This window comes from Electrona antarctica, assembly GCF_951216825.1.
Source record: "Electrona antarctica genome assembly, chromosome: 15".
Taxonomy (NCBI): Eukaryota; Metazoa; Chordata; class Actinopteri; order Myctophiformes; family Myctophidae; genus Electrona; species Electrona antarctica.
This window is the reverse complement of record NC_136796.1, coordinates 46,645,132-46,717,220: the sequence shown is the minus strand read 5'-3', so window position 1 is coordinate 46,717,220 and position 72,089 is coordinate 46,645,132. Positions and strand designations below refer to the sequence as shown.

At 42.9% G+C, this 72,089-nt stretch overlaps 1 protein-coding gene and 1 pseudogene across 2 annotated transcripts; one reads left to right on the top strand and one right to left on the bottom strand.

Annotated features, from left to right (window-relative positions):
- Window positions 1-76: 76 nt before the first annotated feature.
- LOC306938916 (mediator of RNA polymerase II transcription subunit 14-like) lies at window positions 77-10,024 on the bottom strand. The gene is made up of 14 exons (XM_079523283.1): window positions 9,927-10,024; window positions 6,205-6,335; window positions 6,023-6,100; window positions 5,773-5,930; window positions 5,403-5,600; window positions 5,143-5,275; window positions 4,719-4,795; window positions 4,448-4,621; window positions 4,145-4,353; window positions 3,684-3,878; window positions 2,328-2,501; window positions 1,970-2,186; window positions 1,653-1,833; window positions 77-1,444 (listed from the first exon to the last, which is right to left on the bottom strand). The coding sequence occupies exons 2-6, from the start codon at window positions 6,239-6,241 to the stop codon at window positions 5,183-5,185; spliced, it is 564 nt and encodes a 187-aa protein (XP_079379409.1). The 5' UTR covers window positions 6,242-6,335; window positions 9,927-10,024; the 3' UTR covers window positions 77-1,444; window positions 1,653-1,833; window positions 1,970-2,186; window positions 2,328-2,501; window positions 3,684-3,878; window positions 4,145-4,353; window positions 4,448-4,621; window positions 4,719-4,795; window positions 5,143-5,182.
- A 23,171-nt stretch (window positions 10,025-33,195) lies between these two features.
- Window positions 33,196-54,391, top strand: LOC306938118 (protein NLRC3-like; annotated as a pseudogene). Its single transcript, XR_013792569.1, has 8 exons — window positions 33,196-33,290; window positions 34,299-34,426; window positions 34,633-36,434; window positions 38,651-38,827; window positions 39,825-39,953; window positions 43,843-43,904; window positions 52,647-53,870; window positions 53,958-54,391. The product of XR_013792569.1 is annotated as a protein NLRC3-like (transcript).
- Window positions 54,392-72,089: the final 17,698 nt, after the last annotated feature.

Genomic DNA, 72,089 nt, shown 5'->3' with positions numbered 1-72,089 from the left:
ACAACTATCTTCATGTGCAAAACAATAATCCAATAAAACAATGCATTAAGTACTGATGTTTATTTTCACAAAGAAATTGTAAAAGAAATACCGTTTTGTACAGTAAGCTTCAAGAAAAACTCTGTAAACAGTATAAGTATATACTGTATTGTACAGAACATCTGTAAACAATGCTGTCTTGAACAGTAAATTATAAATGGTCTTGTACAGTAAACATTTGATTTGTATGTTTACTGTACAAGACAGTATTGTTTACTGTACAATACTGTCTTGAACAGTAAACATCTGTCAACTTCAACCTACTTCAATCGTGCTTATGTGAGAGATGGAACACTTCTGTACTTATCAAGAGATATGAAGCATAACATACTACAGCATCTTGCTGAGAAAATATACAGTTTCAAAGTATATCCAGAGCCAGAAGAGTACATCAGTGTGGCAAAAGCACCATTGCCTTTCTGAGCGTGGTTATGGCGAACCATGGCAAGGCTGGTAACCTATCATAACTAAGATGGGCAACTTTTGCTCAAAGCTTTGAAGAAATAGAGTAGTGGGCCTGGGCTGTGGCTCAGCGGTCCAGGCACCTTGGCCGGTAGCCCGAGTCTGGCAGTGTTCCGCGGGTTCGACTCCCGATCCCGACGGCCTTTACTGCATGTCACTCCCCCATCTCTCTCCCCCTTTTCCCGTCAGCCTACTGTCTGTCCCTCTCAAAAAAAAGAAATGGAGTAGTGGAGGAAGTACTAGCAAATGGGGGTAATAGTAGTAGAGCCAATCCAGAGTTACCGCCATCAAGCAAGGATATCAAGCTGCCAAAAAGAGGTGAAGCAATTATTTGCTTGCTTTACCTGACAAAGAATGCAAAAAGCCTAAAAAATGGCAGAATGATTCTCATGATTCTTGGAACCGTCCAAATGCCACTCATCTCAAAACGTATAGACCAAACATTCCCACTACCCAGACGAGAGATAGTAAATCAGAAGCCTGCTGTAACGAGCGTGGTAGAACGATGGCCAGCAGTTTTCACAGTCAGTAAGGGTAAGCTACTGTTTTTACTTAGAAAAATGTCTGCAAGGTTGAGCTTCCTCCAAGGCACATTGTACTTTCCCATCCATCAGCATCAGAAAATGTTTTTCAAATTGAAGTGTACCTGGTCTTTCTATATCATAACCTATAATAGCTGTTAGCTTCGCGGCACCAAGCGACACACGAAGGCCAGTGTTCTCTTCTCTCAGCAGTGGACAGGCTCTCTGTGTCATCTGTGCTGCAGTCTGTGTCTGATGTTGAGGTTGGCGTTGAGGTGGGCATTACGGATGGTGTTGCTGTCGGTGTTCAGTGGGTGTTGCCGTGGGCGGGCGGTGCTGTAGGTGATGAGGTGACCTTATCTGTGAGATGGCCGGGTGGATGGGACAGGTGGACGGACGGTGAACCCAGATGAGCCGGACACCTGAGAACAAAAGTTAAGCCAAGTATGTAAAACAACAATAATAATAGCTTGAATATAAAATAGACAATAATTCAAGTCCCCATTCATTTAAATCCTCCGCCATTATATTTCCCTCTACGCTAAATCTATGCTGAATGTGACACAAGTTTACAACGATTACTGATTTTAATCTACAGTACTGGTCTACAAGCTCACAACATGCACCTACCCGTGGTCTCAAAGAACTTCTCCAGCACCTGTAGTTCCTCCTGTGACCAGGGGCCAGCATTCTCCGGTGTAACTTTGAGCTGCAGCGTCTGGTAGTTCTTTGGGTTTAGAGCCACGCGACACTTGAGCACCTCCGTCTTGAACATGATGACACCTGGTTCGTTGGAGTTCACGATGGACAGCTGCAGGAGGGAGGGAATCGAGGGATGAATTAGCAAAGAAACAATGGGAAGTTTTTGGATGAATTACTGTAAATGGAAGGAAAGAGGCTAGAAAGACACTCTACGTAAAAGCCCTGCGGAGCTGTGCAACACTCACATTGGCCTCTTTCTGGATAATGCTCTGCAGGTGGTGTCTCATGATGACAGAGCCCAGAAGCGTTCCAGTGGAGGAGAGGTAGCTCCCTGCCATGCCCGGCACCAGGCAGGGCATGGTTGAGGGGAGCCAGAGCATGTCAGTGAGGATGGTGGGGATAGAAGGAGCCCATGGACGCTGAGGTAGAGGCAAGGCATACTACTGGGCATGACCTGGGAACCTGGGCAAACAAACATTAAGTTAGATTTCATGATTCATTCTCTTCAAAGTAAAAGTACACGATCAAGATGCTGCTGGTAAATCTCACAGTTGTGTCTGAGGACAGACAAAAATAATCTGTACAAAGGAGAGCAATGCTTACTGGTCACAGTACGTGCGAATGAGGGTCAGCGATGGGCGAGTGGAGATGGGTTTCCAGGGGACATTCCATGCATACGTGCCCCTGGAGAAGGCCCTGGGACCTGGGGAGAGCCTGGCCACTGGCCACTCTGGCTTGGAGACACCATGGCATATGGAGAACTGGGATCTAGAGCACCTGGGCAAAAAAGTCAGTCATCAGCAGCCACATGGACTTCACTTACTGCCTGCCAACCCAAAGAAATCCAAATGCATGCACTAGTGTGCCCACTGTCGATTCACTTCATAAGACCTATTGGCTATTGGCTAGCTAACTTCTGTGTGGCACTGCCCTAAGGCCAAGCAGTGACTAGACAAAACATCACTAGTTTAGCCAGTCCTTGCCCAGCCGTTTCAGATTAGAATTAACCCCATGTCAGTTTACCGTGGGGGCTGGCAAAGCTTTTCTGGCCCATGGCTATCCCCAAAGAGAAAGGATGGGGTAGGACCAAAGGGAGAGGGTGCCCTCAGTGCTCCACTCGGGAGCCAGAGGTATGGATGGTCCCTGTACACATGCACAGCACACCAAAGGGCTGGTATAAATTGACAAGTTCCTCGCAAGCTTCGGCTGGGGGACTGAGACAGTGCAGGATGGAAGGAGCAGGACTGGCTGTATGCTTAAGGCTCATACATAGTCTGGATTTTCGGTGGTGAGGTGACCACCACTCCGGTGGTGAGGTGACCACCGGAGCTGAAATAACGTTGAGCGGTGGTGAGTAAAAACAGAGAGAAGGGCTGGGGCAGTGGTTTGCTCTTCACAGCGGCTTGTGACGTCGTGTTGTAGTTCGGTGGTCACCTAACCACCGAAAATCCAGACTATGTATGAACCTTTACTACCTGCTAGGCAATGAGGCGTGTGTCCAATGTTTATGACACAAACAAGATGATTCTCATGTCAATCAAAAAGGGCACTCACTCTCACGCATTATTATTATTATGCTCTAACATGGTTTGCTTTGACATGTCTACACATAATTAGGACAGACTAAATTTCTTTCTTATCAACATAGCCTACGAAACATTTCTTCAAGTAACATCTTCCCAAAACAAATCAAATATATCCCGCAAATCATAGAACTCCATTTTATTTAGTCTGTTGTGTTGACAAGAAAAAAAACCTACGCCAGCCTTATCCTTTAACCAAGAGAGCGTGGCCGATGAGTGTGAACTGAAAAACAGAATGTTTTGATGGTGGGTTGACAAGCTCAGGCAGCAATAAATACCTAAATTAAATGCATTTTAATATACAAACACACACATACTGTAGACTTCTTCAGTCCATAAAAAAACATAAAAGCTGGGCTCCACATGGTATCTTTACCTGGTGACTGGGTGGGCATTATGGAGGGTGATGGCTACGTTGGTGTGGTAAGATGTTGGTGGCGACATGAGTGGTGGGTACACCCCTCCCGCACCACCTTTCATTTGCTGCTGCTGGGCTTGCAATTGGTTCACCAGGGTGTCCATCACGTCTGCGAGCATCCTGGTTGCTGTCCACAAACATGTTGAGGAATGTCTGCAATGGAAGTAACATAAACAAGAGTAGAGGAAAATGAAGAACATGATAAAGACAAAGTTTAAGGTTTAGCTTGCAACACACAATGCCTCCTGTGTGGAAACACGGGCTAGGAAAAACTAGGCTTAACAGGAACATCCAATGAGCCTCGCTCCATGTGGCCCAGTATGTACAGGCATTTATCTCCAGGTAGCTTCGGCAGAGTCATCGTCTATCCTAGATAAGATGCAGCACTCCGTAACTCTGCCTTGTCACTATGCCAATACCTTGAGTCCCGGGGCCGGGTAGAAGCCCTCTATGATCTTTGTGTTGTCGAAGAGGTTGTAGGCACTGTCTCGAATGGCCACCACCCCTCAGCTTCTGCAGTACATGTGTTGCGGAAGGCCAGGCGGATGTGTGTGGTTGACTGGGGTAGGATGGAGAAACACTGTAGGCTGTGTTGGTGCGCTGTGTCAGACCCAGCATGGGCACGAGGCTGATTGGATGAAATGAGGGATGACACATTTAGAGGCTAAGACAATGTGGTGGAAAAGAAAAGAAAACTACAAAAACCACATAACTCAACACACCTGAGGTGATCGCTTTGTATGTGTGTATACACCTTGCTCCTTGTGCCGTTGGCCAGCACCAGTTCAGCCACTCAGGTGTGGTTGTTCCTGCCCTGCAGGCAGAAGGTGCAGTCCAACAGGGAGCGTTCTAGAGCTCTCTGGGTTTCCTCTCCTACCTCTTTACTGGGAGGGATTCTAGGGAAAGGGAGAGATAAGCGATTTTGTGGTCAGTATATTTTCAGCAACATTTCTTGAAATAGTTTGATGGTTGTGCTTGTGTGTGTGTATTAACTTGAGAAGGCGTATAGCGTGACTGCATCCGTCTCACTCCACCTGGACTTCTTGGTTGGGGATCTCCATGTTGGACAGCTAGACACACACACACACGCCGACAGACATGCACATTAGTCTGGTGAACCGTGAGGAGGGGAAATTAGATGCAAGAACAGAAAAGAATGGCTGGATGTGTTCATAGGAAGACAAAAGTGAGGAAGATTGTTAGAGAAAGCCGGAAACAAGGTCTTTGATTCCTTTATCAAAAAGGGAGGGAGGGAGGTAATAACACCCCTCAGAAGCTAATGGTGGTAAGCAAAACGTGATAAAAGGCGTGTTGCACAACTAGAGGCCCTGGGTGTCCCAGGTTCGATTCCAGGCCAGGCCAGCAATGTGCCGATGACGTGTCCTATAAGCAAGACCCCTAAGATATGGGGACATACCTGTACCTCTGCTTTGAGGCCAATGAAGAGCATGTTGGTGTCACACATGGCCACTAGGTTTTTTGTTGAAGGCACACATCTCTACAGATCGCTTGGGCTTCTTTGGCTCCAGAGCCCTCTGGTCTCCAGACATCTAATGCACAACACAGAGAAATGTAATCTCAACATACACAACATATCAAAAGAAGCTACTTTATACTAAGCAAACAACAAATCATAATACCAGTAAGCTGATCCTAGACTCTTCTACACATATCTACCTTCCTATTTGTTCCGGGGCGGGCCCCTTTCCCTGTCATGGTGTCTTGGACAAGTTGCTCAACGTTGGGTTTGAAGAGTTGCAGGAGCTGGGCACATGGCAATTGTCCATCCTCGCCATCCAGCTGCGACACAGAGAGGAAGGAATACTTGTACTGTAGGTCTGTAGGACAACCAGGCACATCCAACATCTCCACAACCTATGGGTAAGGAGAGATGAGTGGGAAGAAGAGAGGCAAGAAAATAAGAGATGATAATTGAACCAAGGAAGAAAGAGATTGTAAAAGAATGGAAAAGCCCATGCAAAGGAGTGATTACGTAATTTAATAAAGGACTGCCATTGATTTCATGAATCATGCATGAGTAACTCACAATGTAGTACTGTGGTAGTCGCATGAGCTTGATGAAGAGCTTGTGTTTGGATAAATCGCCTACAGGATGAGACGTGGCGTTGTTGAGGTGGAGGACATCTGTGCACACGGTGGGGAGGTGCTTCAGACTGTCGACAGCGCTGCTCACCCAACCACAACCTGGACAGAGAGAAAGAGATTACGATTCTAAAGAATTTCACATTTCAAATTCTTATCCTTGTATAATTTCAGGGGGTGGACAATGGACATACTTAGCTGCTGTAGCCAAGATATAATACACTTCATGTCATCGTTGATGGTCTTCTTGATGTCATCCAGCATGGACTGGTCTGTTGAGTAGGGATTGTTAGTATAGGTTTAGAGATGAAAAACACAGGTCGATGTTAACCTTATAATTGTTCTTTAACTTATTTTGCGTTTGCCCTTTACCTACCTATTGCATATACTATAGCATGGGCTGGAACAACCATGAATGCAGGTCTACAAAGATATGCAGGCACTCAGAGCGACCACAGGGCTCGAGAATAGGAATGAACAGAGTCGGTAATGCGGTCTCAATAAATGCTGAAACACATTTAAAAACAGACGAACAATAAGAAAACATATACATGCATTCAACTCTCTGTGTCCCATGTGCATTCATAAATTATATCTTGGAAATGAAGGTACCAAATGTCACATGTTGACAAGATAATACTGACTGGCCTATGGAGGACAGGGCAGTGTAGCAAATATCTGAACAATCCTGCATATACAAAATCTCTGAATTTTAGCTGAGCTCATGTCAAGCAATGTATTACAAATATGTTACAATCAGATATCTTAATTTGTTGTCACAGACAAGGGGGACAAGAGTCTACTATTCTTCACTTGCACAATGTAGGAGGCGGGACTAAGGGGGACTTCCTGTTGGGATATCACCCCTGTGTTTGCTTCCTGTCCATCGGGAGTGCATGTAAGTCAGTCATTTTCTACGGACAATTATAGTATTTTCTCGTCACGTTTAAAAAAAACTTGTATTCATACGGTTCATTCATTTACCATTTGTTTTTATTGTAATGTTTTATTTATGGTTTTTTTCTCAAGGGGAAAGTTGTATGCTCCAGTGCCTGTCTGTGCTGCTGCACTATACATACAGGAATACAGTACAGTGGAATACAGTACAGTACAGTACAGTACAGTACAGTGGAGCACAGCACAGTACAGTGGAGTACAGCACAGTACAGTGGAGTACGGTACAGTACAGTGGAGTACAGCACAGTACAGTGGAGTACGGTACAGTACACTGGAGTACAGTACAGTACAGTGGAGTACAGTACAGTACAGTACAGTGGAGTATAGCACAGTGGAGTACAGCACAGTGGAGTACAGCACAGTACAGTACAGTACAGTACAGTACAGTACAGTGCTGTACTCCACTGTACTGTACTGCACTGTACTGTACTGCACTCCGCTGTACTGTACTGTATTCCACTGTACTGTGCTGTACTCCACTATACTGTACCGTACTGTATTCCACTGTACTGTACTGTACTGTACTGTACTGTACTGTTCTGTACCGTACTGTACTGCACTCCGCTGTACTGTACTGCACTCCGCTGTACTGTACTGTACTCCACTGTACTGTACTGTACTCCACTGTACTGTACTCCGCTGTACTGTACTGTATTACACTGTACTGTACTGTACTGTATTCCACTGTACTGTACTGTACTGTACTGTACTCCACTGTGCTGTACTCCACTGTGCTGTACTCCACTGTGCTGTACTGTACTGTACTGTACTGCACTCCGCTGTACTGTACTGCACTCCGCTGTACTGTATTCCTGTATGTATAGTGCAGCAGCACAGACAGGCACTGGAGCATACAACTTTCCCCTTGAGAAGAAAACCCTAAATAAAACATTACAATAAAAACAAATGGTAAATGAATGAACCATATGAATAGGTTTTTTTTAAACGTAATTAAAAAAATTACAAGTGACGAGAAAATACTATAATTGTCCGTAGAAAATGACTGACTTGCATGCACTCCCGATGGACAGGAAGCAAACACAGGGGTGATATCCCAACAGGAAGTCCCCCTTAGTCCCGCCTCCTACATTGTGCAAGTGAAGAATAAGCTTTCGTTCTCAAACTTTTTCATGTCAAGGGCCCCCAAAAATATATGCAATTGGCCACCGATCCCCATCTGAAAATATGTTGTTCCAGGGACCCCCCAGAAGCAAAGATTTGATTTAAAAACGTTTGCTCTGAAAGAATATATATTCAAAGATTTATGCCACATTTTCACAATTTTTCAAAAATAGATCTACAAGCTCGTAGCACAGCACTCAGTGGCACGCTATGAGCTTGTAGATCTGCTATCTTTGAATAGCTAAAGTATAACATAATGCTTAAAACACCAACAGGGTTCCCGCCCAGAATGGGTTAAAGGGATAGTTCCGATTTTTTTTAACTTAAGCTGTATGAAATACTTTACATTAATATAGTGGTTGCAACTGTATTAGTTGATTGCCCGAGTCCCGTGGTGGGAGTTCTGCTCTGGTTTTGGTCAATATTAAGTAGTTCCGGTCATTTTGTGGGGAGCACAGGGGGCCACGCAGTAAAAGTAAATTAATCCACAAAACTAACGTCATTTGTATTGTTGACCTATTTCTAAAATATTAGCGCAACTTCCGTTCAACTTTGACCCCTCTATCACATGGAACAATTTTTTGGGCGTAGTGATATGGACACAAAAAAACATAGTTCCATGTGATAGAGGGGTAAAAAATGAACGAAAGTTGCACTAATATTTTAGAAATGGGTCAACAATACAAATGACGTTAGTTTTGTGGATTCATTTACTTTTAATGCGTGGCCCCCAAGCCCCCCATAGAGTATAAAGAAGGATAGAGACTCAACTGGCGCGAAGCTCCGCCCCCCCCGCTATTCATGTCAGTGGAAGTTGCTCAGTGGCGTTTTGAAGCACCCGGAGTCCATCTCAGAACGTCTACTTCCACATTTGACCACCACATTTTGGTGGTCCTCTTAGGCTCTTACCACTAGGGCCCAGTGCAGTGCTTCAACGTTGGAGCGCCTCACTGGCCCCTTGGTGGCCCCCTGTGCCCCCCACAAAATGACCGGAACTACTTAATATTGACCAAAACCAGAGCAGAACTCCCACCACGGGACCCAGGCAATCAATTAATACACTATATTAATGGCAAGTATTTCATACAGCTTAAGTTAAAAAATTCGAAACTATCCCTTTAAATCCTCTGCCATTATATTTCCCTCTACACTAAATATATGCTGAATGTGACAAAGCTTACAACGATGGCTGATTTTAATCTACAGTATAAACCTCTCCAAAAACGACTAGTCTACAACATTTGCCCATGCAGTAACCTCAAGTTCAAGTGATCAAAGTTAGTAGTCAGTGGTTTTCAACCGATTTCATTTCAAGATCCATTATTTATTGGCAATTATAGCCACGGACCATTTGATGACATTTGACAGACGCCAACAGTCAACTAAGGATTTGACCGTGACGTCACAGTCACACGGAAGGGGTAGTGGGGCTGTGTGACGTCACTGACTTTCCCTTATGGCTTTAGCTAGCCGTTAGCCTAAAAGCTACGTGCAAATAGCCTATAAGTGAAGGGATGTTACCCTAACCCATAAACATAACAACGTGGCGATTTAATGAACACAAACAACTGCTAATGTTACAGCAGACACGTGTGCTGCTGCAGATTATAGAGAGACACGTTACGGCCCGTAACGTGTCTCTCTATAAACTGCAGCAGCACACACCGAACCGAACGTAACAACAACAAGGCTTGAAAAAAGGCTACATTTTCGTCATGTCTCGCAGTCACTCAAACATGGGTGAAATCATTTCACTTGCTGCCCGTACACACACGCTGGTAGAAGGGGCTTTTATATACCCTTCAGTGAGTCTGGTAAATAACCTACTGTTTTACGAAGTCAAAACTACTGCATTGCGCGGTGTTTTTGTAAAGCAGCCAACAACACCATGCCCGTTGTAGACGATAAACAGTAGTAGGGAAACAGATAAAACTCTAAACAGTAGGGAAGCAGATAAAACACACAATTTCAACACAGTGAAACGATTTGAGAAATGATAAAATATGTAGGACTACTCACCAAATATAAAACGTATTTGCGGAGAGTGGAGACAGTTGCATGACCTGTTGTTGTTCTTCCTGAAAGTGCATTCAGTGAACAGCAGCGCGGGCTTTCAGAGAAGTACCGCCCTGCTGAGTGCGCATGCGTGAAGAATGGTTCAAACTCAAAGTACTTTTACCAAGTTGACCCAACTCGTTCGACTCTAATGTTCAAGTAACTTACTTTTACTAATTTTTAATTTTCAAAACTTATTTTTTCTAAATTAACCCAAATCAAACACATCAAGTTAGACATCTTTTTTGACCGAAAGTCCAATTAACTTATTTTAAATTAGTTATAACAACAAGTTGAGAGAAACTGAGTTAGACCTACTCCATATTTCCACCTAAACTGGATGATCCAGCCTGTTAAATGTTAGAGTGTGGGGTGTCTGACTATTGGTTGTCAGACTATGTACTGTACTGTACTGTACTGTACTGTACTGCACTGTACTGTACTGTACTGTACTGTACTGTACTGTACTGTACTGTACTGTACTGTACTGTACTGTACTGTACTGTACTGTACTTCCTCTCATCATGCACCTGTGCATGTGCTACACCATAGTCTGTACATAGTCTGTACTGCACTGTGCTCTGTGCTGGTGTTTTTAGATATTGTCAATTACTTGCATGAGAGGAGGAGAGGTGGGGGAGTTAGTTTGAGGGTCCAATGGAGTTAAGGGGTTTTGTCCAATGCGTCTTTTTCTACTTTATATTGGTTCAATATTTTCGAAACAACACACAGACGTAAAGGGTGTTCAATAGCACTGATTTATGCAAACAAAATACACAACACAACTAAAAACTGGAGTTATGAGGTTTCCGCCCGGCAGGAATGATGCATGCAATATGTGACCAGATTTGACTGAGAGCCTGCCATCGTGCAAATTCCAGCTTTTCACCAGAGTAGTGTCAGAGCTGAAATCGACATGTAAATATGAAATAAATGCTTAAACAGGTGTAATGCTAGGTGTAATGTTAGAGACCACAGAAGTGAACCTTTCAAGTCTGTTTTCTGCAAGACATTACTCTATAAGCCATATCTCCAAAACTGGTGGGTCAAACTGAACAACCAATGTGTCAATTTGAAGCTATGATTCCCTGCTTTCACATGACATGAAAAAAATAAAATTCAAAAAAATCCAATGGCAGTCCCTCAGTCAAATTTAGTCACATATTAATACATAATAATAATAATACAATAATGAAAACATTGTGACAGCGCACCTTTGCAAATATGATACATTACATATGAATGTTCTACAACACACTTTCTGAATATCATTAAAATGTGAATTACATGAATGACAAATACAGAATGTGAAAACAATGGTAGTCTATGGTAGACAATGTGATTTGTGATTTTAACATTATAAAGAAAGATGTTTGGCAGAATTTCTGTCAACAAAAGTGTTCCCAAGATTCTTGCTGGAACCCTCATTATAGAAACATTTCTATGATTCCAGAAGTCTGTACCACAGAGCAGAGTCTCCAACACCCAGCTGTGTGTCTATGAAGAGTGACGGCTCTAAATGTGAACCTCCTAACTTCAGTAATGAACCTGGACCTCAACACACACAGTATGTGAATCCTCCTACACAATATACACAACAATTTAAAGCATAACAGACAGTATAGCGATCCAGTTCAATAATGGTATCGTGACGGAATGCGTGCTTACAAATGACTGAAATCAGTTTTGGCGACTGAGAACAGACAGTTCCTTGGAGTCGTTGCACCACTCAAAAATGTCATTCACACACAAACATCGACATGGAAACCCAGTGGACCCTCACTCAGATTTCAGGTGACCAGCTTGACTTCAGTCATCTATGACATATCTATGATGTATGACCATTGATATTTTCTGAAGTGGGGGATTGCACCTACGGTAGGCTACACTAATGCACATGCATTTGCACATGTACTGCATGCATTCAATATTAGTAAATAATGCACATGGCAATATGAAAACATTATGACAGCGCACCTTTGCAAATATGAAAACATTATGACAGCGCACCTTTGCAAATATGAAAACAAATATATGAACATACATGCCAATATATTACCGGTATCCAGTGTATATGTGCATATAACAATATGTGGATTTATAGGAAATATACTGTGATTCCTGTCCTGCAGCCTTGTTCTGTTGAGAGAATCTTAATAGTATTTTTGTTTCAGTCTATTTAAAAGTAGGAAAGATAGCATACACCTTTTAGTTGTCAATGTGTGACCACCTTCCTATTTTCCTAGTTTGATAACCTCTGGCCTACAGGAATGAATGTTCCTCACAAAGTCTTGTTCACAAATGGTTTAATACTGAGTTTATGGTATTTGGCCAGTGCCACGGTCCCCCTTGTGGCCGAACTGTCAAGTTGAAAACTATTTAGTGATTTGTCATTTGTTTTCAATGGTTGGGATTATAATTTATAAAACTACAGAAATTAGTTCAGAAATTAGTTCACATATGTGAATATAGATATATCAAATATTGAGTAATGCATATATTGGGGGTGTAATGGTTGGGATTAGAATTTAAGCCAGGAAAATGGATTGTAATGTCAATAAATAGTGGGTAATAAATATTGGGTGTGTGGTGGTGACTGTGCCAACTAACTAATGCCCCCCCCCCCCCCCCATGCCAATCACTATGCAGAGAGGGAGCACAAAGGAGGTGAAGCCATTAGTCTAAATATAAAAACATGTTAATTAAAACATGCCAAATCAACGTTAAAAAAAAAAATTTCTTTCCGGCCGACTCAGGCGACCGAACGCATTGTGACACTTAGGTCTCACTTAGGTCTACACTTTCTGTAAGTTGGCAGCCCTGCACTAAAACCAAGTAGATCCGGGTCGGCAGTCAAGTTATAACAATGGTAGCCTATGACTGGTAGACAATGGGCGCGATTTGTGATTTTTAAAAGTGTGATAACATTATCAAGAAAGATTTTTGGCAGAATTTCTGTCCTGTAGGGCTTTATGGGTTGTTCCCTCCCTATGGTAACAGATTGGCGTGTGCCTCTGATTGGTCCTCGCCTCTCTGAGTTCCTCTATATAGCCATTACCGTTTTCTTGTTGTAAACCAGATACCTGATGAAGGTCGTTTTGAGAGAAACGTTGTCATCTAATAAAACTACTGCTCTATAAGTGAAAGACAGTGTGCGGGACCCTTTTCTTCTCATGATAAGCATTTGGTTGCCGGCTCCGACGCACCTGTCCTTGTAGGAGTGCACAAGGCCTTTTCGTTACAGAATTTCTGTCAACAAAAGTGTTCTCAAGACTTTTGCTGAAGCCCTCATTCATTCAATGACCATTTAACTATGCTTCCACCTCTTGGTTACTCCAACATCTCAATGTCACTATAAACTAAACTTCAGACCTCCCTAAACAACACATATTGAATAAACATACTTCTTCATTCACGTGATAATTATAGAAACATTTCTATGATTCCAGAAGTCTGTACCACAGACCAGAATCTCCAACACCCAGCTGTGTGTCTATGAAGAGTGACGGCTCTAAATGTGAACCTCCTAACTTCAGTAATGAACCTGGACCTCAACACACACAGTATGTGAATCCTCCTACACAATATACACAACACTATAAAGCTTCCAATGTTTAGTGTTCTACGGTTAAACTAAATGAAAAATAGCTTCCAATAGCTTGTTATTTTTGTGTCGAGGAGGTGTGTGTCAATATCGCCCTGAACGGCCAACAAAAGACATCTCCCTCCCAAGGTGCACCACTGATCTACAAGCGAGCTTGTAGATCAGCTATTTTCAGCACACAGAGATATGCAGGCTGTGAGAACTGAGAACATTCAGAAACTTTTGCCTTCACAATAAAAGCATGCAGCTTTCACAAGTTGACCTATAAAGACAAGGAAAATGATTAAGAATTTGGTGGCATTTCACATTGCAAAAGAGCTATAATTTCCAAAATGTAAAAAAACGATAAGGAATTAATTTGGATAATGGTAATGGAGATATTGTAAAAGTTGTCACTTTATTAATCCAAAAGTTTTGGAGTTCATTCCCAATAGCAGACCTTATTCCTATGGACTGTGGAAATAATAATAATAAAAATTAAAAAAAACTAAAAATAACTATAATAGTTCATTTTTTCGAACCATGAACTTTAGTTCAAAATCTTGAATGATGAACTATGAACTGAACGATTTCATTTTTAAATTGAACTATGAACTGAACGATTTCATTTTTAAATTGAACTGTGAACTGAAGTAGTAAAACAAATAACTTTCCACTGCTTGTAGCTGTAGCCACAAGCACTGCACCAGTCAGATATAATGGAGCTACATGAGAGAAAAAGGGGAAAAAGCGTCATATAATAGCATAGCGTCATAATCTGTCTGCCTATTGGTTCTCTTTCAAATGTCAGTGTCAAAACAGTTTTTTTGTTGTTTTTTTGCTTTATTGAAGCCAAAATACCAGCTGCTGTTATGCGAGTAATTTCCCATTGATTTCAGTAGCTAGGAATGTTGTTAGCTGTGTTGGTAGCTCCTCGATAGCTGATAGAATCCCGATTGTCTCTGTAGAGACCGACAGTCCAATGGATGCAAAAGCAGCAACAGTGACGGACCTCTGGTTCTCCCCCAGCGCGGGTGGTGGTGGTGGTGGTGTTGAACGGGGCTGGTGTGATTGCTGCCGGTCAGCCGCTGTAAGCAGTGGTAGCCTACCCTACCCTACAGGTTTAGGCGTCCTTGCGTCCAAAATAAGTTTGCTCTGGACAAACTATTTTCTTTCTCCAGTGCTATTGCTATGTCTCTGAATCAAATGAAGAATCAAATGAAGAATGAGGTCGGGACGTGTGTGTGTGTGGTGTTTATATGTCGTGGGGATGCCATGCAGGCCCCTGGCAGACACGTTTCACACCAGAGTGTGAAAAGACTCAAACCCCTCCAGACACGCAGGACGTGTCAGAGAGAATACATGTGAATTATTCTGTCTGATACACTGTCTGTCGGCCTTGCAGCGGCTAGACGGCGGCCTATATGCCATATCATTTAAATAACCGGTTGTCGGAGGGGAGGCAGAAACGTAGCAAAGTAAGGCTGCTGCCTGCCTTTGCCTACAGTAAATACACCCCTGTCTGTGAGGTCTTTCTGATCCATTTTGAGATTTTTATTATCTTTGCCCTCGATTAAGCTCTCAGAATTCCCCTTCCATGACTTTTCCTAAATATTCGATTCAAATCTCTTTTTTTCATCTTAAACCTTTTGTAAACATGAATTTAGGCATACTCATCTCTGCCTGTTCGTTTTGGGTCAAACTGACCCCTGTCACCCTTTCTCTCCCATGGGAGTGAACTTCACACCTCCAGACAGCCCATTGTTCAATTCAAAAGACAATGGCTCTACCCCGCTGGGGGGAGAAGGTGTAAACTCGTCTGGAGCTCCAAGGGAAGACAGTAGCCAATGACATTGCAGGAAATAAAGGTCTTTTTGACATGAAGTCAGCTTGACTGGCCTTACTACAGTCATGCGAGTGATAATTGGTATAATACTTTTATGAGCCACATATCCAACCCAAGATGAAAATGTATCAATCAATCAATCAATCAATCAATTTGAAGCTATGAATCCCTGCTTTCACATGACATGAAAAAAATAAAATTCAAAAAAATCCAATGGCAGTCCCTCAGTCAAATTTAGTCACATATTAATACATAATAATAATAATACAATAATGAAAACATTGTGACAGCGCACCTTTGCAAATATGATACATTACATATGAATGTTCTACATCACACTTTCTGAATATCATTAAAATGTGAATTACATGAATGACAAATACAGAATGTGAAAACAATGGTAGTCTATGGTAGACAATGTGATTTGTGATTTTAACATTATAAAGAAAGATGTTTGGCAGCATTTCTGTCAACAAAAGTGTTCCCAAGATTCTTGCTGGAACCCTCATTATAGAAACATTTCTATGATTCCAGAAGCCTGTACCACAGAGCAGAGTCTCCAACACCCAGCTGTGTGTCTATGAAGAGTGACGGCTCTAAATGTGAACCTCCTAACTTCAGTAATGAACCTGAACCTCAACACACACAGTATGTGAATCCTCCTACACAATATACACAACAATTTAAAGCATAACAGACAGTATAGCGATCCAGTTCAATAATGGTATCGTGACGGAATGAGTGCTTACAAATGACTGAAATCAGTTTTGGCGACTGAGAACAGACAGTTCCTTGGAGTCGTTGCACCACTCAAAAATGTCATTCACACACAAACATCGACATGGAAACCCAGTGGACCCTCACTCAGATTTCAGGTGACCAGCTTGACTTCAGTCATCTATGACATATCTATGATGTATGACCATTGATATTTTCTGAAGTGGGGGATTGCACCTACGGTAGGCTACACTAATGCACATGCATTTGCACATGTACTGCATGCATTCAATATTAGTAAATAATGCACATGGCAATATGAAAACATTATGACAGCGCACCTTTGCAAATATGAAAACATTATGACAGCGCACCTTTGCAAATATGAAAACAAATATATGAACATACATGCCAATATATTACCGATATCCAGTGTATGTGCATATAACAATATGTGGATTTATAGGAAATATACTGTGATTCCTGTCCTGCAGCCTTGTTCTGTTGAGAGAATCTTAATAGTATTTTTGTTTCAGTCTATTTAAAAGTAGGAAAGATAGCATACACCTTTTAGTTGTCAATGTGTGACCACCTTCCTATTTTCCTAGTTTGATAACCTCTGGCCTACAGGAATGAATGTTCCTCACAAAGTCTTGTTCACAAATGGTTTAATACTGAGTTTATGGTATTTGGCCCGTGCCACGGTCCCCCTTGTGGCCGAACTGTCAAGTTGAAAACTATTTAGTGATTTGTCATTTGTTTTCAATGGTTGGGATTAGAATTTATAAAACTACAGAAATTTGTTCAGAAATGAGTTCACGTATGTGAATATAGATATATCAAATATTGAGTAATGCATATATTGGGGGTGTAATGGTTGGGATTAGAATTTAAGCCAGGAAAATGGATTGTAATGTCAATAAATAGTGGGTAATAAATATTGGTTGTGTGGTGGTGACTGTGCCAACCAACTAATGCCCCCCCCCCCCCCATGCCAATCACTATGCAGAGAGGGAGCACAAAGGAGGTGAAGCCATTAGTCTAAATATAAAAACATGTTAATTAAAACAGGCCAAATCAACGTTAAAAAAGGCCAATTTCTTTCCGGCCGCGTCAGGCGACCGAACGCATTGTGACACTTAGGTCTCACTCCTGACATTTTCTGTAAGTTGGCAGCCCTGCACTAAAACCAAGTAGATCCGGGTCGGCAGTCAAGTTATAACAATGGTAGCCTATGACTGGTAGACAATGGGCGCGATTTGTGATTTTTAAATGTGTGATAACATTATCAAGAAAGATTTTTGGCAGAATTTCTGTCCTGTAGGGCTTTATGTGTTGTTCCCTCTCCATGGTAACAGACTGGCGTGTGCCTCTGATTGGTCCTCGCCTCTCTGAGTTCCTCTATATAGCCATTACCGTTTTTCTTGTTGTAAACCAGATACCTGATGAAGGTCGTTTTGAGAGAAACGTTGTCATCTAATAAAACTACTGCTCTATAAGTGAAAGACAGTGTGCGGGACCCTTTTCTTCTCATGATAAGCATTTGGTTGCCGGCTCCGACGCACCTGTCCTTGTAGGAGTGCACAAGGCCTTTTCGTTACAGAATTTCTGTCAACAAAAGTGTTCTCAAGACTCTTGCTGAAGCCCTCATTCATTCAATGACCATTTAACTATGCTTCCACCTCTTGGTTACTCCAACATCTCAATGTCACTATAAACTAAACTTCAGACCTCCCTAAACAACACATATTGAATAAACGTACTTCTTCATTCACGTGATAATTATAGAAACATTTATATGATTCCAGAAGTCTGTACCACAGACCAGAATCTCCAACACCCAGCTGTGTGTCTATGAAGAGTGACGGCTCTAAATGTGAACCTCCTAACTTCAGTAATGAATCTGGACCTCAACACACACAGTATGTGAATCCTCCTACACAATATACACAACACTATAAAGCTTCCAATGTTTAGTGTTCTAGGGTTAAACTAAATGAAAAATAGCTTCCAATAGCTTGTTATTTTTGTGTCGAGGAGGTATGTGTCAATATCGCCCCGAACGGCCAACAAAAGACATCTCCCTCCCAAGGTGCACCACCTTGGCACCTTGGGAGGTGGTGCACCCTTGTGGTGCACCACTGTGCACCACAAGCGAGCTTGTAGATCAGCTATTTTCAGCACACAGAGATATGCAGGCTGTGAGAACTGAGAACATTCAGAAACTTTTGCCTTCACAATAAAAGCATGCAGCTTTCACAAGTTGACCTATAAAGACAAGGAAAAGGATTAAGAATTTGGTGGCATTTCACATTGCAAAAGAGCTATAATTTCCAAAATGTAAAAAAACGATAAGGAATTAATTTGGATAATGGTAATGGAGATATTGTAAAAGTTGTCACTTTATTAATCCCAAAGTTTTGGAGTTCATTCCCAATAGCAGACTTTATTCCTATGGACTGTGGAAATAATAATAATAAAAATAAAAAAACGAAAAATAACTATAATAGTTCATTTTTTTGAACCATGAACTTTAGTTCAAAATCTTGAATGATGAACTATGAACTGAACGATTTCATTTTTAAATTGAACTGTGAACTGAAGTAGTAAAACAAATAACTTTCCACTGCTTGTAGCTGTAGCCACAAGCACTGCACCAGTCAGATATAATGGAGCTACATGAGAGAAAAAGGGGAAAAAAGCGTCATATAATAGCATAGCGTCATAATCTGTCTGCCTATTGGTTCTCTTTCAAATGTCAGTGTCAAAACAGTTTTTTTGTTGTTTTTTTGCTTTATTGAAGCCAAAATACCAGCTGCTGTTATGCGAGTAATTTCCCATTGATTTCAGTAGCTAGGAATGTTGTTAGCTGTGTTGGTAGCTCCTCGATAGCTGATAGAATCCCGATTGTCTCTGTAGAGACCGACAGTCCAATGGATGCAAAAGCAGCAACAGTGACGGACCTCTGGTTCTCCCCCAGCGCGGGTGGTGGTGGTGGTGGTGAACGGGGCTGGTGTGATTGCTGCCGGTCAGCCGCTGTAAGCAGTGGTAGCCTACCCTACCCTACAGGTTTAGGCGTCCTCGCGTCCAAAATAAGTTTGCTCTGGACAAACTATTTTCTTTCTCCAGTGCTATTGCTATGTCTCTGAATCAAATGAAGAATCAAATGAAGAATGAGGTCGGGACGTGTGTGTGTGTGGTGTTTATATGTCGTGGGGATGCCATGCAGGCCCCTGGCAGACACGTTTCACACCAGAGTGTGAAAAGACTCAAACCCCTCCAGACACGCAGGACGTGTCAGAGAGAATACATGTGAATTATTCTGTCTGATACACTGTCTGTCGGCCTTGCAGCGGCTAGACGGCGGCCTATATGCCATATCATTTAAATAACCGGTTGTCGGAGGGGAGGCAGAAACGTAGCAAAGTAAGGCTGCTGCCTGCCTTTGCCTACAGTAAATACACCCCTGTCTGTGAGGTCTTTCTGATCCATTTTGAGATTTTGATTATCTTTGCCCTCGATTAAGCTCTCAGAAGGTTCCCCTTCCATGACTTTTCCTAAATATTCGATTAAAATCTATTTTTTTCATCTTAAACCTTTTGTAAACATGAATTTAGGCATACTCCTCTCTGCCTGTTCGTTTTGGGTCAAACTGACCCCTGTCACCCTTTCTCTCCCATGGGAGTGAACTTCACACCTCCAGACAGCCCATTGTTCAATTCAAAAGACAATGGCTCTACCCCGCTGGGGGGAGAAGGTGTCAACTCGTCTGGAGCTCCAAGGGGAGACAGTAGCCAATGACATTGCAGGAAATAAAGGTCTTTTTGACCTGAAGTCAGCTTGACTGGCCTTACTACAGTCATGCGAGTGATAATTGGTATAATACTTTTATGAGCCACATATCCAACCCAAGATGAAAATGTATCAATCAATCAATCAATCAATCAATTTGAAGCTATGAATCCCTGCTTTCACATGACATGAAAAAAATAAAATTCAAAAGAATCCAATGGCAGTCCCTCAGTCAAATTTAGTCACATATTAATACTTAATAATAATAATACAATAATGAAAACATTGTGACAGCGCACCTTTGCAAATATGATACATTACATATGAATGTTCTACAACACACTTTCTCAATATCATTAAAATGTGAATTACATGAATGACAAATACAGAATGTGAAAACAATGGTAGTCTATGGTAGACAATGTGATTTGTGATTTTAACATTATAAAGAAAGATGTTTGGCAGAATTTCTGTCAACAAAAGTGTTCCCAAGATTCTTGCTGGAACCCTCATTATAGAAACATTTCTATGATTCCAGAAGTCTGTACCACAGAGCAGAGTCTCCAACACCCAGCTGTGTGTCTATGAAGAGTGACGGCTCTAAATGTGAACCTCCTAACTTCAGTAATGAACCTGGACCTCAACACACACAGTATGTGAATCCTCCTACACAATATACACAACAATTTAAAGCATAACAGACAGCGATCCAGTTCAATAATGGTATCGTGACGGAATGAGTGCTTACAAATGACTGAAATCAGTTTTGGCGACTGAGAACAGACAGTTCCTTGGAGTCGTTGCACCACTCAAAAATGTCATTCACACACAAACATCGACATGGAAACCCAGTGGACCCTCACTCAGATTTCAGGTGACCAGCTTGACTTCAGTCATCTATGACATATCTATGATGTATGACCATTGATATTTTCTGAAGTGGGGGATTGCACCTACGGTAGGCTACACTAATGCACATGCATTTGCACATGTACTGCATGCATTCAATATTAGTAAATAATGCACATGGCAATATGAAAACATTATGACAGCGCACCTTTGCAAATATGAAAACATTATGACAGCGCACCTTTGCAAATATGAAAACAAATATATGAACATACATGCCAATATATTACCGGTATCCAGTGTATATGTGCATATAACAATATGTGGATTTATAGGAAATATACTGTGATTCCTGTCCTGCAGCCTTGTTCTGTTGAGAGAATCTTAATAGTATTTTTGTTTCAGTCTATTTTAAAGTAGGAAAGATAGCATACACCTTTTAGTTGTCAATGTGTGACCACCTTCCTATTTTCCTAGTTTGAGAACCTCTGGCCTACAGGAATGAATGTTCCTCACAAAGTCTTGTTCACAAATGGTTTAATACTGAGTTTATGGTATTTGGCCCGTGCCACGGTCCCCCTTGTGGCCGAACTGTCAAGTTGAAAACTATTTAGTGATTTGTCATTTGTTTTCAATGGTTGGGATTAGAATTTATAAAACTACAGAAATTAGTTCAGAAATTAGTTCACATATGTGAATATAGATATATCAAATATTGAGTAATGCATATATTGGGGGTGTAATGGTTGGGATTAGAACTTAAGCCAGGAAAATGGATTGTAATGTCAATAAATAGTGGGTAATAAATATTGGTTGTGTGGTGGTGACTGTGCCAACTAACTAATGCCCCCCCCATGCCAATCACTATGCAGAGAGGGAGCACAAAGGAGGTGAAGCCATTAGTCTAAATATAAAAACATGTTAATTAAAACATGCCAATTCAACGTTAAAAAAGGCCAATTTTTTTCCGGCCGCCTCAGGCGACCGAACGCATGACACTTAGGTCTCACTCATTTCTGTAAGTTGGCAGCCCTGCACTAAAACCAAGTAGATCCGGGTCGGCAGTCAAGTTATAACAATGGTAGCCTATGACTGGTAGACAATGGGCGCGATTTGTGATTTTTAAATGTGTGATAACATTATCAAGAAAGATTTTTGGCAGAATTTCTGTCCTGTAGGGCTTTATGGGTTGTTCCCTCCCTATGGTAACAGATTGGCGTGTGCCTCTGATTGGTCCTCGCCTCTCTGAGTTCCTCTATATAGCCATTACCGTTTTCTTGTTGTAAACCAGATACCTGATGAAGGTCGTTTTGAGAGAAACGTTGTCATCTAATAAAACTACTGCTCTATAAGTGAAAGACAGTGTGCGGGACCCTTTTCTTCTCATGATAAGCATTTGGTTGCCGGCTCCGACGCACCTGTCCTTGTAGGAGTGCACAAGGCCTTTTTGTTACAGAATTTCTGTCAACAAAAGTGTTCTCAAGACTCTTGCTGAAGCCCTCATTCATTCAATGACCATTTGACTATGCTTCCACCTCTTGGTTACTCCAACATCTCAATGTCACTATAAACTAAACTTCAGACCTCCCTAAACAACACATATTACTTACTTACTTACGTACTTACGTACTTCTTCATTCACGTGATAATTATAGAAACATTTCTATGATTCCAGAAGTCTGTACCACAGACCAGAATCTCCAACACCCAGCTGTGTGTCTATGAAGAGTGACGGCTCTAAATGTGAACCTCCTAACTTCAGTAATGAATCTGGACCTCAACACACACAGTATGTGAATCCTCCTACACAATATACACAACACTATAAAGCTTCCAATGTTTAGTGTTCTACGGTTAAACTAAATGAAAAATAGCTTCCAATAGCTTGTTATTTTTGTGTCGAGGAGGTATGTGTCAATATCGCCCCGAACGGCCAACAAAAGACATCTCCCTCCCAAGGTGCACCACTGATCTACAAGCGAGCTTGTAGATCAGCTATTTTCAGCACACAGAGATATGCAGGCTGTGAGAACTGAGAACATTCAGAAACTTTTGCCTTCACAATAAAAGCATGCAGCTTTCACAAGTTGACCTATAAAGACAAGGAAAAGGATTAAGAATTTGGTGGCATTTCACATTGCAAAAGAGCTATAATTTCCAAAATGTAAAAAAACGATAAGGAATTAATTTGGATAATGGTAATGGAGATATTGTAAAAGTTGTCACTTTATTAATCAAAAAGTTTTGGAGTTCATTCCCAATAGCAGACTTTATTCCTATGGACTGTGGAAATAATAATAATAAAAATAAAAAAACGAAAAATAACTATAATAGTTCATTTTTTCGAACCATGAACTTTAGTTCAAAATCTTGAATGATGAACTATGAACTGAACGATTTCATTTTTAAATTGAACTGTGAACTGAAGTAGTAAAACAAATAACTTTCCACTGCTTGTAGCTGTAGCCACAAGCACTGCACCAGTCAGATATAATGGAGCTCCATGAGAGAAAAAGGGGAAAAAGCGTCATATAATAGCATAGCGTCATACTCATAATCTGTCTGCCTATTGGTTCTCTTTCAAATGTCAGTGTCAAAACAGTTTTTTTGTTGTTTTTTTGCTTTATTGAAGCCAAAATACCAGCTGCTGTTATGCGAGTAATTTCCCATTGATTTCAGTGGCTAGGAATGTTGTTAGCTGTGTTGGTAGCTCCTCGATAGCTGATAGAATCCCGATTGTCTCTGTAGAGACCGACAGTCCAATGGATGCAAAAGCAGCAACAGTGACGGACCTCTGGTTCTCCCCCAGCGCGGGTGGTGGTGGTGGTGGTGAACGGGGCTGGTGTGATTGCTGCCGGTCAGCCGCTGTAAGCAGTGGTAGCCTACCCTACCCTACAGGTTTAGGCGTCCTCGCGTCCAAAATAAGTTTGCTCTGGACAAACTATTTTCTTTCTCCAGTGCTATTGCTATGTCTCTAAATCAAATGAAGAATCAAATGAAGAATGAGGTCGGGACGTGTGTGTGTGTGGTGTTTATATGTCGTGGGGATGCCATGCAGGCCCCTGGCAGACACGTTTCACACCAGAGTGTGAAAAGACTCAAACCCCTCCAGACACGCAGGACGTGTCAGAGAGAATACATGTGAATTATTCTGTCTGATACACTGTCTGTCGGCCTTGCAGCGGCTAGACGGCGGCCTATATGCCATATCATTTAAATAACCGGTTGTCGGAGGGGAGGCAGAAACGTAGCAAAGTAAGGCTGCTGCCTGCCTTTGCCTACAGTAAATACACCCCTGTCTGTGAGGTCTTTCTGATCCATTTTGAGATTTTGATTATCTTTGCCCTCGATTAAGCTCTCAGAAGGTTCCCCTTCCATGACTTTTCCTAAATATTCGATTCAAATCTCTTTTTTTCATCTTAAACCTTTTGTAAACATGAATTTAGGCATACTCATCTCTGCCTGTTCGTTTTGGGTCAAACTGACCCCTGTCACCCTTTCTCTCCCATGGGAGTGAACTTCACACCTCCAGACAGCCCATTGTTCAATTCAAAAGACAATGGCTCTACCCCGCTGGGGGGAGAAGGTGTAAACTCGTCTGGAGCTCCAAGGGGAGACAGTAGCCAATGACATTGCAGGAAATAAAGGTCTTTTTGACCTGAAGTCAGCTTGACTGGCCTTACTACAGTCATGCGAGTGATAATTGTCTCCACCAGGCCGAAGGCATGGGGAGAGAGTATGTTTTGCACTCCGTCCGTGTGTGTGTCCTTCCTTCCGTCCGTCCGTCCGTCCGTCCGTCCTTCCGTCCGTCCGTTATCAGCTAATCTCTGGCACCGTTGGCCCGATCCATGCCAAACTTTGCACACACACTCCCTGGATGCCAACGACAAACCTCTGCCCCAAATATTCCTCAACGGCCTGTTATAGCGCCACCATGAGGCCGATTTAGGCAAAAAACATTTATGTAGATTACTCGTACACATTTTATCCATACATCACACAATTCGTTATACACTATCTCCATAGTCATGTGATCAACACGGAGCGGCACCATTTCCCATCTTCCATCCTGATTGGCTAAGATTGGCTTCCAAAGCTCACACGATTGGTCCGTTTCGAACAAAATGCCACAAATCACAAACACAGTGTGCAATTTCCGTGAAATTATACACGCACATTTCCACTAGGCCGAGGACGACATGCCACAATTCTTTTCCCCAAATCAGCCTCACGGTGGTGCTATAACAGGCCAATTCCTGTTTTAGCTATAACTGCATCGATCTGTATACAACTTATGTATGCGCACTCCCTAGAGGCCATGGAAAAACATTGTCCCTGCATCGCTCCACATCTGCCGGTCATAGCGCCACCATGACGCCAATTTCTGCAAAACACATTGCTTATGTTAGTCGCACAGATTTCATCCAAATCTCACGCAAATCGGTCCACATGATCTCTGTAGTCATGTGATCAAGACGAGTCTGTTGGATTTCTCCGATTCTACACTGATTGGCTAAGATTGCCTTCCAAAGTTTTCAGGAGTGGCCCGTTTCGTTCAAAATGCTGCACATGTCCTGCTCATCCAGAATTCTATCCTCAAAGATGCTATGAGTGATCTGGTTCTGCATTTCCTCAACAAAATGAAGAAAATTGTTGCAAAAAACTAAAACAAAAACTACAACAACAACACACTTTCTGAATATCATTACAATGTGAATTACATGAATGACAAATACAGAATGTGAAAACAATGGTAGTCTATGGTAGACAATGTGATTTGTGATTTTAACATTATAAAGAAAGATGTTTGGCAGAATTTCTGTCAACAAAAGTGTTCCCAAGATTCTTGCTGGAACCCTCATTATAGAAACATTTCTATGATTCCAGAAGTCTGTACCACAGAGCAGAGTCTCCAACACCCAGCTGTGTGTCTATGAAGAGTGACGGCTCTAAATGTGAACCTCCTAACTTCAGTAATGAACCTGGACCTCAACACACACAGTATGTGAATCCTCCTACACAATATACACAACAATTTAAAGCATAACAGACAGTATAGTGATCCAGTTCAATAATGGTATCGTGACGGAATGAGTGCTTACAAATGACTGAAATCAGTTTTGGCGACTGAGAACAGACAGTTCCTTGGAGTCGTTGCACCACTCAAAAATGTCATTCACACACAAACATCGACATGGAAACCCAGTGGACCCTCACTCAGATTTCAGGTGACCAGCTTGACTTCAGTCATCTATGACATATCTATGATGTATGACCATTGATATTTTCTGAAGTGGGGGATTGCACCTACGGTAGGCTACACTAATGCACATGCATTTGCACATGTACTGCATGCATTCAATATTAGTAAATAATGCACATGGCAATATGAAAACATTATGACAGCGCACATTTGCAAATATGAAAACATTATGACAGCGCACCTTTGCAAATATGAAAACAAATATATGAACATACATGCCAATATATTACCGGTATCCAGTGTATATGTGCATATAACAATATGTGGATTTATAGGAAATATACTGTGATTCCTGTCCTGCAGCCTTGTTCTGTTGAGAGAATCTTAATAGTATTTTTGTTTCAGTCTATTTAAAAGTAGGAAAGATAGCATACACCTTTTAGTTGTCAATGTGTGACCACCTTCCTATTTTCCTAGTTTGATAACCTCTGGCCTACAGCAATGAATGTTCCTCACAAAGTCTTGTTCACAAATGGTTTAATACTGAGTTTATGGTATTTGGCCAGTGCCACGGTCCCCCTTGTGGCCGAACTGTCAAATTGAAAACTATTTAGTGATTTTTTGTCATTTGTTTTCAATGGTTGGGATTAGAATTTATAAAACTACAGAAATTAGTTCAGAAATTAGTTCACATATGTGAATATAGATATATCAAATATTGAGTAATGCATATATTGGGGGTGTAATGGTTGGGATTAGAACTTAAGCCAGGAAAATGGATTGTAATGTCAATAAATAGTGGGTAATAAATATTGGGTGTGTGGTGGTGACTGTGCCAACTAACTAATGCCCCCCCCCCCCCCCCCCATGCCAATCACTATGCAGAGAGGGAGCACAAAGAAGGTGAAGCCATTAGTCTAAATATAAAAACATGTTAATTAAAACATGCCAAATCAACGTTAAAAAAGGCCAATTTCTTTCCGGCCGCCTCAGGCGACCGAACGCATTGTGACACTTAGGTCTCACTCCTGACATTTTCTGTAAGTTGGCAGCCCTGCACTAAAACCAAGTAGATCCGGGTCGGCAGTCAAGTTATAACAATGGTAGCCTATGACTGGTAGACAATGGGCGCGATTTGTGATTTTTAAATGTGTGATAACATTATCAAGAAAGATTTTTGGCAGAATTTCTGTCCTGTAGGGCTTTATGGGTTGTTCCCTCTCCATGGTAACAGACTGGCGTGTGCCTCTGATTGGTCCTCGCCTCTCTGAGTTCCTCTATATAGCCATTACCGTTTTCTTGTTGTAAACCAGATACCTGATGAAGGTCGTTTTGAGAGAAACGTTGTCATCTATTAAAACTACTGCTCTATAAGTGAAAGACAGTGTGCGGGACCCTTTTCTTCTCATGATAAGCATTTGGTTGCCGGCTCCGACGCACCTGTCCTTGTAGGAGTGCACAAGGCCTTTTCGTTACAGAATTTCTGTCAACAAAAGTGTTCTCAAGACTCTTGCTGGAGCCCTCATTCATTCAATGACCATTTGACTATGCTTCCACCTCTTGGTTATACTCCAACATCTCAATGTCACTATAAACTAAACTTCAGACTTCTCTAAACAACAAATATTGAATAAACGTACTTCTTCATTCACGTGATAATTATAGAAACATTTCTATGATTCCAGAAGTCTGTACCACAGACCAGAGTCTCCAACACCCAGCTGTGTGTCTATGAAGAGTGACGGCTCTAAATGTGAACCTCCTAACTTCAGTAATGAATCTGGACCTCAACACACACAGTATGTGAATCCTCCTACACAATATACACAACACTATAAAGCTTCCAATGTTTAGTGTTCTAGGGTTAAACTAAATGAAAAATAGCTTCCAATAGCTTGTTATTTTTGTGTCGAGGAGGTATGTGTCAATATCGCCCCGAACGGCCAACAAAAGACATCTCTGCACCTTGGGAGGTGGTACACCCTTGTGGTGCACCACTGTGCACCACAAGCGAGCTTGTAGATCAGTTATTTTCAGCACACAGAGATATGCAGGCTGTGAGAACTGAGAACATTCAGAAACTTATGCCTTCACAATAAAAGCATGCAGCTTTCACAAGTTGACCTATAAAGACAAGGAAAAGGATTAAGAATTTGGTGGCATTTCACATTGCAAAAGAGCTATAATTTCCAAAATGTAAAAAAACGATAAGGAATTAATTTGGATAATGGTAATGGAGATATTGTAAAAGTTGTCACTTTATTAATCCCAAAGTTATGGAGTTCATTCCCAATAGCAGACTTTATTCCTATGGACTGTGGAAATAATAATAATAAAAATAATAATAATAAAAAAACGAAAAATAACTATAATAGTTCATTTTTTTGAACCATGAACTTTAGTACAACATCTTGAATGATGAACTATGAACTGAACGATTTCATTTTTAAATTGAACTGTGAACTGAAGTAGTAAAACAAATAACTTTCCACTGCTTGTAGCTGTAGCTTATATTCATAGGCTACAATTGTTAGATCATTGGTAAATGATTAACCATGACAATATTAGCGTCATAATCTGTCTGCCTATTGGTTCTCTTTCAAATGTCAGTGTCAAAACAGTTTTTTTGTTGTTTTTTTGCTTTATTGAAGCCAAAATACCAGCTGCTGTTATGCGAGTAATTTCCCATTGATTTCAGTAGCTAGGAATGTTGTTAGCTGTGTTGGTAGCTCCTCGATAGCTGATAGAATCCCGATTGTCTCTGTAGAGACCGACAGTCCAATGGATGCAAAAGCAGCAACAGTGACGGACCTCTGGTTCTCCCCCAGCGCGGGTGGTGGTGGTGGTGGTGAACGGGGCTGGTGTGATTGCTGCCGGTCAGCCGCTGTAAGCAGTGGTAGCCTACCCTACCCTACAGGTTTAGGCGTCCTCGCGTCCAAAATAAGTTTGCTCTGGACAAACTATTTTCTTTCTCCAGTGCTATTGCTATGTCTCTGAATCAAATGAAGAATCAAATGAAGAATGAGGTCGGGACGTGTGTGTGTGTGGTGTTTATATGTCGTGGGGATGCCATGCAGGCCCCTGGCAGACACGTTTCACACCAGAGTGTGAAAAGACTCAAACCCCTCCAGACACGCAGGACGTGTCAGAGAGAATACATGTGAATTATTCTGTCTGATACACTGTCTGTCGGCCTTGCAGCGGCTAGACGGCGGCCTATATGCCATATCATTTAAATAACCGGTTGTCGGAGGGGAGGCAGAAACGTAGCAAAGTAAGGCAGCTGCCTGCCTTTGCCTACAGTAAATACACCCCTGTCTGTGAGGTCTTTCTGATCCATTTTGAGATTTTGATTATCTTTGCCCTCGATTAAGCTCTCAGAAGGTTCCCCTTCCATGACTTTTCCTAAATATTCGATTCAAATCTCTTTTTCTTTCATCTTAAACCTTTTGTAAACATGAATTTAGGCATACTCATCTCTGCCTGTTCATTTTGGGTCAAACTGACCCCTGTCACCCTTTCTCTCCCATGGGAGTGAACTTCACACCTCCAGACAGCCCATTGTTCAATTCAAAAGACAATGGCTCTACCCCGCTGGGGGGAGAAGGTGTCAACGCGTCTGGAGCTCCAAGGGGAGACAGTAGCCAATGACATTGCAGGAAATAAAGGTCTTTTTGACCTGAAGTCAGCTTGACTGGCCTTACTACAGTCATGCGAGTGATAATTGGTATAATACTTTTATGAGCCACATATCCAACCCAAGATGAAAATGTATCAATCAATCAATCAATCAATCAATTTGAAGCTATGAATCCCTGCTTTCACATGACATGAAAAAAATAAAATTCAAAAAAATCCAATGGCAGTCCCTCAGTCAAATTTAGTCACATATTAATACATAATAATAATAATACAATAATGAAAACATTGTGACAGCGCACCTTTGCAAATATGATACATTACATATGAATGTTCTACAACACACTTTCTGAATATCATTAAAATGTGAATTACATGAATGACAAATACAGAATGTGAAAACAATGGTAGTCTATGGTAGACAATGTGATTTGTGATTTTAACATTATAAAGAAAGATGTTTGGCAGAATTTCTGTCAACAAAAGTGTTCCCAAGATTCTTGCTGGAACCCTCATTATAGAAACATTTCTATGATTCCAGAAGTCTGTACCACAGAGCAGAGTCTCCAACACCCAGCTGTGTGTCTATGAAGAGTGACGGCTCTAAATGTGAACCTCCTAACTTCAGTAATGAACCTGGACCTCAACACACACAGTATGTGAATCCTCCTACACAATATACACAACAATTTAAAGCATAACAGACAGTATAGTGATCCAGTTCAATAATGGTATCGTGACGGAATGAGTGCTTACAAATGACTGAAATCAGTTTTGGCGACTGAGAACAGACAGTTCCTTGGAGTCGTTGCACCACTCAAAAATGTCATTCACACACAAACATCGACATGGAAACCCAGTGGACCCTCACTCAGATTTCAGGTGACCAGCTTGACTTCAGTCATCTATGACATATCTATGATGTATGACCATTGATATTTTCTGAAGTGGGGGATTGCACCTACGGTAGGCTACACTAATGCACATGCATTTGCACATGTACTGCATGCATTCAATATTAGTAAATAATGCACATGGCAATATGAAAACATTATGACAGCGCACCTTTGCAAATATGAAAACATTATGACAGCGCACCTTTGCAAATATGAAAACAAATATATGAACATACATGCCAATATATTACCGGTATCCAGTGTATATGTGCATATAACAATATGTGGATTTATAGGAAATATACTGTGATTCCTGTCCTGCAGCCTTGTTCTGTTGAGAGAATCTTAATAGTATTTTTGTTTCAGTCTATTTAAAAGTAGGAAAGATAGCATACACCTTTTAGTTGTCAATGTGTGACCACCTTCCTATTTTCCTAGTTTGATAACCTCTGGCCTACAGGAATGAATGTTCCTCACAAAGTCTTGTTCACAAATGGTTTAATACTGAGTTTATGGTATTCGGCCCGTGCCACGGTCCCCCTTGTGGCCGAACTGTCAAGTTGAAAACTATTTAGTGATTTGTTATTTGTTTTCAATGGTTGGGATTAGAATTTATAAAACTACAGAAATTAGTTCAGAAATGAGTTCACATATGTGAATATAGATATATCAAATATTGAGTAATGCATATATTGGGGGTGTAATGGTTGGGATTAGAATTTAAGCCAGGAAAATGGATTGTAATGTCAATAAATAGTGGGTAATAAATATTGGTTGTGTGGTGGTGACTGTGCCAACTAACTAATGCCCCCCCCCCCCCATGCCAATCACTATGCAGAGAGGGAGCACAAAGGAGGTGAAGCCATTAGTCTAAATATAAAAACATGTTAATTAAAACATGCCAAATCAACGTTAAAAAAGGCCAATTTCTTTCCGGCCGCCTCAGGCGACCGAACGCATTGTGACACTTAGGTCTCACTCCTGCCATTTTCTGTAAGTTGGCAGCCCTGCACTAAAACCAAGTAGATCCGGGTCGGCAGTCAAGTTATAACAATGGTAGCCTATGACTGGTAGACAATGGGCGCGATTTGTGATTTTTAAATGTGTGATAACATTATCAAGAAAGATTTTTGGCAGAATTTCTGTCCTGTAGGGCTTTATGGGTTGTTCCCTCCCTATGGTAACAGACTGGCGTGTGCCTCTGATTGGTCCTCGCCTCTCTGAGTTCCTCTATATAGCCATTACCGTTTTCTTGTTGTAAACCAGATACCTGATGAAGGTCGTTTTGAGAGAAACGTTGTCATCTAATAAAACTACTGCTCTATAAGTGAAAGACAGTGTGCGGGACCCTTTTCTTCTCATGATAAGCATTTGGTTGCCGGCTCCGACGCACCTGTCCTTGTAGGAGTGCACAAGGCCTTTTCGTTACAGAATTTCTGTCAACAAAAGTGTTCTCAAGACTCTTGCTGAAGCCCTCATTCATTCAATGACCATTTAACTATGCTTCCACCTCTTGGTTACTCCATCTCAATGTCACTATAAACTAAACTTCAGACCTCCCTAAACAACACATATTGAATAAACGTACTTCTTCATTCACGTGATAATTATAGAAACATTTCTATGATTCCAGAAGTCTGTACCACAGACCAGAATCTCCAACACCCAGCTGTGTGTCTATGAAGAGTGACGGCTCTAAATGTGAACCTCCTAACTTCAGTAATGAACCTGGACCTCAACACACACAGTATGTGAATCCTCCTACACAATATACACAACACTATAAAGCTTCCAATGTTTAGTGTTCTACGGTTAAACTAAATGAAAAATAGCTTCCAATAGCTTGGTATTTTTGTGTCGAGGAGGTATGTGTCAATATCGCCCCGAACGGCCAACAAAAGACATCTCCCTCCCAAGGTGCACCACTGATCTACAAGCGAGCTTGTAGATCAGCTATTTTCAGCACACAGAGATATGCAGGCTGTGAGAACTGTGAACATTCAGAAACTTTTGCCTTCACAATAAAAGCATGCAGCTTTCACAAGTTGACCTATAAAGACAAGGAAAAGGATTAAGAATTTGGTGGCATTTCACATTGCAAAAGAGCTATAATTTCCAAAATGTAAAAAAACGATAAGGAATTAATTTGGATAATGGTAATGGAGATATTGTAAAAGTTGTCACTTTATTAATCCAAAAGTTTTGGAGTTCATTCCCAATAGCAGACTTTATTCCTATGGACTGTGGAAATAATAATAATAAAAAAACGAAAAATAACTATAATAGTTCATTTTTTCGAACCATGAACTTTAGTTCAAAATCTTGAATGATTAACTATGAACTGAACGATTTCATTTTTAAATTGAACTGTGAACTGAAGTAGTAAAACAAATAACTTTCCACTGCTTGTAGCTGTAGCCACAAGCACTGCACCAGTCAGATATAATGGAGCTCCATGAGAGAAAAAGGGGAAAAAGCATCATATAATAGCATAGCGTCATAATCTGTCTGCCTATTGGTTCTCTTTCAAATGTCAGTGTCAAAACAGTTTTTTTGTTGTTTTTTTGCTTTATTGAAGCCAAAATACCAGCTGCTGTTATGCGAGTAATTTCCCATTGATTTCAGTAGCTAGGAATGTTGTTAGCTGTGTTGGTAGCTCCTCGATAGCTGATAGAATCCCGATTGTCTCTGTAGAGACCGACAGTCCAATGGATGCAAAAGCAGCAACAGTGACGGACCTCTGGTTCTCCCCCAGCGCGGGTGGTGGTGGTGGTGGTGAACGGGGCTGGTGTGATTGCTGCCGGTCAGCCGCTGTAAGCAGTGGTAGCCTACCCTACCCTACAGGTTTAGGCGTCCTCGCGTCCAAAATAAGTTTGCTCTGGACAAACTATTTTCTTTCTCCAGTGCTATTGCTATGTCTCTGAATCAAATGAAGAATCAAATGAAGAATGAGGTCGGGACGTGTGTGTGTGTGGTGTTTATATGTCGTGGGGATGCCATGCAGGCCCCTGGCAGACACGTTTCACACCAGAGTGTGAAAAGACTCAAACCCCTCCAGACACGCAGGACGTGTCAGAGAGAATACATGTGAATTATTCTGTCTGATACACTGTCTGTCGGCCTTGCAGCGGCTAGACGGCGGCCTATATGCCATATCATTTAAATAACCGGTTGTTGGAGGGGAGGCAGAAACGTAGCAAAGTAAGGCTGCTGCCTGCCTTTGCCTACAGTAAATACACCCCTGTCTGTGAGGTCTTTCTGATCCATTTTGAGATTTTGATTATCTTTGCCCTCGATTAAGCTCTCAGAAGGTTCCCCTTCCATGACTTTTCCTAAATATTCGATTCAAATCTCTTTTTTTCATCTTAAACCTTTTGTAAACATGAATTTAGGCATACTCATCTCTGCCTGTTCGTTTTGGGTCAAACTGACCCCTGTCACCCTTTCTCTCCCATGGGAGTGAACTTCACACCTCCAGACAGCCCATTGTTCAATTCAAAAGACAATGGCTCTACCCCGCTGGGGGGAGAAGGTGTAAACTCGTCTGGAGCTCCAAGGGGAGACAGTAGCCAATGACATTGCAGGAAATAAAGGTATTTTTGACCTGAAGTCAGCTTGACTGGCCTTACTACAGTCATGCGAGTGATACTTGGTATAATACTTTTATGAGCCACATATCCAACCCAAGATGAAAATGTATCAATCAATCAATCAATCAATCAATCAATCAATCAATCAATCAATCAATCATGGATTTGGGGATCTACCAGGTGGCTCCAATGTGGATCTAAATATGTATGTGTGTCCACAGAGAGAGGTGTGTTGTGACTGAGCAGAACCCTGGACTGAAGACAAACAGTCAAATCACACCGGAACTGAAGACACCCAGTCAAACCACACCTGGACTGAAGACACCAAGTCAAACCACGCCTGGACAAGGTAAAATATGTTAATAAATTGGATGTTCAAACTATTGTCTGTAGCAATTATATCCAAGTACAAATAATGAAGCTAAACAACTATAAACTAATCAACTGATATTGTGTCGTTACGTTTGTCTGTTTTTCTTAACAAATTGTCCCGTAAAGATAAAAAGTTATAAATGAACGTGAATGTTTAAAACATAAAGGTTCTTCTCATTTCAGATGTCAGTCTGCAGGATGATTTGAAGGATTATAAGGTCAGTTTGAACAGTCTTGATGAAGTGAAAGACGACATGATGGAAGAGTCTGGAACCTCCCTCACCGGCACCTACTCAGAGCTCTACATCTCAGCAGGAGAGAGTGAAGGGGTTAATCGCCAACATGAGGTGATACAGCTTGAGACAGCTTCCAACATGAAGACCTTCCATGACGAACCAATCAACTGCTGTAAAATCTTTAAGATCCTCCTCCCTGGCAGAGAGACACCCAGCACAAGTGTTCTGACCGAAGGCATCGCTGGCATTGGAAAAACATTCTCTGTGCGCAAGTTTGCTCTGGACTGGGCAAGAGGTTTGGAGAATCAAGATATAGATCTCCTGGTTCCCTTTTCATTCCGGGAGCTGAACTTGGTCAGAGATAAGCAGTACAGCCTTCTCAAACTGATCCATGATTTCCACCCAACATTAAAGAAGGTCACAGCAGAGCAGCTCGCTGCCTGGAAAGTTTGCTTCATCTTTGATGGCCTCGATGAAAGCAGGTTTCCATTGCACTTCGACAACAATGAAATCATCGGTGACATCATCGGTGGATTATCTGTTGACAAACCTCATCAAGAGGAATCTGCTCCCCTCAGCCCTCCTCTGGATAACCACCAGACCAGCAGCAGCCAATCAGATCCCTCCTGCATGTGTTGACATGGTGACAGAAGTGCGAGGGTTCACAGACCCCCAGAAGGAGAAGTACTTCAGGAAGAGATTCAGTGAAGAGAAGCTGGCCGACAGAGTCCTCTCACACTTGAAGACATCGAGGAGCCTCCACATCATGTGTTACATCCCACTCTTCTGTTGGATCATTGCTACCGTTCTGCTGGACATGTTGAGGACACACACCACGATAGGACAGCTGCCCAAGACCCTGACTGAGATGTGCTGCCAATTCCTGTTGGTTCTGACAAACAGGAAGAAGCAGAAGTATGATGAGACTCATGATGTGAAAAAGAAAGAAAAAGAAAAGGGGACTCAACAGCAGCTCACAAAGACTGACAGGGATGTTCTTCTGAATCTGGGCAAGCTGGCATTTCAACACCTGAAGAAAAGTAGCATCATGTTCTACCAAGAAGACCTGGAAGAGTGTGGTCTTGATGTGAAAGACGCCTCGCTGTACTCAGGAGTGTGCACGCAGATCTTCAAAAGAGAGAGTGTGCTGTTCCAGAAAACCGTCTACAGCTTTGTTCATCTGAGCATCCAGGAGTTTCTGGCTGCAGTCTACCTGTTCCACTGTTTCACACAGAAGAACATGGAGGTACTGAAGACATTCCTGGGAGATAAATACTACAGTATCTCCCTCTCCGACTTCCTGAAAGCTGCTATGGAAAAATCCCTGAAGAGTAAAAATGGCCACCTGGACCTCTTTGTCCGCTTCCTTCATGGCCTCTCACTGGAGTCCAACCAGAGTCTGTTAGGAGGCCTGCTGGGTCAGACAGAGAACAGTCCAGAGGAGATCCAGAAAGCCATCCAGAACCTGAAGGAGATGTTAACTCGTGATGATGTCTCTCCTGACAGATGTATCAACATCTTCCACTGTCTGTTGGAGATGAACGACCACTCACTACATCAGGAGATCCAACAGTTCCTGAAGTCAGAGAACAGAACAGAGAGACTGTCTGAGACCCAGTGTTCAGCTCTGGCCGTCATGCTGCAGATGTCAGAGGAGGTTCTGGAAGAGTTGGACCTGGACAAATACAACACATCAGAGGAGGGGCGAAGGAGACTGGTCCCAGCTGTGAGGAACTGCATAAAGGCTCGGTTAGTAGTTAACACATGGATTGACTGCCATGCACGCAATACTGTGTCCTATGATCCTTTCAGTGATTTATGATAGATGGCGCTCTTCACCAACGTATGAATGATGCTAGGTTGCTAGGCAACAGATAATACCGGAAATTAACCGGAAGTGAAAAGTCTGCCTCCCGTCCGCCTCAATGTAAACAGATTTTGAAAATGCATTTATGTTTTTCCGCACATCATCTATCTGAGAGCAGGCTCTATTTTTTAGCGGATATTTTAGTTTTAGTCATAGTCTCTTGAATAATTTAGTTTTAGTCACATTTTAGTCACCAGTAGGAGGTTGCACCACCTCGCACTAAGTTCAAACGTAGCCTAGTAATTGCGTAAATGGCCTTTACGTCAAGACTTATGCATTACTAAAATGTAAGCTGTTGCACCACACAAATTAGTTATAACGTATCTCTAAGTAACAACTAAATATTTACGCAAACCATGTGGCAGCACTAAGTCCTAGGAGCAGTCTACTAACTTTGTTATCATGGCTGACCGGGTTGATTTCATCGACGCATTAATTCAATATAACGAAAGACCCCGTCCTCGCCAACGCGTTTTGCGAGACCGACTACACCCGCTTGATATTTATGATGATGTTGACATATTTGCCAGATTCCGTTTGTTCCAAATGAACTGTTAATTGATATACATTTAAAGAACATTTAGTCAGTAAAATATATTCATATGGATGTCAACAATAATTTACAAATGTATAGATCATTTAATAATCAATATACTGTACAGATATTTAAATACGATGCATGTACTATCATACCTGAATATATATCAAACAATCTTTGCAGTAAACAATATCTGATAATAAAAAAACATCAACATCTGATAAATACATACATTGACAAGATAACGTTTACTTCCTAGTGTAGAAACCGTTCGTTTTCATTGGATCCGGGAGCTATGACGTCATTTTTTGCGACTACACATTATTTTAGGAACAGTCTAGGCACTACTAGTTACGTTATGCCTTAAACAGTCGTGGTGCAACACAATTTAGTAAGCCACTAGTTACAAACTAACTAGTAGTTACTAAGCCTCTAGTAAGGGGCTTACTTTAAGACAATTTAAGATTTTAGTCGACTAAATCTACAGTTGATGAACGAAATGTATTTTGGCGGGCCTTGATGTCGTCGTAATGACTGATTTTACACTTGCTGAAAATAGCAGATCTACAAGCTCACAACGCGCCGGCTATTTTCAGCATGCAACTAATTGTAAAATGACTTCAAATGAATTAGTCCCTTCCTAACATTTTAGTCTAGTTTTTATTTGTTGACGGAATTGTCAGTATATTTAGTCTTAGTTTTAGTCATCATAGCTTATAGTTTTTATTTAGTTTACATTTCGTTTTCGTCAGTGGAAAAAGGTAGTCGACGAGCATTTTCCGTCTTAGTTTTAGTCGACTAAATCAACACTGGTCTGCATGAACGGTACTGCTTCCGTAAGATTGACATTGTGAAAACATGGCACAGTATACAGTAACTTCATAAGTGATTTAAACACTGGTTTCAACCTGTTACTTAGATGTTCTTGGCCACTAAAAAAGAAAACATCTGAGAGCATACTGTAGGTTATGACATTTTTTTGACAATATTGGGGGAAATCGAACTAACGTTCAGTCTTCATTTCACACCTTCTACTGCTTTGATATCTACATTGTTTTCTTCCTCTGTTATTCTGTGCTGTGTGTGGTGTTGTCTATTCCAGGGGTTCTCAACGTTTTTGTCTGGGGAGCCCCGGAAATGCTTTGGCCATGTCGCGACCCCCGCCCCGCCCCCCTCTCCACCAACAATACAAATTGACCGCTACAATAACCTTAATAATAGAGAAAATACATCATAAATAAATACTGAAACCCAGATATAATCATTAAGGAAAGTGTATGCATGCACTGTGTATGTAAACTCTAAATTTCCATTGTCCAGCTATTTAGTTGCAAAAGAAAAAAAGTTTTTTTTTATAATTTGGGGACCCCCCAAATTAATTTTGCAACCCCCTGAGGGGTCGTGACCCCCAGGTTGAGAACCCCTGGTCTATTCCACACTCTGCTCCTCTAAATACTCTTCATATCTAGATAACTACATCGATTTGTTTTCAGTTAACTTCCATGGCCGTGAACTAGGTATAATTTGTTTTATAATCTCTTATTTAATCTGCATTTACAGACTTGTTGGCTGTAACCTCAGAAAGACAGACGTTGAAGTTGTGGCTTCAGCTCTCAGCTCTAATCCTTCCCATTTGAGAGAATTGGACCTCAGTGAAAATGACCTGCAGGACTCAGGACTAGTGGAGCTGCTCTGTGCTTCACTGAAGAGCCCACACTGTAGACTGGAAGTTCTAAAGTAAGATACATTTACCATATTTATTTTGATCACTTGATATATGAATGCTGTGGTGAGAATGTATTAATAAGCTTGATATTGATATTAATAAGCTTGGGGCAGCGGTGGCCTAAGGTTTAGAGGAGCGCCCTTGTTGCCGAAAGGTTGCCGGTTCGATTCCACAGACGGGCAGGAAAAATCTGGGTCAGGAAGTGATTGGTCATCACTCACCCAACACCGCTGAAGTGCCCTTGAGCAAGGCACTGCACCCCCACCTGCTCCAGTGGAGCTGCTTAGTGGCCCACAGTATAAGACTGTGGTTGTACTGGTCAGCTCCCAGGTTTTAATGTGTGTGTCTGTCTGTGTGTCTCTATGTGTGCAGGGCGTTGCTGAAAATGAGCACTTGTGCTCAGCTACTACCCTGGGTGAATAAAGGATGAAAAATAAATCATGATAACACAAGCCTATGTGCCTGAGTAGACGTTAAAATGACCCCAACCATGTTTCAAAGTGTAATATCACTTTAAGGCCAGTGTATCGGCTAATTCATCATATGACGGAATTTCTCACAACGCGTTGAGGAGCTTGTAGATCGTCTATTTTGGTATTGCGACCCATTGTAGCTACGCCACAGTTATCAAGCTTCTTAATAATATTATAATAATAATACTAATATGCTGGAAGAAAGAAGCAAACATCGTGAATATAGCCGATCTGCAAGCTCACTGTGAGGTGTTGTGAGCTTGTAGTTTGTTAATATTTTTCACATTCATGTAATGGTTACAATTCCATGTGCTTGTCAGGGTCCCCAGTTCAAATATTATTATTTTGGGGGTCAGGGTTTGTTTTAATGGAACTAAACTTTATAGTTACTAAAGCATACAGGTGAGGGACAAGAAAGTCCTTTAATAGATGGCTGTAAGCAGGTTCTAAATCCAGGAATAATGCATATTATAAATGTGTTATTTATTAATTAATTAATTAATTAATCTATGTATGTTTTCATCTGGTGTTTCAGACTGGCTCACTGCGGCCTGTCAGAGAGATGCTGTGAAGCTCTGGCCTCAGCTGTAAGCTCTAATCCCTCCCTAAGAGAGTTGGACCTGAGCCTCAACGTGGTGAATGATTCAGTCCTGGAGAACTGCAAGTGAGTAGACTTGGGGCTGTGTCCATGTTGGACAGTGCAGTGTTTCCCTTTACAGTGTATTCACTCTAGGGTTTAATGCCGGGATCCCGGGATTTCGGTCCTCCCGGTTATAGGGCACGCAATTTCCCGCCCGGAAATTTCTTCGGGACCCGTTGTCCCGGAGTTTTTTTTTTTTTCTTGTAGGGAAATTACACTATTGGAGTTTTCACACAGTGCGCGTTCTTTCCCCTTATCTATGAGTGATCAAATGTTCAATCTGAACCCTCCCATCATTTTCAAACATGTTAGATGATATTTATATGGAATTATGGATTACACTCGAGGGCTGCAAGCCTGCAACGGGAACTGGAGCCAGCGGGACCCAATGTAAATGTTTGCGGCGCGGGCGGTATTTAAATAGCCTACCTGCGGGCGGGCAGGCACGGCCGCCGGCCGGTCAAGATGAAATCAGTGGGACCCCGCGAATCCTGCATCCTCCCGCAATTAATCAGATAGGCCTACAGAGTTTATATACACTTTAGCAAAATATGAATGTCTGACAGACATCTTCAGGTACGCTCCCAAAGCTGCTGCACCTGTCAATCATTAGCCTAATCAGTCACTCTGTGAGAATTGTGTGTATTACGGACGGAGCGACTGAGCGAGGAGTTTCCTGTCCCTGTGATGGACATTGTCACTTCTAAACCCCTTTTTGCTTTTGCCTGCATGTGTGCAGCAATAACGTGAAACGGAACACAAACAAAGATGAGTAGGCTACAATTTGTTTTATAATAACCACCAGCACGCAGCGTCTTTCTCTCTCTCTCTCTCTCTCCCTCTCTCTATCTCTCTCGCTCTCGCTCTCTCTCTCTAATAATCAGTGTGCTGTGCACTGGACGTGCTGGCTAATTTAACACCCAATCGGACTTTTCATAAAGTACAAAGCGGGATGATCACATTCTCTGCAGCGGAGAAGGGGACCCACTGCATGGCTGCATGCTCAAAGGGTGAAAGACCATGGCTAAGGTATCTATGTGAAAGACGTGAGGTCGTTTTTTCCCCGTGCTTCGACAGTCACATTAGTGCAAACTCCTGTGTCCCTTTTTCTGAATAGCGTAGTAGGCCTATAACATTATTAATATTTTAATGTAATACTTTTATTGTAGGCTATATGTTCATATTTCGTTCAAATAAAACGTTTTAAACCAAAAAATATCACTATTCTATTGAACATATGAAGTATCTATACATATAAATGCATTTTGGTGGGCACTTCTTTTCTTTTTTTTCTGACGGGAATTCCCGCGGGAGCCCGGGAAAAGGTCCGCAAATTCCCGGGAATTAAAATGAGCCAAATCCGGGAAAATATTAAACCCTAATTCACTCTGACACGACGTCACAAAGCATGCAGAGAGAACAATGCAGTGCCTCAAATAAACTATAGGATAGCAGGTCAACAATGAACATCTGTCTAAACAATTAACATCTAAATAACATTCTGTACATTTGCGGTTGATGTACAAAGACATAGTGTTGCTGTCGGGAAGAAACCAACTCCAAAATGTTCATTTTTCAGAAAATGAAAGATATTTTTTAGGGAATTAAGAAAACCTTATATTTTGAAAACAAAGAATACTGCCTCAAATTTGGTATTGTGACTTTATACATGTATATTGTCAATTACCTGCATGAGAGAGAGAGGGAGAGATGGTGAAGTTAGTTGCTTTAGCAGACAGTTTGAGAAGGAGAGAGGCGGTGGAGTTAGTTGCTTTAGCAGACAGTTTGAGAAGGAGAGAGGCGGTGGAGTTAGTTGCTTTAGCAGACAGTTTGAGAAGGAGAGAGGCGGTGGAGTTGGTTGCTTTAGCAGACAGTTTGAGAAGGAGAGAGGCGGTGGAGTTAGTTGCTTTAGCAGACAGTTTGAGAAGGAGAGAGGCGGTGGAGTTAGTTGCTTTAGCAGACAGTTTGAGAAGGAGAGAGGTGGTGGAGTTAGTTGCTTTAGCAGACAGTTTGAGAAGGAGAGAGGCGGTGGAGTTAGTTGCTTTAGCAGACAGTTTGAGAAGGAGAGAGGCGGTGGAGTTAGTTGCTTTAGCAGACAGTTTGAGAAGGAGAGAGGCGGTGGAGTTAGTTGCTTTAGCAGACAGTTTGAGAAGGAGAGAGGCGGTGGAGTTAGTTGCTTTGTCAGAAGCGTTTTTTACTACTACTAAAAAAATCAATCAAAAACCTCAAAAATTAAGTTAGGACATTTCCTCACGACAGCAAGGATATCCAATATATGTGCATAGTAAAGTTGCATCAATAAGGTATAAAAGGAGAGTGGAGTGCTATAGGGGTTAAGGTGGAGTCTGAGGAGGTGATGAGATCCAAACTGGGCAGCAGTGAGTATGTCTGGATGAGCTGCAGGGCCAAGATAATGATAGGAGAAACACTGTAGTGTCCGTTAGTGGAGACGTTGTGTTAGACAGTTAGACATTGATGCTTTGTTGTTCTACTTCCTACAGAGTGAAACACTGTAGTGTCAGCTAGTGGAGACGTTGTGTTAGACAGTTAGACATTGATGCATTGTTGTTCTACTTCCTACAGAGTGAAACACTGTAGTGTCAGCTAGTGGAGACGTTGTGTTAGACAGTTAGACATTGATGCTTTGTTGTTCTACTTCCTACAGAGTGAAACACTGTAGTGTCAGCTAGTGGAGACGTTGTGTTAGACAGTTAGACATTGATGCATTGTTGTTCTACTTCCTACAGAGTGAAACACTGTAGTGTCAGCTAGTGGAGACGTTGTGTTAGACAGTTAGACATTGATGCTTTGTTGTTCTACTTCCTACAGAGTGAAACACTGTAGTGTCAGCTAGTGGAGACGTTGTGTTAGACATTGGCCGCAGTTACATGCAGGCTGATCATTCTGAATAAATACTTCAGAATAAAATACTTCGGAAGTAATGTTTTTTGCTGCGAGTTTCCATGGGAAATGGTCATTCCGAATGAGTGTTTACATGGACGGTGTCGTCATGCGATATATATCGACGTAGCCCTGGTCCAGTGCTTCTCTCTTTCGCTGTAAGCACTGGACCAGAGAGAGAGAGAGAGAGAGAGAGAGAGAGAGAGAGAGAGAGAGAGAGAGACTGTTGAACACAGCATTTTTCGCTGCACGCCTCACAAGGCTATTGGATTTATTTGTGCTTCGTCTTTGCACAATGCACGTACATTGTGAAAGTAAGAGCTGATCTACAGGCTGACAACGTGTCCCATCTGTGGTCTTGTACATCGCATAAAGCATAAGCTTATCTGCACAATACACCATCGCCGCATCATCATGGCATGGCATATATTCCGGCCAAAGTACTGTAGGCTACCAGAGAATAAATTGGGTGTTTAATACTGCAGCTGCTCATCAATGCAATTAAACTGCAAAGCCGTTATGTTTCATGACGTTTTGGTTGCAACTTATTGGAAAAGTTAGGATATAGCCTATAAAAGTTGAAGGGGATAGGATGGACGTATAGCGTGTGTGTGTGTGTGTGTGTGTGTGTGTGTGTGTGTGTGTGTGTGTGTGTGTGTGTGTGTGTGTGTGTGTGTGTGTGTGTGTGTGTGTGTGTGTGTGTGTGTGTGTGTGTGTGTGTGTGTGTGTGTGTGTGTGTGTGTGTGTGTGTGTGTGTGTGTGTGTGTGTGCTGACGGCATTGCATCCTCTCTCCTCCACTGTCTTTCTGTGAGGCCCCGATAAGGCTAGCCTATATCAAACATCTTTGAAAATTATCAGAGTGATCATGATCAACTCGGGACGGTTGGATCTTTGAACACTCACAGACCAGGGGGATCATCATCACTGCTTCTTCTTTTATTCGGAATTAAAGGGGGTTAAAAGTCCTCATGTAAACGTGGCCATGATGCATTGTTGTTCTACTTCCTACAGAGTGAAACATGGAGGAGAAGATTGGCTTACTAACCCTCAACTGAGTCAACTCATTACAAAACGTGAGTATCTGTCTGTCTGTGTCAACATCACACATTAACATTTTATACACTGTTGTATACTTGGTTGAGGTCCTGAAAACTCTTATGCTCTCTACTCTGTGCTCTTGGCCTGGTCCTTAACACCATCAAGATAAGGTCATGTGGTTTGACAGAAACAATGGGCCCCATTCACTAACCTGGTCGTAAATAACATGTATTTCGTCTATTTGGCATAAGTTCAATTCTGACGTGCGATGCATGAAAGGTGGTGCAGAGCCGTGATGTGTGCAGATCACAGGTGTGTCTCGTTTTTGTTAGAAAGTCACAAGTGATATCCGTGTTGATCATTGCATTGTTCTACGCTCCATTTAACAACATACAAGACAACTGGAAATAAAAATCACACTTGTGTGAACTGGGCGGTGCAACTATACATTTATTGGTATAGTTACTGCTATGTACTGTATTGTAGTGTACTGTGCTCTATGCTGTACTTTGATTATTTTTGGTAAATGACAGAGTTACCTTGTTGCAGCTTTCCGTGCTCGGACAGAGAGACAGACAGACACGTACACATAGAGACAGACACGTACACAGAGAGACAGACACGTACACATAGAGACAAACACGTACACATAGAGACAGACACGTACACATAGAGACAAACACGTACACATAGAGACAGACACGTACACAGAGAGACAGACACGTACACAGAGAGACAGACACGTACACTTAGAGACAAACACGTACACAGAGAGACAGACACGTACACATAGAGACAGACACGTACACATAGAGACAGACACGTACACAGAGAGACAGACACGTACACATAGAGACAGACACGTACACATAGAGACAGACACGTACACATAGAGACAAACACGTACACATAGAGACAGACACGTACACATAGAGACAGACACGTACACATAGAGACAAACACGTACACATAGAGACAGACACGTACACATACAGCTGCGTAATGGAGAGGAGGCACGGCTCATAAAAACTACAGATCTGAGATTACAACGCGTCGAGTCGCACCACGTTGACAACTTGTACTGCAATATAGAAATACTCTGTTACAAGTACAAGTCTGGAATACAAAATGTACTTGAGTAAAAGTACAAAAGTATTGGTATCAATATGTACTTAAAGTACCAAAAGTAGAAAGTACTCTTTATGCAGAATGTCCCATTTCAAGTTTTCAAATGTATATAAATCTTTTGACAGAAACAATGGGCCTCATTCACTAATATGCACCGTGATGCGACGCATTGTGAGCTTGTAGATCTGCTATTTTCAAATGGCCAAAATGTATATGGGCTTAAGTGGGAAATGTATGTTTTGTAATAATAATCCAAATCTACAAATAACTAGTAACTAAATGTAATCGAGTAAAAGTAAAAATGTGGAATCTGAGATGTAGTGGAGTATAGAAATAAAAGTGTTGGATATTGGAAATACTCAAGTAAAGTACTGTAGCGTTTACGGTCCCTCAAGCTGTCTCACTAACTTAGAAAATAAAGGGAGGAAACAGGATTGACGTTTTAACCAGAGAACTGGGTTTTATTGCCCTTTTAATACAGGCTATAACTGGGTTGGGAGGTTTTAATACAGGCTAAAACTGGGTTGGGAGGTTTTAATACAGGCTAAAACTGGGTTGGGAGGTTTTAATACAGGCTAAAATTGGGTTGGGAGGTTTTAATACAGGCTAAAACTGGGTTGGGAGGTTTTAATACAGGCTAAAACTGGCTAAAACTGGGTTGGGAGGTTTTAATACAGGCTAAAACTGGGTTGGGAGGTTTTAATACAGGCTAAAACTGGGTTGGGAGGTTTTAATACAGGCTAAAACTGGGTTGGGAGGTTTTAATACAGGCTAAAACTGGGTTGGGAGGTTTTAATACAGGCTAAAACTGGGTTGGGAGGTTTTAATACAGGCTAAAACTGGGTTGGGAGGGTGCTGAAAATAACAAAGAGTCTCTCTGGCCCAATCCCAATCTGCTCCCTTGCTGACTCAATGAGCCCTCACTGACTTAGCTGCGCGTCCATGTGAAGTCCACGAGGGCTTGATGTCCCATTTGAAATCGGTAAGTCAGTGAGGCTGCAAGGGCTCCAAATTGTTGTGAAATGAATGGGACAGCACTTTGAAGATGAGTCCGCCATTCATGACACTTTGCATCACTTTATAAAAACTGTCCTTATTCACAGCCAGTGCCTACATGCTTGGCCTATTTATACATGTCTATCATGTCTATTTTAGTATTTAAGCTGATCGTTTTATTATTAGTTTCATAAATACACTTTCCTGTGTGATAGGGGTTGTAATATTCATATATAATAATATTCATTATATTTCTCATCATGTTTCCCTTAATATTATTGTTATTATATATATATATATATATATATATATATATATATATATATATATATATCCTATTCTTCCATTCCGTTTCCCTTTGAGAACAGTGAGAAAGCACTATTGTTTGTTGACATTCTAACCACGATACATAACTAATTTTCATACTTAAATGATTGACGTTCGGACGATCCCCCTCATTCCCCTGGTAACGCTATGAACTGCGAAGGGTGCATAAAGGGGCGGGGCTGAGCCCTCACTGACTTAACGATTTCAAATGGGACATCCCTCAAGCCCTCACAGACTTCACATGAACGCGCACCTAAGTCAGTGAGGGCTCATTGAGTCAGCAAGGGAGCGGATTGGGATTGGGCCATAGGCTGACTTTGGCAAAGAAATTACCCACAGTTCATAGCCTTACCAGGGGAATGAGGGGGATCCTCTGAACGTCAATCATTTAAGTATGCAAAGTTATGTATCGCGGTTAGAATGTCAACAAACAATAGTGCTTTCTCACTGTTCTCAAAAGGAGACGGAATGGAAGGATAGGATATATTTAATAACAATAATAATAAGGGAAACATGATAGAAATGACCATTGAGCAAAGTAAAATAATGTGGAAATGCAATTTATAATGCATATTATGAATATTATTATCTATGGATATTACAACCCCTATCACACAGGAAAGTGTTTTTATAAAACTAATAAATAATAAATACTAAAATAGACATGATAGACATGGCAATCAATTGGCTGAGGCAGAGGCTGGAAATTGCACAGGTGAGGGTACTTGGCCTCATTGGGCCCACTGGCAGAGCCTGACCAGAGCCTTTTGTGGTGGTTTTGGAGAACCGTGGGTCCGACCGACTCGATACCGGGCACTGCACTCCCTGCGGGGGTGTGGAACGTGTGTGTCGAATTTGAAGTCGGTGGGGCAAACGGTTCTCGAGTTACGTGCATTACAACCGTACACACACACACGCACACACGCACGCACACAGAGATGTGGCGCATTTATAGTAGGATTAGACCTGAGGACGATTCTACAAATGCCTTCTAAATTTAAACAGTTTTCTGAAAACCCCATATTTTAATGTCAGTCGTTCTCAAACATTTTTACATCAAGGACACTCAAAAATGTATGTAATTGGCCGCCGACCCCATCTGAAAATATGTTGTTCCAGGGACCCCTCAGAAGCAAAGATATGAGTTAAAAACATTTGCTCTGAAAGAATATATATATATATTCAAAGATTAGCGCCACATTATCACGTTTTTTATAAAATAGCAGATCTACAAGCTCGTAGCGCGGCACTGAGTGCCGAACTTTTAGATCTGCTATTTTTCAATAACTAAAGTATAACATAATGCTTAAAACACCAAAAGGGGTTCCCGCCCTGAGTGGGTTAAAGCACTTGCTGTGAATAAGGACAGTTTGTTTTATAAAGTGATGCAAATTGTCATGAATGGCACATCTTCAAAGTGCTGTCCCATTTCCTTCACAACAATTTGGAGCCCTTGCAGCCTCTCACCCTCAAGCACTTACAGCTGACGTCATTAAAGTCAATGAGGGTTCAGGGCTCAGGGCTTGAGGGAGGCGATTGGGATTGGGCCTCTGTCTGTCTCTGTCTATGCTAGTCTCTCTTTGCCTACTGTCAGTGTGTCACTTCCTTTATAATTATAAAATAACAAAAGCCAAATTCCAATACCGCAACTTTCACACTCGCTCACTCCCCTCGCGTCCTCCACTCGCTCCTTAGCTCCGCCCCCAGCGAGGAGGAGAGGATTCGATGCGAGGACAGAGTGGTGGAGTGGATTTGCCTCTAGAATCGGAATGTCATTTCAAAGCGACGGCACATTCCGCGATCACTTATGACGTCACTTGACGTGTATCAATTCAATTCAATTCAAAGGGCTTTATTGGCATGGAAAACATACGTTTACATTGCCAAAGCAAAAGTGGTGGAACAATACAGTGTCACACAGCTGGATCACTGGAACTCCGAATCCAGTACAGTCTACAGAATAGACAATTCATCATTTTGTGCTTATAAATCAACCCCCCCCCCCCCACCCCCTCCTCCGACAGTCCCTCCTCCGACGGTCTTTGCATATAACGGACACTATAACAGGAATTAAGTAGTCTTTCTGACTTACATATTCAGTTGAGTCCACATAAATAGGCTAAATACATTTTTGTCACCGTCATTCATAGCAGTCTGCGCATTCAGGCATGCACAGAGAGAAAAAAACTATAGCTTTTGAGTCGCGCACAATATAGCCTATATTTATATACCTACTTTCATTATGCTTATATCACACAACGCAATAAAGCCAGTGGCTTGTTGTGGTCCTTTCACTTTCACATATGTAGGCTATAGATAGGCTACTTTATCATTCAGAAGCTCTATTAATTCAGTGCTGGTGGATGGGGGTGGGGGGGGTGCATAGTATCGGGTTTCAAGCAGTGTGCCACATGTGGAGGAGGCGGACTTATGTCACTGGAGAAAGAAAAAAACATGTACACGTGATGCGGAAATCCGGCGCGAGGAGACAACATACCCCACCGAGCCTGCACCTGATGTACACTCGCTCTATGCGCTCTCGGAGAGCCCACTCGGCTCCTCCACTCGACTCCACTCGCCTCCTCGATGGAGCACATTAACAATTGGAACGTTAACCATTTCCGGGGCAAGCTGGAATGACCCCGAGTGACCGAGTGGGAGTGAGCGAGTGGCCGAGATTTTGGGTATTGGAATTTGGCTAAAGAGTCTCTCTGTCTGTCTCTGTCTAGGCTAGTCTCTCTCTGCCCACTGTCAGTGTGTCACTTCCTTTATAATTATAAAATAACAAAGAGTCTCTCTGTCTGTCTCTGTCTAGGCTAGTCTCTCTCTGCCCACTGTCATTGTGTCACTTCCTTTTTCTTCGGGCTCTCCTCTTCACCAACCACCTTCGCCCATTGCTTTAACCCCCTCTAGCCTGACCTATCACTGCATACATGAACTAGGCACCTCCTCCCCCCATGAACCCCCTGGGGGTCCCCAGATGGTTGTAGGGGTCCCCAGATGATTGTGGGGGTCCCCAGATGGTTGTGGGGGGTCCCCAGATGATTGTGGGGGGTCCCCAGATGATTGTGGAGGTCCACAGATGGTTGTGGGGGGGTCCCCAGATGATTGTGGAGGTCCCCAGATGATTGTGGGGGGTCCCAAGATGATTGTGGGGGTCCCCAGATGGTTGTGGGGGGTCCCCAGATGATTGTGGGGGGTCCCCAGATGATTGTGGAGGTCCCCAGATGGTTGTGGGGGTCCCCAGATGATTGTGGGGGTCCCCAGATGGTTGTGGGGGGTCCCCAGATGATTGTGGAGGTCCCCAGATGGTTGTGGGGATCCCCAGATGGTTGTGGGGATCCCCAGATGGTTGTGGCCAAATTGGCCAAAAATGTCAAATAAGGTGTAAGAAAGTGGAAAATATTGTGAAAATAGCAGATCTACAAGCTCACAATGCCTCAAACTAAATGTAACGCCTACAATTCCATGTGCTTGTCAGTGTGGGGGGTCCCCACTTAATTTATTATAAGTTTGGGGGGTCCCCACTTCATTTATTATAATTTTGGGGGGTCCCCACTTCATTTATTATAATTTTGGGGGGTCCCCACTTCATTTATTATAATTTTGGGGGGTCCCCACTTCATTTATTATAATTTTGGGGGGTCCCCAGTTAAAATATGATTATTTTGGGGGGTCCCCAGCAGTGTTGTTTTTGGCAGCAAATTTAGATTTTAGTTTTAGTCATAGTCTCTTGAATAGTTGCATTTAGTTTTAGTCACATTTTAGTCACCTGGAATGTCTTAGTGTTAGTATAGTTTTAGTCGACTAATATCATAGGATATTAAATCTACAGTTGATTTAGTCGACTAAAATGTATTTTGGCGGGCCTTGATGCCGTCGTAATGACTGTTTTTACACTTGCTAAAACTAGCAGATCTACAAGCTCACAAGCTTGTGAGCTTGTAGATCTGCTATTTTCAGCATGCAACCAAGTTTAAAATTACTTCTACTGGATCTCTTGTCCACTAGTCCCTTCCTAACATTTTAGTCTAGTTTTTATTTGTTGATCAAATTGTCAGTATATTTAGTCTTAGTTTTAGTCATCATAGCTTAGTTTTCATTTTGTTTCCATTTAGTTTTCATCAGTGGAAAAAGGCAGTCGACAAACATTTTTCGTCATAGTTTTAGTCGACGAAAACAACACTGGTCCCCATGCAGTTCAAATGATTATTTTGGGGGGTCTCCAGTTCAAATAAAATCACACTGTGTGGAGACTTTTAGACATTCTGCCCCCTGGTGGTTGGACTCTAACCCTTCACCCAACTGTGTGTGTGTGTGTGTGTGTGTGTGTGTGTGTGTGTGTGTGTGTGTGTGTGTGTGTGTGTGTGTGTGTGTGTGTGTGTCCGCGCTTGTGTGTGTGTGTGTGTCCACGCGCGCGCGTGTGTGTGTCCGCGCGCGCGTGTGTGTGTCCGCGCATGTCTGTGTGTGTGTGTGTCCGCGCATGTGTGTGTGTGACCGCGCATGTGTGTGTGTGACCGCGCGTGTGTGTGTGTGACTGCGCGTGTGTGTGACAGCGCGTGTGTGTGTGTGACCGCGCGCGTGTGTGTGTGACTGCGCATGTGTGTGACAGCGCGTGTGTGTGTGTGACCGCGCGCGTGTGTGTGTGTGTGACCGCGCGCGTGTGTGTGTGACCGCGCGCGCGTGTGTGTGACCACGCGAGCGTGTGTGTGACTGCGCACTTGTGTGTGTGTGTGACTGCGCGCATGTGTGTGACTGTGCGCGTGTGTGTGTGTGACCGCGCGAGTGTGTGTGACCGCGCATGTGTGTGACCGTGTGTGTGTGTGTGTGACTGCGCGCGTGTGTGTGACCGCGCGTGTGTGTGTGTGACCGCGCGTGTGTGTGTGTGACCGCGCGTGTGTGTGTGTGGCCGCGCGCGTGTGTGTGTGACCGCGCACGTGTGTGTGACTGCGCATGTGTATGTGTGCGTGTGACTGCGCACTTGTGTGTGTGTGTGCCTGCGCACATGTGTGTGTGTAACTGCGCGCGGGTGTGTGTGACCGCGTGTGAGTGTGACTGCGTGCGTGTGTGTGTGTGTGAATGCGCGTGTGACCACGCATGTATGTGTGTGTGTCCGTGCATGTGTGTGTGTGTCCGCGCTTGTGTGTGTGACCGCGCATGTGTGTGTGACCGTGCATGTATGTGTGTGTGTGTGTGTGTGTGTGTCCGCGCATGTGTGTGTGTGTGTGTCCGCAATTGTGTGTGTGTGTCCACGCGCGCACGTGTGTGTGTCCGCGCTTGTGTGTGTGTGTGTCCACGCGCGCGCGCGTGTGGGTGTCCGTGACTGCGCGCGCGCGTGTGTGTGTGTGTGTGACTGCGCGTGTGTGTGACCGTGCGTGTATGTGTGTGTGTGACCGCGACTGTGTGTGTGACCGCGTGTGAGTGTGACCTTGACCGTGCGTGTATGTGTGTGTGTGACTGTGAGTGTGTGTGTGACCGCGCATGTGTGTGTGACCGCGACTGTGCGCGCGTGTGTGTGTGACCGCGCATGTGTGTGTGTGTGTGTGTGACCGTGCATGTGTGTGTGACCGTGCATGTGTGACTGTGCGCGTGTGTGTGACTGTGCACGTGTGTGTGTGTGACTGCGCGCGTGTGTGTGTGTGTGTGTGACCGTGCATGTGTGTGTGTGTGTGTGTGTGACTGTGCGCGTGTGTGTGTGTGACTGCGCGCGTGTGTGTGTGTAACTGCACGTGTGTGTGTGTGACTGCGCGCGTGTGTGTGTGTGACTGCGCGCGTGTGTGTGTCTGTCTGCGTGTGTGTGTGTGTGTGCAACTGCGCGTGTGTGTGTGTGTGTGACTGCGCGCAAGCGTGTGTGTGTGACCGCGCATGTGTGTGTGTGTGTGTGACCGTGCATGTGTGTTTGACCGTGCATGTGTGTGTGTGTGTGTGTGACTGTGCGCGTGTGTGTGTGTGACTGCGCGCGTGTGTGTGTGTGTAACTGCACGCGTGTGTGTGTGACTGCGCGCGTGTGTGTGTGACTGCGCGCGTGTGTGTGTGTCTGCGCGCGTGTGTGTGTGACTGCGCATGTGTGACCGCGCTTGTGTGTGTGTGTGACCGCGCGAGTGTGTGACCGCGCGTGTGTGTGACCGCGCGCGTGTGTGTGTGTGTGACTGCGCGCGGGTGTGTGTGTGTGTCACCGTGCGCGTGTATGTGTGCGACCGCGCGTGTGTGTGTGTGCGACCGTGCATGTGTGTGTGCGCATGGGTGCGACCGTGCATGTGCATTTGTGCGTGTGTGTCAGTCAGTGAATGATGTATTTAATGTTCCTTGTGTTGTTTTCTCATCAGATTTCCAGCGTCTCACACTGGACACAAACACAGCACACAGAAACCTCTCTCTGTCTGAGGACAACAGGAAGGTCACATGGAGGTCAAGGGGTCAGGATCCTCCTGATCACCCTGACAGGTTTAGTCACTGGTATCAGGTTCTGAGTACACAGAGTGTGACTGGACGTTGTTCCTGGGAGGTAGAGTGCAGTGGAGGGGTTAATATAGGAGTGGCTGACGGAACAATCAGCAGGAAAGGAAGTGGTGTTGACTGTTGGCTTGGATGGAATGACAAGTCCTGGAGTCTGTCCTGTAATGGTGTTGATGGTACCAGTTACTCTGTCAGACACAACGGACAGCAGACTGACCTCCCTGTCTTTGCCTCTAAAGGCTCCAACAGAGTATCAGTGTATGTGGACCGTCCCGCTGGGACTCTGTCCTTCTACACAGTGTGCTCTGACTCACTGAGACACCTGTACACCTTCCAGACCACGCCCACTCAATCTCTCTATGCCGGGTTCTGGTTATGGGACTCCTCCTCCTCAGTGTGTCTGTGTGAGCAGAGATAGAGGCTCTATGTGAGGGTGACATCATCAGGTCGCCATGGTTACTCAACATGTTTGAGTGAGTGCAGGTTGTCATGGTTACCACCGTCGCCACGGGGTACTTTGACACTATAGCCGAGTCTGACATCATGGACTCCATATTTGGGCATGAGTGACTCATGACATCACGGTGACATCATCGTGATGATGTAATAAGCATCACTAGTGACATCACACATTACAGCTCCTGGACATTGTCATGTCAACTCCCCCCATGTATTTGACCTTTGACCCAATGCATTGTGAGCTTGTAGATCTGCTATTTTCAAATAGCAAAGTAATATATGGTTAATATTTGATCATTTAGCTTCTAGGACCCCCTGGAACCCCCTCAAGGACCCCCGGAGGACCCTGGACCACACTTTGAGAACCATTTAGTGTTGATTTCGTCGACTAAAACTGACGGAAAATGTTCGCCGACTACCTTTTTTCACTGAGGAAGACTAAATAACAAAATAAAAACTAAGCTTTGATGACTAAAACTAAGACTAAATATACTGACAATTTCATCAACAAATACAAACTAGACTAAAATGTTAAGGTGGAGAAGAGATCCAGTAGAACTAAAAGACAAGTCATGTTATGCTTGGTTGCTGAAAATAGCAGATCTACAAGCCCACAACGCGTCGCATTGCGACACGTTGTGAGCTTGTAGATCTGCTATTTTCAGAGCCCACAACGCGTCGCATTGCGACACGTTGTGAGCTTGTAGATCTGCTATTTTCAGCATGTAAACTCAGCCATTACGACGCCACCAAGGCCCACCAAAATACATTTTAGTCAACTAAATTAACTGTAGACTTTGTCAACTAACATCTTATATTTAGTCGACTAAAACTAGACTAACACTAAAACTTTTCAGATGACTAAAATATGACTAAAACTAAATGAAGCTTCATTCCAAAGACTATGACTAAAATAAAATCTACATTTGCTGTAAAAAAAATTGGGAGGGAACCCCTTTTGGTGTTAGATTATGTTATGCTTTAGCTATTGAAAAATAGCAGATCTACAAGCTCATAGTGCGCCACCGAGTGGCGCGCTACGAGCTTGTAGGTCTGCTATTTTTGAGAACGACTGACATAGAAACATAGCTTTCTCTGAAAACTGTCAGGATGTAGAAGACATTTTTAGAATCGGATCTCAGGTCAAAATGGGTTAAACACGTTAACCCTATATATATATATATATATATATATATATATATATATATACACACACACACACACATACAGATATGTTCAAATGGGGGTCCCTGGTACAAATATGTTGAAATGGGGGTCCCTGGTACACATATGTTCAAATGGGGGTCCCTGGTACAAATATGTTCAAATGGGGGTCCCTGGTACAAATATGTTCAAATGGGGGTCCGTGGTCAAATCCATATTAATGTCAAACTCTATGGTATAAATGAGTCATCACCACAGGGAGCTTTAGATCTTACATTAGACTAGATGTCTGCATGGGTTGGTAGACGGGGAGATTCTTTGACCTTTGACCTGGTATACGGGGAGATTATTTGACCTTTGACCTGGTATATGGGAGTCTTTGACCTTTGACCTGGTAGACGGGGAGATTCTTTGACCTTTGACCTGGTATATGGGAGAGTCTTTGACCTTTGACCTGGTAGACGGGGAGAGTCTTTGACTTTCTGAAGCATCCTCTGAGTAACTGCTGGTGCTCAGTGTGGAGGCTGCAGCAGAGCTCAGTATGGAGGCTGCAGCAGAGCTCAGTGTGGAGGCTGCAGCAGAGCTCAGTGTGGAGGCTGCAGCAGAGCTCAGTGTGGAGGCTGCAGCAGAGCTCAGTGTGGAGGCTGCAGCAGAGCTCAGTTTGGAGGCTGCAGCAGAGCAGCCTCCAGTTAGTTGTTCTTTGAAGGACAGGGTTCTGTCGAGGGTCACAACGAGGTGGGTTGGATTAGAGGCAGCTTTAGCTTGAGTCCACTCAGATGGATGTTCAGTTCTCTGGCAGCTTTAGCATTGTGGAGATGGAATACGCTGGAAACTGTTTTTGTTTGGCTTGGTTTTAGGCGCCAGGTTTTGCAGAACTGGTCCAGTTTTGTAAAGGTCTTTGGTGAGCACCTGTTCCAGTCGGTCAAGGTCTGGTGGTTTGGAATGCCAGACAGATGTAATCTGCATAGATACATTTGCAGGAGTTGGTGGATGGTAGGTTGTTTTGTGTAGAGGTTGAACAGGGTTGGATCTCTAGAACTGAGCCCTGCTGGACTCCATTTATCTGTGTTCTCCGTGTGCCTGTGTTCTGACCTAGGTGAACTCTGAACCTCCGGTTGGTCGGCAGAGTTTGAATTATTGCCGTTGTCCAAGCAGGGAGCGTCCTTTGTGAGTTTCACTGTGAGGTCTTTGTAAGTTTCACTGTGAGGTCTTTGTGAGTTTCACTGTGAGGTCTTTGTGAGTTTCACTGTGAGGTCTTTGTGAGTTCCACTGTGAGGTCTTTGTGAGTTTCACTGTGAGGTATTTGTGAGTTTCACTGTGAGGTGTTTGTGAGTTTCACTGTGAGGTCTTTGTGAGTTTCCCTGTGAGGTCTTTGTGAGTTTCCCTGTGAGGTCTTTGTGAGTTTCACTGTGAGGTCTTTGTGAGTTTCCCTGTGAGGTCTTTGTGAGTTTCCCTGTGAGGTCTTTGTGAGTTTCACTGTGAGGTGTTTGTGCCAGACGGTATCAAAGGCAGCTGTGAGGTGGAGGAACACAGTCCCTGTCTTCATTCATCTACCATGCAGACATCTACACCCCCCCACTGCTCCACTTCCATCTAGACCAACCCTCCACCAGCTGACTTCACCGTCCAATCAGCTTGGACAAACGAATGGGAGTCCAAGGAGGTCCCAAACAAACAGTAATCGTTTTCCTCTAATGATTGTAACTGATTTATGAACGGCAGTAATACCCGATGTCCTCAGCCACTTTCATTAGTGTTCAATCTTTTTATAATATTTGTATATTTGTATATTTGATATTTCTATATATTGGGCAAATGTATTGACATTGTTAATAGATACTGATAGCTTTTATCTATCCAGTCTGTAATCACACCTTGGGTGTGACTGTGAGGTGATGATTGGTGATGGTGTGCACCTGCACAACATCACCACTCCTTCAAAAGAGACTTGACTCCCACAACTCCTCACACTGAAGAAGGCTGTTAGCCCAAACGTTTGTCCCGATGAAATAGAGAAATAAACCTGCTTGAATTTATTTCTTGGTGTGTGCGACCTCTCTACTTTTTATGATGTTGATTTAAGCCGGTGACGCACCATAAGTCAGAGCGCGGTACAAGAAAGTTGACTAAAACAAATGCTTGCAATGATTTCAATGTGTTTGTAAAGGTGTCTAGTAACAAACAAACATGTACAACAAATGTTTGCAATGATTTCAGAATCATGAGAAATGGTTGACTAAAGGCCTGGTCAATGAGGAGGAGGGCCATTTACATGTAAAATGGCCTCGTTATGTTTATTTTATTTTATTTTCGTTTTGTTTTCTTTTTTTGTTCGAATAATGTACAAATATGTATGAACAGGAAGGACTGTCAGTTGTATTCAATGTACTTTGTGAAATGTGTCATAATCCCATATGGGATGGGCCAAAGTGGCATGACACGAAAATAAATATTTCATTCATTCATTCATTCATTCATTCATTCATTCATTTGATATTCTCATTCTTCACATGTTATTGTATGATCATGTGTAGAAGTCATAATTGTTTAATAAATTTATTGTTGATAGGGATGCACGATTAATCGGTAGCATAAATCGGAATCGGCCATAAAAATGCCATATTGGTATCGGAACAGTCTCAAAATAATACAGATTATTTAATCGGTTTTAAATGAAAAATGTAAAAAACCATCAATGAGTTCAATATAAATCCAAAGTGTCTAGTACCTCTAGTCTAGAACAAAAGCCACATCAAATATGATGTCAAATCTTAAGTAAAAAATAAACTTTACATTTTTCTACATTTAATTTGTGTACTTATCTCATTCAGTCATTCAGTTGTGAAAACAGACACTTGGAAAAGAGTATCTAGGCTATTTATTGATTGCTTTAATACTTTATTAACAGGCTTTGGGCCAAGCACCTATAGGGCCTATAGGCTTGTTTCCATTGTGGTCCTCTGTATGATATCGGAATCGGTCACAATCGGTATCGGCAGATATGACTCTGCAAATAATCGGATATCGGTCATAATTTCATAATTGTGCACCGCTATTTGTTGACAGTCTGTCGTTGTTCCTGTGTATTAATATTCATAGTGTGACAACATGTCCACAATAAGAACTACGTTGGATCCAATCGGAACACACGTTATTATTTCATGTATAAACAAACATTTTTTTTACAGCTAAACATTTCTCTCAAGAATGTTTCTGAAAACATTTGAAGCGAGAAACAGACACTGAACGCACTGACCGGATATTGATTCTATTTCTCCAACACTTCCCGTTGATTTCTGAGGCGCGTTGCACTGGACTCACCTGGCATAAACTAATGGAATTCTTTCATTCCTGTAAGCAATGAAATCCACCTTCATTTAGTTTTTACTCATGGGTCAATTCCCATTAATTACCCTAACATCTAACATCAGTTATTATGGTGGGACTTGGAGAGACAAATATTTTCTGAGGTGGTACTTCAGTATAAAAAGGTTGGGAACCAATGGCCTAATGGACTACTTTCATTACCGTAAGCAATGAAATACTTTGTTTCATTTGTACTTTTGGATCATTCTGGTAATTTATTGTGTACGTAAATAGCCATATATTGGGTCGCCAACTGAATAAGGAATAAGGAATCGTCCCTTGTTTGGAAACAACAATAAGACACACTTTGTTATTTGTAAACTAAAATACATGTCCGTTATTGAACTGATAGGAGACACACTTTGTTCCTTATTTGTAAACTAAAAGACATGTCCATTATTTAACCAATTGATGGAATCAATCAATGACACATCCTTCAAAATCAGTTCAAACAGCTCATATAAACATAGAATACAGCTTGTTAAAATACATTCATATAAACATATAGTAGAATACAGTGTGTTAAAATTAATTCATATACACACTATAATACAGATTGTTATTTATCCTCTTAAACCCTCTAGACTTACTAAACTGGACCTGAGTTGTCTCTGTACTTATTTTCTGTCTACACCAAATGTTGCCAAACATAGTCGTCCTACAGCTTGTAGATCTGCTATTTTTGGCTGAAGGTTCCCCCCAGAATAGAGGGTATGCGAATGACATCATCATCATACCCAGAAGTTATGCGGGAACGCCTACTGAGTGGCTTGTAGATCTGCTATTTTCATTTCCTTCTTTCTTCTCAAACGTTATCTTGTGTTCGTTTTAGCCTAAGCGTCTTAAACTTCCTACATTTATGTATTGTAATGCATGAAATTATGTTTTTGGAATATGTTGGAACTTGGAATACATGTAGACTCATTATTTTAATACCTTATTATTATTATTTTAGACCTTATTATAATATAACCTTACAGGTCTGTAACTCTGAGTGTAACACAATACACATGGAACCAAATGGACCCTTACACAAAACTGTAACTGAACTATGACCTTCTGGAATGAAACCATTACAAATAATCAATGGATTCTATTGGTCCTTAAAGTCCTCAAAGTTATTTCAACAGCTTCACTGAGTGGCTGTAATCTGAATCCATGTGGAACTGTTTGAAGAGCGGATGACATGTTTTAAATCTGTGTTTAGTAACGAAGAGTCCTTGTGCACTCCTACAAGGACAGGTGCGTCGGAGCCGGCAACCAAATGCGAATCATGTGAAGAAAAGGGTCCCGCACACTGTCTTTCACTTATAGAGCAGTAGTTTTATTAGATGACAACGTTTCGGTCTAAACGACCTTCATCAGGTATCTGGTTTACAACAAGAAACCGGTAAAGGCTATATAGAGGAACTCAGAGAGGCGAGGACCAATCAAAGGCAAACGCCAATCCGTTACCATGGAGAGGGAACAACCCATAAAGCCCTACAGGTAGGCAAAGGCATAGTATCTTATAAATCCATAGTAAAAAATATGACACATAAATACATTTACAGCAGTCAATAACAGAATATAGAAAATACATTGAAAAAAATGTTAATTATAATTTAAATAAGTATGTAAATATAAAGGGACTGGGGCACAGTAAGAACAATTCACAGTTCATTACAGACACTACTGGTTGTCTCCACCAGGCCGAAGGCATGGGGAGAGGGTATGTTTTGCACTCCGTCCGTCCGTGTGTCCTTCCGTCCGTCCGTCCGTCCTTCCGTCCGTCCGTTATCAGCTAATCTCCGGCACCGTTGGCCCGATCTATGCCAAACTGTGCACACACACTCCCTGGATGCCAACGACGAACCTCTGCCCCACATATTCCTCAACGGCCTGTTATAGCGCCACCATGAGGCCGATTTAGGCAAAACACATTTCTGTAGATAACTCGTACACATTTTATCCATACATCACACAATTCGGTATACAATATCTCCATAGTCATGTGATCAACACGGATCTGCACCATTTCCCATCTTCCATCCTGATTGGCTAAGATTTGCTTCCAAAGCTCACATGATTGGTCCGTTTCGAACAAAATGCCACAAATCACAAACCATTCCATTTCCCGCCGTTATGGAAAAAAGTCCTTTTGGTAAAAAGGTCCACCTGGCATGTGCAGGTCCCTTTTGCGGGCTTCCCATGTTAAACCAACCCGGCTCTCCGCTCGTGCCTTGCCAGCCAACAGCATCACCCTCTTCCAGGGCCCCTAAAAATATGGGGCCGGTCCTTAAAAAAACTACATTTTTTTCCCTACAGGACGCACCCAGCCTTGGGGCCTTGGGGCCAACGGGGCCCGCTCTGTGAATTTTTGAAAAATGGACCAAAACCCGTCCGCCACCAGGTGGACTCTTGAGCCATTTGGAGTGTCTGTCCCCATGGGAGGACATCGTGTCCACTTCCATAGAGGGACAAGGGGAAGTCCACTTCCACTTCTAAAGGCAATGCTAAAGAGACTCTCAGTGTTAAACCTCAATCCTGCCACTAGGAGCAGTCTTGAGCCCCTTCCTGCCAAGCGTGTCCCCTTGGAGTGTCCTCTTGGGAGGACAACATGTCCACTTCCATATGTTTTTCAATACATTTTTAAAATGTGCTTTAGACAGTCCCTTCGGCATAGCCTATGCCATGAAATCACTGCCTCAAAAATCCCTTCATTTACATGCGAGATGGACACGACATTTGCACGCCTGCCAAGACACCTAGAGCCGTGAAACCACCGCAGAGAGGCCCTACATCGAGTGCCGATCAACATATGTCAAAATCATAACCTCAGCAACTGAGTTTGCCGCAAATGATCAACTTTTGGTCAAAGGGTTGTTAGGGGTGTAGCCTCTAGGACCATCCTGAGGCCCCAAAGTGAAGCACTTTTTTCCCACAGTATGTACGAAGGCCAGCTTCTAGATTCTGATTGTTGGGCATGAGGAGTATCGTTGCTGAAAATCTGGGGTCCTCAGGTGGTCTTACGGTCGATCCGCAGCCAAAAAGGGTTTGAGGCCGAGATATGGGATGGATCAAGGCATGCCCGAATGGACATGGTCGTTGCTCTTTTGCTCCTATTTCTATTCTGGACAACCCAAAGCTGCGCTATTTCATGTGTGCTATCTAGGGCTATCAAATAATGCGTTGTAACAAGGTGTAGTCATTATCTATCACGGTTTTGGAGATAGGGCAATTTGAATGTTCACCATCCTAAAATAAAAACATGCCAAGGTGACATTTGCTGCTGCAACTCACACCAAAACCCATTTTTTCATCCAAAGACTGGTCTCTGGGGCTAGAACTAGACATATTCTGAAAGAGCATTGAAAGGTGAGTAAACTGACCACTGTTTGGTGGTCATAGCCCCTACAGAACTTTAAAAAAGCCCTCAAGACGTGCTGCTTTGTGCAAAATACTGATGTTACATAACTTGTATTGGGACATGCCCAAGGGGACGTGCTGACATCCCATGGAGACAGTCCCTTCGGCATAGCCTATGCCATGAAATCACTGCCTCAAAAATCCCTTCATTTACATGCGAGATGGACACGACATTTGCACGCCTTCCAAGACACCTAGAGCCGTGAAACCACCGCAGGGATGCCCTACATCGAGTGCCGATCAACATATGTCAAAATCATAACCTCAGCAACTGTAGAAAAAAAGTTTGCCGCAAATGATCAACCTTAGGTCAAAAGGTTGTTAGGGGTGTAGCCTCTAGGACCATCCTGAGGCCCGAAAGTGAAGCACTTTTTTCCCACAGTATGTACGTAGGCCAGCTTCTAGATTCTGATTGTTGGGCATGAGGAGTATCGTTGCTGAAAATCTGGGGTCCTCAGGTGGTCTTACGGTCGATCCGCAGCCAAAAAGGGTTTGAGGCCGAGATATGCATGCCCGAATGGACATGGTCGTTGCTCTTTTGCTCCTATTTCTATTCTGGACAACCCAAAGCTGCGCTATTTCATGTGTGCTATCTAGGGCTATCAAATAATACGTGGTAACAAGGTGTAGTCGTCATCTATCACGGTTTTGGAGATAAGGCAATTTGAATGTTCAACATCCTAAAATAAAAAGTTGCTGCTGCAACTCACACTAAAACCCATTTTTTTCATCCAAAGACTGGTCTCTGGGGCTAGAACTAGACATATTCAGAAGAGCATTGAAAGGTGAGTAAACTGACCACTGTTTGGTGGTCATAGCCCCTACAGAACTTAAAAAAAGCCCTCAAGATGTGCTGCTTGTGTTCAAAATACTGATGTTACATAACATGTATGGAGGCATGCCCAAGAGGACACATCCACATCCCAAAGGGACAGTCCAGTCGGCATGTCAGAAAACCAGGCCAATGCAAAGAGTACAATGACCCCTTGACCTCAATGTGCACAAAACAAAATGAAGGCCACAGTTTGGTTTTCACTATCACTATTGACCTGAAACTCAAACCAGGTGAGGCCTGTGACCTCCCGAGTCTGGTGTCGTTCAGCGCTCGTCATTATGTGGCCCCTGATGCCATGTACATTTAAAAATGTGCTAAAGTTCACCTGTATTTAGATTCCCTGTAAAGTATCGTTCCATTTGATGCGGTTTTGGCTGAGAAACGCTTCTTCGACTCACACAAGAACCCATTTGTCATCCAAAGACTGGTCTCTGGGGCTAGAACTAGACATATTCTGAAAGAGCATTGAAAGGTGAGTAAACTGACCACTGTTTGGTGGTCATAGCCCCTACAGAACTTTAAAAAAGCCCTCAAGACGTGCTTCTTTGTGCAAAATACTGATGTTACATAACTTGTATTGGGACATGCCCAAGGGGACGTGCTGACATCCCATGGAGACAGTCCCTTCGGCATAGCCTATGCCATGAAATCACTGCCTCAAAAATCCCTTCATTTACATGCGAGATGGACACGACATTTGCACGCCTCCCAAGACACCTAGAGCCGTGAAACCACCGCAGGGATGCCCTACATCGAGTGCCGATCAACATATGTCAAAATCATAACCTCAGCAAATGTAGAAAAAAAGTTTGCCGCAAATGGTCAACCTTTGTTCAAAAGGTTGTTAGGGGTGTAGCCTCTAGGACCATCCTGAGGCCCCAAAGTGAAGCACTTTTTTCCCACAGTATGTACGAAGGCCAGCTTCTAGATTCTGATTGTTGGGCATGAGGAGTATCGTTGCTGAAAATCTGGGGTCCTCAGGTGGTCTTACGGTCGATCCGCAGCCCAAAAGGGTTTGAGGCCGAGATATGGGATGGATCAAGGCATGCCCGAATGGACATGGTCGTTGCTCTTTTGCTCCTATTTCTATTCTGGACCACCCAAAGCTGCGCTATTTCATGTGTGCTATCTAGGGCTATCAAATAATGCGTTGTAACAAGGTGTAGTCATTATCTATCACGGTTTTGGAGATAGGGCAATTTGAATGTTCAACAGCCTAAAATAAAAACATGCCAAGGTGACATTTGCTGCTGCAACTCACACTAAAACCCATTTTTTCATCCAAAGACTGGTCTCTGGGGCTAGAACTAGACATATTCTGAAAGAGCATTGAAAGGTGAGTAAACTGACCACTGTTTGGTGGTCATAGCCCCTACAGAACTTTAAAAAAGCCCTCAAGACGTGCTTCTTTGTGCAAAATACTGATGTTACATAACTTGTATTGGGACATGCCCAAGGGGACGTGCTGACATCCCATGGAGACAGTCCCTTCGGCATAGCCTATGCCATGAAATCACTGCCTCAAAAATCCCTTCATTTACATGCGAGATGGACACGACATTTGCACGCCTTCCAAGACACCTAGAGCCGTGAAACCACCGCAGGGATGCCCTACATCGAGTGCCGATCAACATATGTCAAAATCATAACCTCAGCAACTGTAGAAAAAAAGTTTGCCGCAAATGATCAACCTTAGGTCAAAAGGTTGTTAGGGGTGTAGCCTCTAGGACCATCCTGAGGCCCGAAAGTGAAGCACTTTTTTCCCACAGTATGTACGTAGGCCAGCTTCTAGATTCTGATTGTTGGGCATGAGGAGTATCGTTGCTGAAAATCTGGGGTCCTCAGGTGGTCTTACGGTCGATCCGCAGCCAAAAAGGGTTTGAGGCCGAGATATGCATGCCCGAATGGACATGGTCGTTGCTCTTTTGCTCCTATTTCTATTCTGGACAACCCAAAGCTGCGCTATTTCATGTGTGCTATCTAGGGCTATCAAATAATACGTGGTAACAAGGTGTAGTCGTCATCTATCACGGTTTTGGAGATAAGGCAATTTGAATGTTCAACATCCTAAAATAAAAAGTTGCTGCTGCAACTCACACTAAAACCCATTTTTTTCATCCAAAGACTGGTCTCTGGGGCTAGAACTAGACATATTCAGAAGAGCATTGAAAGGTGAGTAAACTGACCACTCTTTGGTGGTCATAGCCCCTACAGAACTTAAAAAAAGCCCTCAAGATGTGCTGCTTGTGTTCAAAATACTGATGTTACATAACATGTATGGAGGCATGCCCAAGAGGACACATCCACATCCCAAAGGGACAGTCCAGTCGGCATGTCAGAAAACCAGGCCAATGCAAAGAGTACAATGACCCCTTGACCTCAATGTGCACAAAACAAAATGAAGGCCACAGTTTGGTTTTCACTATCACTATTGACCTGAAACTCAAACCAGGTGAGGCCTGTGACCTCCCGAGTCTGGTGTCGTTCAGCGCTCGTCATTATGTGGCCCCTGATGCCATGTACATTTAAAAATGTGCTAAAGTTCACCTGTATTTAGATTCCCTGTAAAGTATCGTTCCATTTGATGCGGTTTTGGCTGAGAAACGCTTCTTCGACTCACACAAGAACCCATTTGTCATCCAAAGACTGGTCTCTGGGGCTAGAACTAGACATATTCTGAAAGAGCATTGAAAGGTGAGTAAACTGACCACTGTTTGGTGGTCATAGCCCCTACAGAACTTTAAAAAAGCCCTCAAGACGTGCTTCTTTGTGCAAAATACTGATGTTACATAACTTGTATTGGGACATGCCCAAGGGGACGTGCTGACATCCCATGGAGACAGTCCCTTCGGCATAGCCTATGCCATGAAATCACTGCCTCAAAAATCCCTTCATTTACATGCGAGATGGACACGACATTTGCACGCCTCCCAAGACACCTAGAGCCGTGAAACCACCGCAGGGATGCCCTACATCGAGTGCCGATCAACATATGTCAAAATCATAACCTCAGCAACTGTAGAAAAAAAGTTTGCCGCAAATGGTCAACCTTTGTTCAAAAGGTTGTTAGGGGTGTAGCCTCTAGGACCATCCTGAGGCCCCAAAGTGAAGCACTTTTTTCCCACAGTATGTACGAAGGCCAGCTTCTAGATTCTGATTGTTGGGCATGAGGAGTATCGTTGCTGAAAATCTGGGGTCCTCAGGTGGTCTTACGGTCGATCCGCAGCCCAAAAGGGTTTGAGGCCGAGATATGGGATGGATCAAGGCATGCCCGAATGGACATGGTCGTTGCTCTTTTGCTCCTATTTCTATTCTGGACCACCCAAAGCTGCGCTATTTCATGTGTGCTATCTAGGGCTATCAAATAATGCGTTGTAACAAGGTGTAGTCATTATCTATCACGGTTTTGGAGATAGGGCAATTTGAATGTTCAACAGCCTAAAATAAAAACATGCCAAGGTGACATTTGCTGCTGCAACTCACACTAAAACCCATTTTTTCATCCAAAGACTGGTCTCTGGGGCTAGAACTAGACATATTCTGAAAGTGCATTGAAAGGTGAGTAAACTGACCACTGTTTGGTGGTCATAGCCCCTACAGAACTTTAAAAAAGCCCTCAAGACGTGCTTCTTTGTGCAAAATACTGATGTTACATAACTTGTATTGGGACATGCCCAAGGGGACGTGCTGACATCCCATGGAGACAGTCCCTTCGGCATAGCCTATGCCATGAAATCACTGCCTCAAAAATCCCTTCATTTACATGCGAGATGGACACGACATTTGCACGCCTCCCAAGACACCTAGAGCCGTGAAACCACCGCAGGGATGCCCTACATCGAGTGCCGATCAACATATGTCAAAATCATAACCTCAGCAACTGTAGAAAAAAAGTTTGCCGCAAATGGTCAACCTTTGTTCAAAAGGTTGTTAGGGGTGTAGCCTCTAGGACCATCCTGAGGCCCCAAAGTGAAGCACTTTTTTCCCACAGTATGTACGAAGGCCAGCTTCTAGATTCTGATTGTTGGGCATGAGGAGTATCGTTGCTGAAAATCTGGGGTCCTCAGGTGGTCTTACGGTCGATCCGCAGCCCAAAAGGGTTTGAGGCCGAGATATGGGATAGATCAAGGCATGCCCGAATGGACATGGTCGTTGCTCTTTTGCTCCTATTTCTATTCTGGACCACCCAAAGCTGCGCTATTTCATGTGTGCTATCTAGGGCTATCAAATAATGCGTTGTAACAAGGTGTAGTCATTATCTATCACGGTTTTGGAGATAGGGCAATTTGAATGTTCAACAGCCTAAAATAAAAACATGCCAAGGTGACATTTGCTGCTGCAACTCACACTAAAACCCATTTTTTCATCCAAAGACTGGTCTCTGGGGCTAGAACTAGACATATTCTGAAAGAGCATTGAAAGGTGAGTAAACTGACCACTGTTTGGTGGTCATAGCCCCTACAGAACTTTAAAAAAGCCCTCAAGACGTGCTTCTTTGTGCAAAATACTGATGTTACATAACTTGTATTGGGACATGCCCAAGGGGACGTGCTGACATCCCATGGAGACAGTCCCTTCGGCATAGCCTATGCCATGAAATCACTGCCTCAAAAATCCCTTCATTTACATGCGAGATGGACACGACATTTGCACGCCTCCCAAGACACCTAGAGCCGTGAAACCACCGCAGGGATGCCCTACATCGAGTGCCGATCAACATATGTCAAAATCATAACCTCAGCAAATGTAGAAAAAAAGTTTGCCGCAAATGGTCAACCTTTGTTCAAAAGGTTGTTAGGGGTGTAGCCTCTAGGACCATCCTGAGGCCCCAAAGTGAAGCACTTTTTTCCCACAGTATGTACGAAGGCCAGCTTCTAGATTCTGATTGTTGGGCATGAGGAGTATCGTTGCTGAAAATCTGGGGTCCTCAGGTGGTCTTACGGTCGATCCGCAGCCCAAAAGGGTTTGAGGCCGAGATATGGGATGGATCAAGGCATGCCCGAATGGACATGGTCGTTGCTCTTTTGCTCCTATTTCTATTCTGGACCACCCAAAGCTGCGCTATTTCATGTGTGCTATCTAGGGCTATCAAATAATGCGTTGTAACAAGGTGTAGTCATTATCTATCACGGTTTTGGAGATAGGGCAATTTGAATGTTCAACAGCCTAAAATAAAAACATGCCAAGGTGACATTTGCTGCTGCAACTCACACTAAAACCCATTTTTTCATCCAAAGACTGGTCTCTGGGGCTAGAACTAGACATATTCTGAAAGTGCATTGAAAGGTGAGTAAACTGACCACTGTTTGGTGGTCATAGCCCCTACAGAACTTTAAAAAAGCCCTCAAGACGTGCTTCTTTGTGCAAAATACTGATGTTACATAACTTGTATTGGGACATGCCCAAGGGGACGTGCTGACATCCCATGGAGACAGTCCCTTCGGCATAGCCTATGCCATGAAATCACTGCCTCAAAAATCCCTTCATTTACATGCGAGATGGACACGACATTTGCACGCCTCCCAAGACACCTAGAGCCGTGAAACCACCGCAGGGATGCCCTACATCGAGTGCCGATCAACATATGTCAAAATCATAACCTCAGCAACTGTAGAAAAAAAGTTTGCCGCAAATGGTCAACCTTTGTTCAAAAGGTTGTTAGGGGTGTAGCCTCTAGGACCATCCTGAGGCCCCAAAGTGAAGCACTTTTTTCCCACAGTATGTACGAAGGCCAGCTTCTAGATTCTGATTGTTGGGCATGAGGAGTATCGTTGCTGAAAATCTGGGGTCCTCAGGTGGTCTTACGGTCGATCCGCAGCCCAAAAGGGTTTGAGGCCGAGATATGGGATAGATCAAGGCATGCCCGAATGGACATGGTCGTTGCTCTTTTGCTCCTATTTCTATTCTGGACCACCCAAAGCTGCGCTATTTCATGTGTGCTATCTAGGGCTATCAAATAATGCGTTGTAACAAGGTGTAGTCATTATCTATCACGGTTTTGGAGATAGGGCAATTTGAATGTTCAACAGCCTAAAATAAAAACATGCCAAGGTGACATTTGCTGCTGCAACTCACACTAAAACCCATTTTTTCATCCAAAGACTGGTCTCTGGGGCTAGAACTAGACATATTCTGAAAGAGCATTGAAAGGTGAGTAAACTGACCACTGTTTGGTGGTCATAGCCCCTACAGAACTTTAAAAAAGCCCTCAAGACGTGCTTCTTTGTGCAAAATACTGATGTTACATAACTTGTATTGGGACATGCCCAAGGGGACGTGCTGACATCCCATGGAGACAGTCCCTTCGGCATAGCCTATGCCATGAAATCACTGCCTCAAAAATCCCTTCATTTACATGCGAGATGGACACGACATTTGCACGCCTCCCAAGACACCTAGAGCCGTGAAACCACCGCAGGGATGCCCTACATCGAGTGCCGATCAACATATGTCAAAATCATAACCTCAGCAACTGTAGAAAAAAAGTTTGCCGCAAATGGTCAACCTTTGTTCAAAAGGTTGTTAGGGGTGTAGCCTCTAGGACCATCCTGAGGCCCCAAAGTGAAGCACTTTTTTCCCACAGTATGTACGAAGGCCAGCTTCTAGATTCTGATTGTTGGGCATGAGGAGTATCGTTGCTGAAAATCTGGGGTCCTCAGGTGGTCTTACGGTCGATCCGCAGCCCAAAAGGGTTTGAGGCCGAGATATGGGATGGATCAAGGCATGCCCGAATGGACATGGTCGTTGCTCTTTTGCTCCTATTTCTATTCTGGACCACCCAAAGCTGCGCTATTTCATGTGTGCTATCTAGGGCTATCAAATAATGCGTTGTAACAAGGTGTAGTCATTATCTATCACGGTTTTGGAGATAGGGCAATTTGAATGTTCAACAGCCTAAAATAAAAACATGCCAAGGTGACATTTGCTGCTGCAACTCACACTAAAACCCATTTTTTCATCCAAAGACTGGTCTCTGGGGCTAGAACTAGACATATTCTGAAAGAGCATTGAAAGGTGAGTAAACTGACCACTGTTTGGTGGTCATAGCCCCTACAGAACTTTAAAAAAGCCCTCAAGACGTGCTTCTTTGTGCAAAATACTGATGTTACATAACTTGTATTGGGACATGCCCAAGGGGACGTGCTGACATCCCATGGAGACAGTCCCTTCGGCATAGCCTATGCCATGAAATCACTGCCTCAAAAATCCCTTCATTTACATGCGAGATGGACACGACATTTGCACACCTCCCAAGACACCTAGAGCCGTGAAACCACCGCAGGGATGCCCTACATCGAGTGCCGATCAACATATGTCAAAATCATAACCTCAGCAACTGTAGAAAAAAAGTTTGCCGCAAATGGTCAACCTTTGTTCAAAAGGTTGTTAGGGGTGTAGCCTCTAGGACCATCCTGAGGCCCCAAAGTGAAGCACTTTTTTCCCACAGTATGTACGAAGGCCAGCTTCTAGATTCTGATTGTTGGGCATGAGGAGTATCGTTGCTGAAAATCTGGGGTCCTCAGGTGGTCTTACGGTCGATCCGCAGCCCAAAAGGGTTTTAGGCCGAGATATGGGATGGATCAAGGCATGCCCGAATGGACATGGTCGTTGCTCTTTTGCTCCTATTTCTATTCTGGACAACCCAAAGCTGCGCTATTTCATGTGTGCTATCTAGGGCTATCAAATAATGCGTTGTAACAAGGTGTAGTCATTATCTATCACGGTTTTGGAGATAGGGCAATTTGAATGTTCACCATCCTAAAATAAAAACATGCCAAGGTGACATTTGCTGCTGCAACTCACACTAAAACCCATTTTTTCATCCAAAGACTGGTCTCTGGGGCTAGAACTAGACATATTCTGAAAGAGCATTGAAAGGTGAGTAAACTGACCACTGTTTGGTGGTCATAGCCCCTACAGAACTTAAAAAAAGCCCTCAAGACGTGCTGCTTGTGTTCAAAATACTGATGTTACATAACATGTATGGAGGCATGCCCAAGAGGACACATCCACATCCCAAAGGGACAGTCCAGTCGGCATGTCAGAAAACCAGGCCAATGCAAAGAGTACAATGACCCCTTGACCTCAATGTGCACAAAACAAAATGAAGGCCACAGTTTGGTTTTCACTATCACTATTGACCTGAAACTCAAACCAGGTGAGGCCTGTGACCTCCCGAGTCTGGTGTCGTTCAGCGCTCGTCATTATGTGGCCCCTGATGCCATGTACATTTAAAAATGTGCTAAAGTTCACCTTAGAAAGGTGCTACAGGCCTGATTGTCTGGGACGTGGCTTATAAGGCTGTATTTAGATTCCCTGTGAAGTATCGTTCCATTTGATGCGGTTTTGGCTGAGAAACGCTTCTTCGACTCACACAAGAACCCATTTGTCATCCAAAGACTGGTCTCTGGGTCCAAAAATAGACATAATCTGAAAGAGCATTGAAAGGTGATGAAACTGACCACTGTTTGGTGGTCATAGCCCCTACAGAACTTTAAAAAAGCCCTCAAGACGTGCTGCTTTGTGCAAAATACTGATGTTACATAACTTGTATTGGGACATGCCCAAGGGGACGTGCTGACATCCCATGGAGACAGTCTCTTCGGCATAGCCTATGCCATGAAATCACTGCCTCAAAAATCCCTTCATTTACATGCGAGATGGACACGACATTTGCACGCCTCCCAAGACACCTAGAGCCGTGAAACCACCGCAGGGATGCCCTACATCGAGTGCCGATCAACATATGTCAAAATCATAACCTCAGCAACTGTAGAAAAAAAGTTTGCCGCAAATGATCAACCTTTGGTCAAAAGGTTGTTAGGGGTGTAGCCTCTAGGACCATCCTGAGGCCCCAAAGTGAAGCACTTTTTTCCCACAGTATGTACGAAGGCCAGCTTCTAGATTCTGATTGTTGGGCATGAGGAGTATCGTTGCTGAAAATCTGGGGTCCTCAGGTGGTCTTACGGTCGATCCGCAGCCAAAAAGGGTTTGAGGCCGAGATATGGGATGGATCAAGGCATGCCCGAATGGACATGGTCGTTGCTCTTTTGCTCCTATTTCTATTCTGGACAACCCAAAGCTGCGCTATTTCATGTGTGCTATCTAGGGCTATCAAATAATGCGTTGTAACAAGGTGTAGTCATTATCTATCACGGTTTTGGAGATAGGGCAATTTGAATGTTCAACATCCTAAAATAAAAACATACTAAGGTGACATTTGCTGCTGCAACTCACACTAAAACCCATTTTTTCATCCAAAGACTGGTCTCTGGGGCTAGAACTAGACATATTCTGAAAGAGCATTGAAAGGTGAGCAAACTGACCACTGTTTGGTGGTCATAGCCCCTACAGAACTTAAAAAAAGCCCTCAAGACGTGCTGCTTTGTGCAAAATACTGATGTTACATAACTTGTATTGGGACATGCCCAAGGGGACGTGCTGACATCCCATGGAGACAGTCCCTTCGGCATAGCCTATGCCATGAAATCACTGCCTCAAAAATCCCTTCATTTACATGCGAGATGGACACGACATTTGCACGCCTCCCAAGACACCTAGAGCCGTGAAACCACCGCAGGGATGCCCTACTTTGAGTGCCGATCAACATATGTCAAAATCATAACCTCAGCAACTGTAGAAAAAAGGTTTGCCGCAAATGATCAACTTTTGGTGAAATGGTTGTTAGGGGTGTAGCCTCTATGACCATCCTGAGGCCCCAAAGTGAAGCACTTTTTCCCCACAGTATGTACGAAGGCCAGCTTCTAGATTCTGATTGTTGGGCATGAGGAGTATCGTTGCTGAAAATCTGGGGTCCTCAGGTGGTCTTATGGTCGATCCGCAGCCAAAAAGGGTTTGAGGCCGAGATATGCATGCCCGAATGGACATGGTCGTTGCTCTTTTGCTCCTATTTCTATTCTGGACAACCCAAAGCTGCGCTATTTCATGTGTGCTATCTAGGGCTATCAAATAATACGTGGTAACAAGGTGTAGTCGTCATCTATCACGGTTTTGGAGATAAGGCAATTTGAATGTTCAACATCCTAAAATAAAAAGTTGCTGCTGCAACTCACACTAAAAC

Bases quoted from the DNA above. Each gene is read 5' to 3' on its own strand.
- LOC306938916 (XM_079523283.1), bottom strand. From the start codon at position 6,241: ATGGTTGTTCCAGCCCATGCTATAGTATATGCAATAG. The intron at 5,931-6,022 runs GTATGTCCATTG...CTCTCTGTCCAG, and splicing joins ATCTTGGCTACAGCAGCTAA to GTTGTGGTTGGGTGAGCAGC. The intron at 5,276-5,402 runs GTAGATATGTGT...GTTGTGCATTAG, and splicing joins GCCCCGGAACAAATAGGAAG to ATGTCTGGAGACCAGAGGGC.